At 37.9% G+C, this 72,089-nt stretch overlaps 1 protein-coding gene across 1 annotated transcript; it reads left to right on the forward strand.

Moving 5' to 3' along the window:
- The first annotated feature begins 24,637 nt into the window (after nt 1–24,637).
- On the forward strand, nt 24,638–38,523 carry LOC129150640 (syncytin-2-like). Its single transcript, XM_054722673.1, has 3 exons — nt 24,638–25,758; nt 30,319–30,346; nt 38,380–38,523. The coding sequence occupies exons 1-3, from the start codon at nt 24,638–24,640 to the stop codon at nt 38,521–38,523; spliced, it is 1,293 nt and encodes a 430-aa protein (XP_054578648.1).
- The last annotated feature ends 33,566 nt before the right edge of the window (nt 38,524–72,089 follow it).

Raw genomic sequence — 72,089 nt, forward strand, 5'->3', positions numbered from 1 at the left:
ATATGAAAACATGCTCAAAGTCACTAATTATCCAAGAGATGCAAATCAAAACAATAATGAGATAGCATCTCACAACTGTCAGAATGGCTATCATCAACCAATCAACAAAGGACAAGTGCTGGTGAGGATGTGGAGAAAAAGGAACCCTCTTGCACTGCTGGTGGGAATGCAGACTGGTGCAGCCACTGTGGAGAACTGTATGGAGTTTCCTCAAAAAACGAAAAATGGAACTCCCATTTGACCCAGTAATCCCACTTCTAGGAATATATCCCAAGAAATCAGAAACACCAATCAGAAAGGACAAATGCACCCCTATGTTCATAGCAGCACAATTTACCACAGCTAAGATTTGGAAACAGCCTAAGTGCCCATCAGCAGATGAGTGGATTAAAAAAATGTGGTTCATCTACTCAATGGAATACTACACCACTATAAAAAAGAAGGAACTTTTACCATTTGCAATAGCATGCATGAAACTGGAGACCATTATGCTAAGCGAAATAAGCTAGTTGGAGAAAGATAAATATCACATGATCTCACTTATATGGGGGATATAATGATCATAATTTGATGAACAAGAATAGATCCAGAGACAAATGGAAGGGGAGGGGGGTGTTAGAGAACAACCAAAGGACTCCTATGCATGCCTATTAGCATAACCAATGGACACAGACACTGGGGTGGTGGGGGCTTGCCTGTGGAGGAAATGGTTGGGGGGGTTCAAGCAGGGGAAAAGGAAATATATGTAAAATTTTGGACAATAAATAAATAAAATTAAATTAAAAAAAAGAAGAGATCAACCAAAGAACTTCTTTGCATATATGCATAATCCATGGACACAAACAATATGGTGGAAAAAAAGAGGGACATATGTAATACTTTCAACAATAAAGATTTTTAAAAAATAGTTGTGGGAAATAAGCAAAACAAGTATAGCCAAATGTTGATAGTTTTTGAAGCTAGATGAAAGGGGTATTTTTCTATTCTTGCTTAATCTAGCCTCAACTCATATTTAAAAATATATATATATTTGAAATTGTTTTACTGGACTATTTCAAAGCAAAATCTATACACCGTGTCAACTCACCCATAAATATTTTAGTATGTATCTCAAAAACACAGACAATTTTTCTTGAGTAATCCAATACCATTGTCACACTTAATAAAATTAATAATGAGCCTTATCTAATCATCAATTTTTAATCACAATTGGCAAGGTTTTATTATATCCAGACATAAAATAATTCACCCATGCTTTCTTCTAGTACTTGTATAACTTTGCTTTTTTATATTTATATATCCAATTCATTCTGAACTTAACTTCTTATATGAGTTCAATTCTATCTTTTTTTTCTAAATGGAAATGTTACTCTTAATCCAAGAATTGAAAATATTAATTTATCCTTACTAATATTCTATATGAACTTTTTATAATTTATCAAATTCACATTAGTCTATGTCTGAAATTTCCCCTGTTTCAGTAGTCTATCTGTTCATTCCCTATTTTAGCCATAAAAGCCTTATCATATGTATAATATCTATTAATATTACAGTTCATTTTTTACAAATTTTTTAGCTATATATCACTTAATTTTTCCAGATTTATTGAAGTATAATTGACAAATGAAAATTTTATATTTAAATATGCAACATGACATTTTCACATGCATTTACATTGTGAAATATTTACCACAATCAAGTTAATTAACCCATTTATCACCTCACATCGTTACTTTTTGTGTTTGTGATAAAAATGCTTAAGATCTATTCTCATCGCAAATTTTAGTTATACAATACAGTGTTATTGACTGGAGTTATCATGTTCTGTATTCGATTCTCAGAATTGACTCATCTTATAACTGAAAATTTGTAAAGTTTGAACAAGATCTCTCCATTTTCTTCACCCCCAGCCCTGGCAACCACCATTCTACTCTTTACTTCTAGGGTAAGGTGACCAGACGTCCCGCTTTTGGCGGGACAGTCCCAATTTTTAACAATTTGTCCCGCCTCCTGCGGCGTTTTAAAAAAGTCCCGATTTTTGGAAAGAATGCACGACAAGCTAGGGAATGGCAGGAGAACAGAAAGGGAATATACGGTTTTCGGCGGCCATGTGGCTATTTAGCCAGGATATGAGTTTTATATTATTTTTGTTAATTTTATAATGTTAAACTTTAATAATAAAAAATAATTGTTGAGAACTGATTATCGAAAACTGCTTATCAAAGTTCGCATTGTTGATCAGTTATTAGAATTCGACCACCATTGTTTGGACTTAATGAACAATGGCATTTTTTGGGATTGGCAACGATGAAAACATTTTGTAACTGTCTCTCAGACGATACACATCATACTGCATGCTAGTAAGCTAGTTAAACAAGTTATGTCATTACAAATCAGCTATTTCTTGAATTTAGCAGACAGTACTCATATTACTTATATTTTATATTACTTATATTTTATAGTGGCGGCAAAAAGTCTAGCGCCAGCCTTGAAAGTGACACTTACGACTTACGTTATGGCAAAATCAGAGAAAAAATAATACAAGTTAGTATTGTTATTATTTAGAAAGAAATATAGGATTAAAATAATTTTTAAAATATAGTTACTTTATAACAATCAAATTAATTTAATTTATAAACTAACAATAAAATATGTTCATATAATTATGTAACTACTTACTGTGTTTTTAAGCAATATGTATATAATAATTTATAATATAATTTTAAATTATATTTTTTAGATTTTTAACATAATGAGTGAGAAAAGAGGATGCAAATTCAATGATGATCTAAGAAGTGAATTTCCTTTTATTAAAAAAACCAAACACGATTACAATATAGACCAAATTTTTAATCAAGAACTCCTGCCCCCCCCCCCCCCCCCCCCCCCGGGCCAAAACTGGTTTGGCTCAGTGGATAGAGTATCGGCCTGCGGACTCAAGGGTCCTAGGTTCGATTCCGGTCAAGGGCATGTACCTTGGTTGTGGGCACATCCCCAGTAGAGGGTGTGCAAGAGGCAGCTGATCGATGTTTCTCTCTCATCCATGTTTCTAACTCTCTATCCCTCTCTCTTCCTCTCTGTGAAAAATCAATAAAATATATTTAAAAAAAAAAAAGAACCCCCCCGCCCCCCTAGCCCCGGTCAATGGTGTCCCGCTTTACCAATGTTAAAATCTGGTCACCTTATTCTAGGAGTGTGACTTTTTGTTGTCTTTTGTTTTAGGTTCCACATATAAGTGAAACCACAGAGTATTGTCTTTGTCTGGCTTATTTTACATAGCATAATGTCCCCCAGGTTCATCCTTGTTATCACAAATGGCAGAATTTCCTTATTTTTTATGACTGAACAATATTACAGTATACATATATATCCATACCAGTGTATACATTTATACATTTATCTGGTAATGGATACTTAGATTGTTTCAAGGATCAAGTTGGCTATTGTAAATAATGCTGGACTAAACATGAGGGTACATATATTCCTTCAAGATAGTGATTTTATTTTCTTCAAATATATACCCAGAACTGGGATTGTTGGATCCTATGGTAATTCTGTATTAGATTCACAGAACAAGGATACACAGAACAAGGATACACAACTACTTGTTCTGTGTGTCCTTTTGAAATTATTGTTTGGCTGCTAGTATTAATTTTTTTAGGAAACCCTACATTGTTTTCCATAATGACTGTACATATTTACATTTTCACCAACAGTGCACAAGGATTCTCTTTTCTCCACATTCTTGCCAATAGTTGTTTTTTTCTTATCTTTTTGATAACAGGGGTGAAATAATATCTTATTATTTTTTTATTTGAATATCCCTGATGATTAGTGATGCTGAGCATCTTTTCATGTTTCTGTTGGCCATTTGTTATGCCTTCTTTGAAAAATGTTTACTCAGGTTCTTTGCCAATTTTTAAATCCAAGTGTTCTTTCTTGCTATTTAATTGTATAGTTCTTTATATATTTTGAATATTAACCCCTTTTTAGAGAAATTGTTTACAAATATTTTTCCAACATTTTTAAAAATGTTGTGTTTCTTTTGCTGTGTAGCATTTTAGTTTAAATAATGAAGAAATAGAAAGTCTGAATAGACATATAATTAGTATAAAGATTGAATCAGTAATTAAAAATATACCAAGAAAAAAAAATCTCAGAACCAGATGGCTTCACTGGTGAATTCTACCAGCAATTTAGAGAAAAGTTACTGCCAATCCTTCTCAAACTCTTCAAAAAAAAAAAAAAAATGAAGAGGGAGGGACAATTCCAAACTCATTTCAAAAGGTCAACATTACCCCGATAACAAAGCCAAAGAAGGAAATTACAAGAAAAGAAAATTACATGCCAATATCTCTGATGAACATAGAGGCAGAAATTTTCAACAAAATATTAGCAAGTAAAATTCAGCAGAACAAGTGGGATTTATCCCTGAGATGCAAGATGGTTCAGCATACTCCAATCAGTAAATGAGATGCAGCACTTTAAGAGAATGAAGGACAAAAATCATATAGTCATCTCCATAGATGCAGGAAAGGCCTGTCTCAGCATGGCTTTCACTTCCACCTTGTATTATCCAAGGGTTTATGTGCTACATCTCAGATTATTGAACTTTATAAGGTTTGAGCCATATTATGAGCACAACAAAGTGACTTGAACTTTCAAATTATTCCTATAGTTAGTTCGTGTTTCATCTCTTGGCCCTTGTTACTGTTATTACTTCTAGATTCACGATCAATCCTAGAAGTGACTCCTCCTAAGCCCTTGCCATTTAGGGTGTATTAATAACCTTATTACAAGGAACATTATTAAGATCTGAGTTGCTCCCTACCCCACCCATGTGCAGCCACTAAATACTCTTCCACATTTACAGCATCTAAAGCAAGTTACATACAAACCACTTTTTAAAAAGATGAACGTAAACAGCAGGGGAACTGTTTAAGACAATGATCATTAACTGTGGAACTGTGCCTGCCCCAATATTTAAGCATGTCTTTACATGTGACAAAGTTTAATAAATGTTCATATTTTTTATCCACAAGAAAGCATATCCTAATGACCTTATTATTTTCTTTTCTTACCAATACTGATAAATATAGGACCTGGTTTTTATATTTTTCAAGTATTAGCACTTTTCTGTGAGTTCAGGAGCAAGATGTTAGAGAATCTGCTTGGTTTTTTAAAAAACTCATTTCTTGGCAAATCTAGAGGTGTGTGACTAATAGGGATAAGATGTTCATTTGTTCATTTCTCCAGTTGCTGCACATCTGGTGTCCTTGTTATTCCACTTCAGTGAGATTCTTCCTCATCTAATTTGATTACAGCTTATACAGGATGCTACTACGATCTATAAGCAGGCCTGATGAAGTGCAGAAGTTGCCACTTGTTGAGAAATAAAAAATAGGATTTCCTATCCTTTCCAATTTTTTGAGCTCTGACAAACTTTGTCTATTCAGATTATATATATATATATATATATATATATATATATATATATATTGCTCAGAAAAACAAAATTTCACCTGGTTATTTACTAAAGCATAAAAAGCAAGAGTTTGGGAGGAGTGCTGTCAAGGTTTGAATCCTGGCTCTAAAAGTAATAAGCTGTGTGGCCTTGGAAGTGACTTAATGTCTCTGATTCTGTTTTCTTCTCTGAAAAACTCAGTATAATGATATCTATGTTGCAGAGTAGTTCTACTAAATGAGATTTATAGTACAGTTCCCAGTCTCTAGTATTACTGAGTACATGTTTGTTTCATGTCAATTACTTGTCATCACCTTCTTAGCGTTAATAATGTCATGTGGATTGAGATGGTTCTCATCTACTTCTGCTTCAGAAACCTGTGGGCCATAAGTTTCAATGACCCTTTTATTTAATGACACAGGATGAGGAGTATGGAAGTGTAAGGTGGGGATGAGGATAGTTGATTTACTGACCAAAGAAGTTTATTGATCAGCTACTTGTTCTGTGTATCCTTTAGGAATTATTGTTTGGCTGCTAGTAATAAACACTTGAACAATGTGTGTTAAATTCGGGTATTATTCTAGAAGAAGTCCAGATTTAGAGAGGTCAAAGCTCATATAGAAATTTTGAAAAGCCATCACGGACCTAGTTCCCTCTATTTTCTCCTCTGCATTGCTCTCCTTAGTGCATTGCTTCCTTCCTCAAAGTTGCACAAAATCTTCCTTCTAGAGCCCTATCAATCAAGTTTAATGTTTTAGGAAGAAAATGGGAAGGGCAAAAGATAAACACACTTCCTGAAGCCCCACACAATACTTTCCCTCCATATCTCACTATGAGAGAGATTGTGTAAAATAGTTTTTGAGTCCAGTGTATTACCACCATTCTATTACATCAAAGTTCTGTTAATAAGAAAAAAGAGAGAAATAAGTAATAAGTAAGAAATTAGTAATTTCTATATAACACACTGTTTCTGCTCAATCTTACCCTCAGTCCAGGTGCCTCTTCATACCGCCTCCTTTTCTACATCCTAAGTACTGATGTGCCTCTAATCAAGCAGTTGGTTCAAAACACAAAGTCAAATAAAAGGTAAAATGCTATTAGGAAAAAAACTATGGGTATATGAAAAGCATTGAGAAACATAGATTAGAGTGGTAGGGATTTAAATCAGTCCCACTAAAGAGAAAGTGCAAACCTCTTTTAGGAACATTGACTTCAGAAAATGACAGTAAAGTTACATGAAAATTCAATGTTTTGTGAATGGAAAAATATACTTTCTTTAGAAATCAATTGATGATTTAGTAGGGAATTATAACAAAACTAGAGGTCTGGTGCATGGATTCTTGCACTGGAGGGGTCCCTCGGCCTGGCCTGCAGGGATCAGGCTGAAACCGGCTTTCTGACATGCCCCAAGGGGTCCTGGATTGCAAAAGGGCAGTTCTAGGGTGATGCACCCCGGAATCAAGTCCCCTCCTTTCTGGTTCCAGGTGTGTCACCCAAGAACTGCAGCTGCCAAGTCACTGCAGCTTGGCAGCTCCTGCATCGAGCGTCTGCCCCCTGGTGGTCAGTGCGTATCATAGCTACCAGTTGGAGGTCGGTGGTTGGCCGGTAAGTGGTTGGCCGGTTGCTTAGGCTTTTCTATACATAGATATTATTATAGCAGGCAAGTTATGAACATTTTGAAGTGATCAGACATTTTTTTAACCGTTCAAGGACTCATGGTCAAGTTTTCACAGATACTAGTACTGCACCCAAACGCCAGGTAGTAAAATTCCATCTCATTCAATACACACTCAGGTGTTAACTCCATTGGTAGTTTATGACCAGGCTTTCAGAGCAGGAAAGAGACTGTTTTCCATTTCTAATAGCTATCAAACAATACATGAGGCATTTGAAGTCTAAAGAAATAACAGAATCATCATATAATTTCTTAAAAAATGAATGATAATAGGTTTGCCAAGTACAGCTCAAATGTCTCTTTTATCGCTACATGTTTTGTCAGTTTTGACCCTGGCAAGCTTCCCTCTATTTTTTAAGGACATTTAACAATGTGCTTCAATCATTTTCAGTTAATTGTAGCACTAACATATTAAATCATGGCTTAAAAATTGATGCCAAATTGCAGATTGGAAGGGGAATTGTGGCAGCACATGCTGAAATATTGAGAGTGTTAACAAGTACAGCCATCCTGAACATAACATCTGGATAGGGAGAAACTACTGTAAGGGTGTGAGCTTATACACAGAGAGAATAAATTGTCACTCATTTTCTAAATATGGGAGCTTTACTGGAGACCAGGTTTAAACCAACCAATGAAAAATAAAATTAAAGCGCATCACTCAGAAGTTAAAGGTCACACATTTTCGAATGTTTTGAACTTAGGGCCTTTGCATACATCGTTTCCACTCCCTGCAACACTTCTCACCTTAGCTTGCTACCTCCTCTTCTTACAGGTGATCAGGGGGATATCCATTCTTTGTATAACCATAGCATCTACTATAGTCTTTATCACATTATAATCATGCTATCTATGTATTTATATTTATTTATATGTCTTTTCTAATGTCCAATAGTCCCTTACGAGTAGTGGTAGTGCCCTGGCTGTTGTGGCTCAGTTGGTTGGGCATCATCACCTGCACTGAAAAGTTGCTGGTTCGATTCCTGGACAAGGGGACACAGGCCCAAAGTACAGGCTTGATCCCCAGCAGGAGGCAGCCAATCAATGTTTAACTCTCAAATGGATGTTTCTCTCCTTCACCCTCTCCCTTCCTCTCTCTCTAAAATCAATTAAAAAATCTTTAAAAAAAATAAAAAGAGTAGTGGTAGTACATTAGTTGTTATTCTATCTCTGTACCTACTTTTAAATGCCTGGTAACACTTAAGAAATTCTTGCTTAACAAATAAATGAAAATAAGGCCTATTAGAGGCAGTTAAATATTTGTTAATGCTTATAAAGCTAAATTCACATTTTCTTGCCTTCCCACATCTTCATAAGCCTTTTCTGGGAAAAACTGTACCAAATAGGAATGTTACTTGGAAATCACTTCCCCTTGTCACAAAAGATACATTAAGAGAAATCTACTTATGAAAATCACAAGATTTCTACATTTATCTTGCCTCAACAAAAATTCAAAATGTTTTCTTCCAGTTACCAATTTTTTCTCATGGGGTAAAATTCTGCCAACTCTTGCACCTACCCCACCAGGATCTTGAGGTATCTGATGGCTGAGAAATTTGCAAATAGAAGGTCTAGTATGTTGGGCTTCTGTCTATTTTGCAGCAAACCCATGGGTGGCACAGGGCTGAGTCTGTTTGCCTGGGAAATGTGACCGTTAGCATCAGAACTTTTATAGGTTACGATAAGTAAGAGTGATTAATAAAACAAGCTGTATAATAGTTGATTACATAGAATTCTAAAGGTGGAAGAAAGTAAGAGAACAAACATATATGTTGATTATGTCACTGTGTTGAACACGTTACATGATATAGTACATAAGAATATAGGCTCTGGACTCAGACTGCCAAGGTTCAAATTATTTATCTTTGACACTTAGTAAATGTGTGACTTTGGATATATATTTGATTTTAGAAGAGAAGAGGGAGAAGGAAAGGGAGAGAAAGAAACCCTGATGTGGGAGAGAAACATCAATTTGTTTCTTTTCCCTATGTACACGCCTTCACCTGGGACTAAACTTGCAACCCAGGTGTGTGTGCTGACCAGGAATCATACAGGCAACCTTTTGGTGCACAGGATGATGCTCAACCAACTGGGACTGGAAATGCCTCTTAATCACCACTGTATATACAGACCTGAGTCTCAATGTCTTCACCTGAAAAATGGAGAAAGATAAGCTTATACTTCATAGAATTTGGAGGAGTATTAACGATATGTGTGATGTAAGTTAAATCTTAGAATAGTGCCTGGCACATGGAAAGTGCTATATGTGTACTTGCTTTAATTATTATCATTATTAATTTAACCCAGATCAGCTATTTTTTCTAAAATTTCTACAATTAGAAGTTTGGATTTCCTGTCCAATAGCATAAGTAAAATGGCAAAGAGATATTTTTCTTTTAAGAAATCAGGAAAATCCAAAAGTCTCATGGCTGATTTGGAGAAAGTAATGTAAGGTTTTATTACTGTTAAAAAACAAGGCAATTTGTGTAAGCAATCATTATTGACAAAAAGGCCTGTGGGCACTCTCTGCCCCTTAGGTTATAGTCATGTGTAAAACTGAACAGCACTAACAATTTTTTGAGTGAAGTTTCTTATCCAAATTGAGTTTTGAAAAATATTGAGTAGGAAATGAAGGTGATGATGATTGAGGAGTCAGAATATAATCAATCAACAGTCAGGTAGGAGGACACATAACCGAATATGACTTTTGTGAAAACTGTAATCAAAGAAACATTATTCTGTCATCTAAATTTATCCATCCAAGTGTAGAGTACATTTGGCAGTGATGAAAATAAGAATCAGTATCTGAACTAAATCTACTTAAGCAGCTATAAAGAATATCAAGACAAGAAGGCAGTTTCTGATGCAATCAAAACAAATTTACTATTGGTGATTGGCAAGAATAATTGAAAAGGCTGCTACTTTCATGATATTTTAAGCTAAAGAAGTTTGATATCTATACATCCTAATCCTTTTTATACAGTATACATTGGTATCAACATAATTTTTTCCCTAATGTTTATAGATGAGGATAAAAGATTTATTGACACAATTGTTTATACCTCCTCTGATCTACTGAAGGCTAAGAATCTTACTGCCTTCCTTTTGACTTAAGTATGTGTTATTGGAATCTCTAATTCAATAAAATGTCAATATATTATTATAATTATACACTATTGAATTTACAAGGAAAATATATTTGCCTGAAATAAATGTTAAAATCATTTTGCCCTTTCATTTATGATAATCCTTGGGCTGCAGATATAAAATATCTGTCATTTCTGGGGAGAACCTTGCTCTGAGTTCAGCTGGTTTTATTAAATGAGAAATTTATAACCTTTCTTGAGCAAATTTTTGCATCACTAGGTACCAAAATAATAGCAGATAGGATAAATAATACATATATAAGTGGCAAAAATGAGACAATAATTATTTCATATAAAATTTGTGCTTTTAAAAAGATTAAAAGATCCTTCTCTATGCTCATTTAAAATGGAATAAGAAAATCAAAAATAATTTTGCATTCCTTGGTGCCAAAAAATAATCATAAGGTATTTAAATGAGTGTTTGTTTGAAAATCTTTAAGTCTAGTGAAATAATCTGTACCTAGTATAGTTTTATAAAAATCCTATCTAATAAAAGAGTAATATTAGCAAATTAACCATCACTCCACTACAAAGATGGCCATGGTGATGACACTAGCGTACTACGCCCAGGCCCCAGAGGGAGGAAGGGCTGCCAACAGAACGCTGGGCTGCTGGGCCAGGGGCGTGCCCGGAGCGCTGCGGCTCCGAGCATACCCCCGGCCCAGCGGACAGAAGCCCAGCTGGCAGAAAGCGGGCGCTGGGCCGGGGGTGAGCTCAAAGCTGCCATGTGGCTTGGGACACGCCAAGCAGACAGATGCTGGGCCGGGGCCTGCTCAGAGCTGCCGCCACATGGCTTGGGTCATGCCCCCGGCCCAGTGGACAGAAGCCCTGCGGACATAATGCAAGGAGTCCTCTGTGCATGAGCTGCAGAGGAAACACCTTTTCTTAAGGCTCATTGGCTAAGCTCCCTGTACGTCGCCACTTGCAGAGTTCTTGGTAACTTGAGTAAAAGAATCCAAGAAGGTGATCTAGGGTTTTTCCACCACACTCCTGGAGGAAAAACTAAGGTCCGCTGCTGGAGGGCTAAGAAATGTCATATCCTGACTTAGCTGGTTTGGCTCAGTGGATAGAGCCTCGGCCTGCTGATCGCAGGGTCCGGGTTCGATTCTGATCAAGGGCATGTACTTAGGTTGCAGGCTCCGCCCTGGCCAGGGCCCAGGTCTGGGCTCAGGCAGGAGGCAACCAATTGAAGTGCCCCTCTCACATTGATGTTTCTCTCTGTCCTTCCCTCTCTCTTCCAAGCTCTCTAAAAATCAATGGAAACATATCCTCAGGTGAGCATAAAAAAGAAAGAAAAGAAATGTCATATTCTATGAAAGACACATCTTGAAAATGCTTAAAGAAAGTTGTCAATTTTTCATGGTGAAGGGACTGGAGTCGGTGTTGATGAAAACACCTTGGTGGCTGTGACAGTGGCAGCAGCAGCGGGGTGATGGGGCTGGCGCCTTCCCCTAATCAGCCCAGTCACCTCCTGCAGAGGAAGGCCAGACTGCGGCTTAGGCCTACTCCCCATCAGTAGGACATTTCCTGAGGACTCCTAGTCTGTGAGAGGGTACAGGCTTGGCTGAGGGACTCCCCCCCATCCAGTGCACAAATTTCGTGCACCGGGCCTCTAGTATTTTATAATGAATTTAAGCATTTAACATATAGTAAGCTATTTAGATTTGCTATTCCTTGCTTTAGTTGTTTTTAGTAATTTATTTTAATGGATCTATACATTTCATCAAAGTTGTTTAATTATCATATTATTATTTATAAAATTATCTTATATTTATAGCTCTAGGATCTATAGTGATATTTTGTATTTCCATTCCTGTTATTAATTTGTGTTCTTTCTCTTTTTTTGTTCTTTGATCAATGTTTAGCCAATGATTTATCAATTATATTAACCTTTCAAACAATGAAACTTGACATTTAAAATTTTTTCTCTCTATTGTTTATCTGTTTTGTATGTTATTGCTTCTGTACTTTATTATTTTCTTCACTCTGATCCATTAGGTTAATCTTTTAGTTTTTCTTTTATCTGGTTTCTTATGGTGGGAGCTTATATCATTGATTGTAAACCTTTCATCTTTCCTAATATTCAGCAGTTAAAATGTAAAGTTGTCTTTCAAGGACAGTGTTAGCTGTGTTCCACAAAATTTGATATAATACATTTTATTATAGTTCATAAAAAAATAAAAATATACTTTTACTTCCCATTTGATTTCTTCCTTGATTATGTTATTTAAATAATTTTAAATATATATTTTCATTGATTTCAGAGAGGAAGGGAGAGAGAGAGAGAGAGAGATAAAAACATCAATGATGAGAGAGAATCATTGATTGGCTGCCTCCTTCACACACCCTACTGTGGATTGAGACCGAAACCCCGGCATGTGCCCTTGACTGGAATCGAACCTGGGATTCTTCAGTCCTCAGGCCAATGCTCTATCCACTGAGCCAAACCAGCTAGGGCTAAATATGTTTTATTTGAAATTAGTTAGTGCTTTTCTATATGTTATTTCTATTGATCTCTAATTTTATTTAATTTTAATCCCATTTGTTTTTTGCTTCACTGTTTTACTTTTATTGCCTTCTTTTTTGACTAATAAGATAAAAATCAGTATTCACTTTAATATATTTTAGAACATTGGCTATAATTCTTTGTACTTTTGTTTGATTCTTTGTATATTTGTATAGTGCTTACAATAACACTTTTTTCACTTCTAATGCAAAGTGGAAAAAGTACATTGGGATTAACATAGATGAGTGCAACAGGAATAGAACTAATAAATGTTTGAAAAAGTTACAATCTTTAAATGACTTTATTCAGAGAAAATAGTAGCTGGTCAGCACTTTGACTTCTGACATTACTTAAATGTGGAATAAAACAGTGAAAACTAGCAGTATACTCAAATTGTGGTCACCAAGGATACACATTGCCCTGCGCCATGTGAAGAAATGGTAGCAAACAGGTTTTACTTTCTCTTAGTGTAGAACACACACTGTCAAAAGAAAGATACTTACATGAGCATTCAAAATAAGAAATAGATTCACAGCTATCACTTTGGTAATGTCAAGAAAGATAATGCATAAAATTTCAAGTTACTTTTCTAGGTAATGTGTTAGTATCTCAAATTGAGATTAAGAAAACAGTATTTTTTAAGACTCAATTATTGTGCATATTGCTGAGACATTGATTTTCTCCCCTAAACTTGGTGTTTTCACTTGTCACATAAATTAAGTTATGATATATCATCACTCTTGTGAATATGCAATGCCACATAAAAGTAGTACACAAGAAAAATATAAAACTTTCCACAGTTGAATGAAAGGGGCCTCACTTACTTCTCTTACCCAAATCAAACATGAGAACTTGTAGTTATTGCACTTGACATTCTTATCCACTAAGTATTGGGTGTTTTTCAGCATGAAATCTCTTCTTGGTTTCTGGGTTCATGGTCAATCTATAGAAAATTATATGTCAGACTATGAACCACTCATCATCATTTCCATCAATTACTAATTATATGATATATATATTTCTAATTTGTATAATAAAGAGTAAAAATAAGCATGATTGGATAGAAAACCTGAGCTATAGATCAAGTTGTGTGCCAATAAGCTTAGTGTAGATAACTTTAGTGCAAGTTTCTAAACAATGTGTCATCTCTTGCTTGATATTCAATAATCATTAATTATTCTTACTATCATTTAACTTTAAATATATATTTTCATTATTTAAAATGATAGTTTTGCCTGGCTAGTGTGGCTCTGTGGTTGAGCATCAACCTATGAATCAGGAGGTCATGGTTCGATTCCCAGTCATGCTCCGGTTGTGGGCTCAATCCCCAATGGGGGTGGCGTGCAGGAGGTAGCTAATCAATGATTCCCTCTCATCATTGATGTTTCTGTCTCTCTCTCTCCCTCTCCCTTCCTCTCTAAAATAAATAAAAATATATTTAAAAAAATAAATTTAAAATAATTAAATTAAAATGATGAGAGTTTTGTTTACCAAAAAAAAAAAAAAAAAAAAGTTTTAGAAATTCTGATTTATAGGGAAAACCATAGGCAGAAAATAATAAAATTTATTAGAATGTACAAAAATGTTATAAATTAGAATGCGTTTAATGTTGTATATCTAATTGTCAGAGTCCCTACAAATTATTTAGATCATCTAAATTACAGAAAAATGGAATGAGCATTTTAATCTTATAACTGTTTGCATCAATCAGTAAGTGTGTAGATAAATTAAGTATCATTGATTTCTCAGCTGGAAAATTTATTTGTTTTGTTAAAGCCTACTTTTCCAGAGTGGCCATGGAAAACCTTGAGATTGTCTTTCTTCTGTGCTCAAAATAGATTTTTCCCTGTTAAATCTGTAGTAAGTGTGATGTCTTGCAAACTATTAAAATAACTTTAACAACTCTGCTTCAATCAACCATATTTGTTCCTTTTCTCTACAGTCAGTTTTGTTGGTCAATTTTTTTGGAGTGGCATCTATTCAAGTCCTGGTTTCTTGGAACCAGCAATTGCTGTTCTAGCTAAAACTCTTTCAGAAGCAAAATTCTATCCTCAATCATCAGAAGGGAGAGCCATCAATTTAGACATGAATGTCACACTCACCTTTTTATTTTCTTTGTACTTTACCTGTATGTTTCAGGGACATATTTTCTGTTTTCAATGTACTTTCAAATGAATTTATACCATTATATGGAAATCTGATTTTTTTCCTTTAGATCATAGTAGAACATTATTGTTTTCACAAAATTATGTTGAATATAATTGAGAGTTTCATTGACTGCATTCTGATGCCTTACTACTTAGCACATGGATTCAGAACACGTATTTTCAAATATACTTTAGCTTTGTAAAATTAGTTTCATTTTTTATTATTTTAAGGAGAACAAGAAAACAAAATTTAATTAAGCTAAAGCCCTCATTATTATAGATTATGATGAATTAGAAAGTCTATTAGGAAGAACTTAGCCTGGGTTCCTGGCTCGATCCCAGGTAGGGGACATGCAGGAGGTAGCCAATCAATGATTCTATCTCATCAATGATGTTTCTCTCTCTCTCTCCCTCTCCCTTCCTCTCTGAAATCAATCCTATATAATAAAAGCCTAATATGCAAATTGTCCCCTCAACCAGGAGTTTGACCACGGGGAAGGGCTGGCCAGCCAACCGCCTGCGGCCCCTCCGCCCGGCTGGCCTGTCGGCAGCATGCAGCTGGGGGAAAGGGAGGCCCCAGCCAGCAGCTGGCACCTTCTAGGGACCCTACTCATGCACTAATTTCATGCACTGGACCTCTAGTAAAATATATTTTTTAAAGGATATAAATTGTAAATGGTTTAAAAGAACAGTCCAGGAGTAAATATTCCAGGTTGGTGAAGAAGCATGTGAGATTACTAAATAATGTGGAAAAACAATGCAGAAATGTAGATTGGTTGGTTATGATGGGAGGAATATGCCATTCAATTGGAGGTATGATGAGAACTAAAGCCTTTGATTTAATCTGATCAGCCTGATTAATCATAGTTTATCTTGATATTGCAAATTGAATTAGATACCTGGAAAATGTGTGTTATAGCTCCAGAATATGAAATTAAATTATGAGGAGAAATGATCCAAAATGAGTACTATTACAATTAAGACTAGTTCACTTTTCTGCTTAAATTCATGAGAGATATCGGTCTGTAGTTATAGTTTTTGTGATGTCTTTATCTGGTTTTGGTATTAGGATAATGCTGGCCTCTTGGAATAATTTATGAAGTGTTTTTCTTCTCTTATTTTCTGGGAGAGCTTTTGTAGAATTAGTATTATTTCTTCCTTACGAAATCAATAGAATAAAAACAGTTATCTGGTCCTAGTGCCTTCTTTTTGGAAGGGTATTAATTATTGATAAAAGTTCTTTAATTAATATAGGCCTATTCAGATTAACTATTTCTCCCTGTGTGAGTTTTGATACTTGTGTCTTTCAATGAATTGATCCATTTTATCTATTTTTATTGGGTATATATTATAATTTATATGTATGTTTGTACATTTTTGTTTTGCTTTGTTTGGTATTATGTCATTAGTATCTAATACACTTATGTACTTATTTTATTTATATATAATTAATTATTATTTAATTAAATAATTAAATAATTATTTATTTTAATTTAGGTTAGTTGACTAATTAATTCACATACAGGTATAAAATAGCACCCAATTCAAATGGGTGTGGTGGTTTAGCATGTATTATTGCTGTTTACTCTTTTTTCAGCAACTGGGGAAAGGTCTGTGACTGGCCACTAAGAAGTCATTAAATCATAAAGTTGGTTAATGTCATCCTCAATAATATGCTCTTTGTCGTCAATCTCATAAGATTTGCATCCTCACAATCCAATCATTATTATTTAAACATGAAAGAACTTCTAAACTTAACTCTCAAATCAGTTATAAGAAATATCCATGAATATTTGCAAAGTGATATGTGCTTTGTGCAATTTGATGTTGATAATGTAGAACAGTGAAGCATTTTCTAAGAGCTTCATATATGTAATTTCAGAAAAGTATACAGTATTTCCCTTTACTTGCTGAAATGATTATCTCATTTGAAACAAATTTAGTATTTACAAACTCTAAAAAACATTGGACCAAAAGGTGTTTCTTTTTTTCCATATCAGTATGAATTCATTATTCAAGAACGAACCCTAATAGATTGACAGTGTGAAAAACACAAACAAGTGAACATATATTACAACAGTCATGGAATCTATGCTTATTTACCATCACTACTCTGTTTTATAGTGCTATATGTAAAGTTCATTTTCCCTTTCATATCATCAGATATAGAGCTATGCATTCATTTGCTGAACTTAAACATGATACATTGTACTATAGTTATATGTACTCTCAATCTCAAACAAGTGAGCAAGAAAATACAGATATTTTTAATCCTAGAGAAATGTAAAGCCAACACTACTGTGGTATTGAACCACTGGATTCTCCCCAATGGCAGGTTCAGTTGATGTGTTTAAACACACCAAATCCAGCAACTGAATAAATCAACATGACAGTCTTTATCCAAGCATGCTTATTGATTCTGGAATTTCAAAGCCTATTTTAAAACCTTCAAATTTAATATAAGAAGGGTTAGTTTTAATTTTTAACCGAATACTGATGCTTGTTGAAATACTACTTTTATGCTCCAAAAGTCTGTCACCGACTTTGTTACAAATTCTTCTCCAAATCAGACTTATTTCATCAAGTCTCTCAAATTTCATTTAAGTCTTTCAACAGAGGATGAGAAGAATGCACAAGTTGACTAAGTGGGGAGATTTCAAAGGACCCCTGATTCTTGACTTTCAAACACTTAAGCTGACATTCCTAATTAAGCAAATGTGTTATCATTCTTTTTATTGAATTCATTGGGGTGATATTGGCTAATAAAATTGTATAGGTTGAAAGTATACAATTCTATAACATATCATTTGTATATTGTATGGTGTGCTCACCATCCAAGTTTCTTTCCATCACCATTCATCCCCCTTTCCTTCTTGTAATTATCATACTATCATCTGTGTCTATTTTTTTTTTTTTGCTTAATCCCTTCATCTTTTTCACCCAGCCTCCATACCACCCTCCCTCTGACAACTGTCAGTCCATTCTCTGTATCTATGAGTCCTATTTAATAATAAATGGCAATAGTTGAATAAGAAGAGAGATATCTAAAGATATTCTCAAAATGGAACCTCTAGTAGGTCACTGAGTGTCTTTTAAAATTCATTTTTAAAATTATACACTGGATTATTTTCAATTGATTTTCTAAATGCTGAATTTTAATATTATTTTATAATTTTCTATTCTGTTTGTGTGCTTATATTTGTTTCTCTTAGAGATTGTCATGTTTATACAGAGGATTAGTTTTATATAAACCTTACTCTTTATAAAACATTTTCTGTGCCTTTTTTAAAATATAAACTTGAACAAATAATTTTTAGACCTTATTTATCTCAGACTTAACCTTTTGTACTCGGATGTCGAGTGTGACTCGACACGGTTAGCATCGGTAGCAGGAATCAAGAAAAAAGCAAGCGAGTGCAAAGGGCTAATATAATTTCCATTCTACACACTTCATGGTATTGTTTTGCATGCCATATCAGATAAAGTATAAGAAAGTTATTTATAAAATATATAAGGTATCACACACAAAAGAAATAATTGACTTCTTTCTAAGTTTATTTCATTGTATCACAAACCTAAGAAGGAGAGCAGATAAGGTAATATTCAAAATTATTTTATAATTAATTAATGATATACCATCAATGCCAAAATGATAGACTATATTTGGAAATCCATATAAATAAAAAATACATTTTAAATAAAGTTTTCAATTAATATCATCTCAAATTTACTTCACTAGATCAGCATTTGCTAATTGAAAAAATCCTCAGAGACCACGTAACCAAGTTCCTTAATTTCATAGGTAAGCATTCTGAAGATCAGGAAGCATGAACTAGCATGCCCCACATCTAGTGTCCTTGCTAGAACCCACTTGGTCCTTTCATATCGATGCTCTTCCAGCTGTATGAACTGGTCCTTTGATCGAAAGCCTTTGTATGTTTCTGGTATCCCAGGATATAGGAACAATTAGGTCAGATTAAAATCTTTGAGCTAATTTGAAGTTATACTACAAATAATAACATTAGTTCTATACACCTTTGTGCTAAATACTTTTTGTCATAGAATACATTTTATGCTAGAACCAGTAATTTAGACATTTAAAAAAAGGATGTGCTAGTAAAAGTTTTCTGGGTAATGAAATTTTAAAAATTATATCCATAACATTCACCTGAAGCTACAGATTTCTTCTGAAAAAGTTTTATACATTTGTTAAAGTCTTCTTGATTATGTTTAAATGTTTAGCCCACAAGACTATGCTCTTCTACCATTTCAAGACACCTCCACCCTCTAAGCACCCTCCTGGAGATTTATTAATCTGAAGCCTGGTTTTCTGACATAATGAAGATAAGAAAACCACTACAAAACTCATGCTACCGTTATTGATCTTAGGCTTTTGGGGATAACAACCAATGCTCAGAGGTAGATAATATTGCACACACTTCTCCCCATGACAGCACACCAAGTTCCAGAGCAGAATTTTTATCAGTAAAGAATGCTGACCTGAAAGTATATGGAGGGGGACATGCACCATTTAAAATATCAAGGGCCCACTTACCCTTTATTCTAGCAGTGGCTGCACTAATAAAAGTCAAGGGTTATTGAAAATATATCTTTCTATCACCAGTATTTTTCTGTAGCAGTTATCACCACTGGGCCTGAGGGCTTTGACAAAGGAGATTTTTAACATGAAAGCAGCAAGAAGCAAGTCCCAGAGCTGAACTGGTTGGAGGCCCAAATGGTGCTTTTAAAAAATAAGCTTGCAGAGCATTAAGCACCTATGAGCACACACCTCATTCTTCTTAGGATCATAGATGCTACTTTTAGACTTTTTTCTCTTAAGGATCTGCAGGAAATGGGGCCAAATGAGATGGCTCTTGCAAACAGCCATTTCTGTGTCCCTCTGGATTCCCACTTCTTGTAGCTGGTGAGGGCAGCTCTCAGAAGAAATGGAAGGGGAGAAGTAAATAGACTCAGAAAAAGGAAATAAAAAGTGTAATAATCAATAAAACTGGAATAATAATGAAAAAATGGAGACTAAATTATCCATTTAAATCCTAGTAATGTTTAATGTATTTTTCAAACATTCTATTTGCAACTATACAACAAGAGCAATCATGTTATCAATATTTCCATTTGTTTATACTTTTTTTTAAAATATATTTTATTGATTTTTTAGAGAGAGGAAGGGAGAGGGATAGAGAGCTAGAAACATCGATGAGAGAGAAACATCGACCAGCTGCCTCCAACACACCCCCTACTGGGGATGTGCCTGCAACCAAGGTACGTGCCCTTGACCGGAATTGAACCTGGGACCCTTCATTCTGCAGACCAACGCACTATCCACTGAGCCAAACCGGTTTCGGCTTGTTTATACATTTCATCATGACTTTAAAAGATGGAGGGCTGTTAGTGCAGGGTAATCAGACTCAGCAAATCAGTGAGGTCACGGTCAGCAGAGATAACTGTGGGCCTGGCCAATAATTAATAAGGTCAGAAGAAAGCATGTCTTTCTGTAAGAGGTAGTGACATCCTCACAGAGTGATAGTTCCTTTTTTTTAATTAACAGATCAGCGTTTCTTTGGGAAAATTCACATGCTTTACACTAATCTTGGGAACAGATGACCAATTCACGGACCCCATAGAATGACAACAGCCATGTTTACCTATTCAATATCATTCTTACAAAAACACTTACTAAATACCTACCATATGCCAGGTCTGTGTTCACATGTCCCAAAATCTGGTACTCACAGAAAAGGAACAATAGTTGTACACAACAACTAGGAGGGTAGGTTTATTTATCACATAAATCTTGGCTCTAAATAGAATCAACTTTAGTGTTTTCATTCAATTGCCTTTTCAAAAACAAATAATGTCCATTCCATAGTCTATGTAAACGCTCCACATGCTAATTAGCACAGGCAGTCTGCAGTGCTGAGTGAAAGCATCTCAACAGGAGGGACACATGGGATTCCCTTTCCGAGAGAGCCCATTGGCTAGTTGCTAAGCAGGAATTCCTATTGTTGCCTCCCTATGTTTATAGCCACATCAACCTCCCACTGATATTAATGCCAGTCTTAGAATTAGAGATAAAGATTCTTCTAACTTCAGAGACAAATATTTTATTGTTCATAAACTACACCACAGGCTACTGTTGAGCATTTGTACAAAACCGAATAACTATACATAATCAAAGAGTAATAGACACCAAACTAGACTGCAAACAATTTCATCCACATATTTTTGTGGAAGAGTAGCATATGGAAAAGTCTTGAGCTTTCATGTCCATGTGTTATGAATCTTATACATGTATTATACCTATTTTAAGGCAAAACTAATATGTACTGATCATATATTATTTGCTAGGCCCTGTAGGAGAGGCATACATTATTGAATTTAATCCTGACAATTACCCAATGAAGCTGATATTATCATCTTTATCTATGGAGAAAGGTCATGAAATCTGGAAAATACAAGAACTTGCCCAAACTCACAGATAGAAAGGCCCAAAGCAAGTTTGAAAATAGGACTGTCTGGGTGCAAAGCTTCATGATCTTTTCTCCATATCATGAGATTTATTTTTTTTTAATATATTTTATTGATTCCAGAGAAGAAGGAAGAGGGAGAGAGAGATAGAAACATGAATGATGAGAATCACTGATTGGCTGCCTCCTACTGGGGATCGAGCCCGCAACCCAGGCATGGGCCCCTGACTGGAATTGAATCTGGGATCCTTCTGTCCGCAGGCTGACGCTCCATCTATTGAGCCAAACCAGCTAGGGCTGAGATTTCTTAATCTCAAATTAACATAATATATTATATAATGATTAAATGAACTTATTTCTAGTGTGATAAATATAAACTGGTGCATTTGTATAAATGAAATAAACCACATGTTATTTATGCAAGAAACATTGACAGTTTATCTCTGAATAGTTTTTTTTTAATGAATATTTACTACAGGTAATTATCTGGTTTTAAATTACTCATAATATTATAATAGCTATATTTTAAGGTGTTTATTATTTATGTTAATAATTTCCACATGAAATCTTAGAATATGTGAGAAACAAAAATTGTGATACAGAACTATTTATTAGCATATTAGAGGCCCAGTGCACGAAATTCGTGCATGGGGGGATGTCCCTCAGCCCAGGCTGTACCCACTCCAATCTGGGATCCCGTTAGAGATGTCCGACTGCCCGTTTAGGCACGATCCCAGTGGGATCAGGCCTAAACGGGCAGTCAGACATCCATCTTGCAATCCAGGACTGCTGGCTCCCAACCGCGCACCTGTCTGACTGCCTGATTGCCCCTAACTGCTTCTGCCTGCCAGCCTAATCACCCCCTAACCACTCCTCTGCCAGCCTGATTGATACCTAACTGCTCCTCTACTGGCCCGATTGCCCCTAACTGCCCTCCCCTGCCAGCCTGGTCACCCTTAAGTACCCTCCCCTGCCAGCCTGGTTGCCCCTAACTGCCCTCCCCTGCCAGCCTGGTCCCCCCCAACTGCCCTCCCTTGCAGGCCTGGGTCCCCCTCAACTGTCCTCTCCTGCAGACCTGGTTGCCCCCAACTGCCCTCCTCTGCCAGCCTGGTCACCCCTAACTTCCCACCCCTGCAGGCCTGATTGCCCCCACCTGCCCTCCCTTGCAGGCATGGTCCCTCCCAACTGCCCTCCACTGCTGGCCTGATCGCCCACAACTGCCCTCCCCTGCCGGCCATCTTGTGGTAGCCATCTTGTGTTCACATGGTAGTGGCTATCGTGTGTTGGAGTGACAGTCAATTTGCATATTACTCTTTTATTAGATAGAATGAGTAGTATTTAGCAAATATTTTCCACATGGTAATGTCTTTGTCTTATATACAGGAATTACTTATTAGCTATACCTCCTTTTGTGTAAGTGTGTCATCCCAGCTTGTAGAACTTTTTGCCATTTTACAGATTTTTAAAATCCTAGATAATACCCCTTTCAATCTCTATACAGACAGTGCCTACATAGCACTTTCAGTCCCTTTACTTGAAACAGTCCCCTATATTAAACCGTCTACTAATGCTATCCCTCTCTTTCACCAACTTCAATCCCTTATCCTGAAAAGACAAACTCCCTTCTACATTGGGCATTTAAGAGCTCATACCGACCTCCCCAGCCCCCTCTCCCAAGGTAATTCACTCGCAGATAAAAACACCCGCCTAATATGTTCCCTCACCATAAATTCTGTTGCTAAGGCCGAGCACTGCCATGCTCTCCATCACCTTAATGCCCATACGCTCCGCCTTCTATTTAAAATTACCAGAGAACAAGCCAGACAGATTGTTAAAAACTGCCCAGGATGTGTTACCCTCCTGCCACTCCCTCATCTAGGGGTTAATCCAGGAGGTCTACTCCCCAATGAGATATGGCAAATGAACGTTACCCATATCTCTGAGTTTGGCAATCTCAAATATGTCCACGTAACCATTGATACCTATAGTGGATTCATCTTCGCCACTCTCCATAGCGGCGAAGCTTCTAAAAATATCATAGCACATGTCCTTCAGTGTATCACCACTATAGGTAAACCTCAAAAAAATTAAAACAGACAACGGGCCTGGATATACCTCCCAAGCATTCCAAAACTTCTGCCATCAATTCCAAATCAAACATGTCACTGGCATTCCCTATAACCCTCAAGGGCAGGGAACAATAGAGCGGGCTCACCAAACCCTTAAAAATACCATAACTAAACTCAAAACAAACATTTATCCTACAAAAGGCTCTCCCCACAATATCCTTAATCACGCATTATTTACCCTCAATTTTCTACAACTAGATAGAAATAGAAAATCTGCTGCAGACCGTCTTAGGCACCAAGAAACAAAAAATCAATATGCTAAGGTTATGTGGAAAGATCCACTAACCTCTAAGTGGCATGGTCCTGATCCGGTCCTCATTTGGGGACGAGGATCTGCCTGTGTCTATGATACACAAGAGGAAGGACTGCGATGGCTACCTGAACGCCTCGTCAAGCCAATTAACCCCCCAAAAGAAAAATAATCTTACATCCAGGGAAATTATCCCTGAGACAAATTTATCTTCTCTCTACAGGTCATGAAAACAATTACTGAAGTCCTACTGCTGGTCCTAATACCAATGACCTACAGCGATTTTGGACCTCCAGTTAACCATGAGAAACTACTCTTAAAAATGTTTGGCAATCCCTATGACTGTAAGAAGGGTAATAGTGGAGTAACACCCACCTCTTATACACGAACAGTTGATTGTGGCAGTAAAACTGCTTTCTTAATCTATGAGAGCCAAATAGGGGGAGGATTCAAGCAAGGATGGAGATGTGTTGGGAAGCCCAAGGTTATACCTACAATTGAGGGCAAACCAGGGCAGTGTCCCAGTAATTGCCAACACGTCGTAGAACTCCACTCGACCTGCTACAACAGTGTCCAGCAGTGTACCCACACAGATGGTAAAATATATCTAACAGCCATTCTCCAGAAAACTAAACTAGGAACCATGGGAGGTGAGCTTGATTTCTCCAGCTCAACAGGTCACACTAAATATGCCCAAGCCTCCTGCTCTGGCGATGTTGGAAAAGATACTTGTTGGCCGCCACAAGCACCTATTCATATATCTGATGGTGGTGGGTCAACAGACAGAGTATGAGAATCCATAGTTCAAAAACAAATCGAAGAAATTATTGAAATCATGTATCCTCCCCTCCAATACCATCCATTGGCTCTCCCAAAGTCTCGGGATGTAGATCTTGACACCCAGACAAGTAACATTCTAGAAGCCACTCTCATAGCTTTAAATGCCTCCAACCCTCACCTTGCTGGAGACTGCTGGCTATGCATGACTATTGGAACTCCCATGCCTACAGCTATTCCGGCATCCAATTCCTCCATCACTGAAGGTACCAATTGTAGTCTTAATGTCCCCTTCAGGGTTCAACCCGTAGGTTTCAACCTTTCTATCTGCTATCAAAGAACATTCCAAAATGACAGTTATGATCTAGATATGGGATTTATAACCTTTTCTAACTGCTCCAAAATCACTGACTACTCTGAGCCCCTATGTCCTGCCCCCAGGCAAGTTTTCCTTTGTGGCAATAATCTATCCTATACAGCCCTGCCAACTAATTGGACTGGACTTTGCTTACAAGCTAACATTCTCCCAGACATCTCCATTATTCCAGGGGATGAGCCTGTTCCCTTACCCAGTCTTGATTACATTGCTGGGCGTATTAAACGGGCTGTCCAATTCATCCCCTTACTCGGTCTAGGGATCTCTGGAGCCATAGCTTCCGGCACAGCAGGTCTAGGAGTAGCAATACACTCCTACACAAAACTCTCTAATCAATTAATTGATGATGTCCAAGCTCTTTCAGGGACCATTAGTGATCTTCAGGACCAAATTGATTCTTTAGCAGAAGTTGTATTACAAAATAGAAGAGGGTTAGATTTACTCACGGCAGAACAGGGAGGGATATGTTTGTCTCTACAGGAACGATGCTGCTTCTACGCCAACAAGTCTGGCATCGTCCGAGACAAGATCAAGAAGCTACAAGAAGATCTCGTCAAGAGACGGAAAGAGCTATTTGAGAACCCGCTCTGGAGTGGACTTAATGGACTCCTCCCCTACCTCCTCCCCATCCTTGGTCCCCTTGTTGGTTTTCTCCTTATTCTTACATTTGGCCCTTGGGCATTTAGAAAAATAACCGACCTCGTAAAACAGCAAATAGATTCAGCTTTAGCAAAACCCATTCAGATTCATTATCAACGCCTGGAAATGGCCGATAGGTGGGACTCGGATTACCAAGAGCGCGAGCACCTCCGGACCCAGACTCGCTCCTTCCCTACAGGGACAGCATCTTAACCAGAGGGATGCCTACCTATGCTCTAGCCAGAGCCAGAGGTATGGGTATCGAACCGGGTGCAGAGCAAAGCATTGCAAGGGAAGGTTGGGATATTTTTCCAACCTCCTCTGGATTTCCCTGAGAGTATACCTGGTTTGCATAGAGGTTGACATCGATAAAAATAATGGCTCTGCCTCTCCTCCCCAAAAGATGTCAAGAGCCACACACAGTGGGTATGCAAAGCCCACGGGAGGAACCAGGTCAATGTCTCCTCGGTCGATTAATGCCCACTCCCGTTTCTTAAACAGAGAGGGAGGAGATGTCAGGAGCCAAGAGTTGGTCAAAGGATTAACTCTGACCTTACTTCAGTAAGTTACTGAAACAGAAACTCACAGAAACTAGGCCCACCTCCTCTTGCCTGAGGACAAAGCATTCTTTCCATAGTTGCCCCTCAACCGCCATATTCTTTATCTATAGTCAGCACCCTTTACGACCTTAGTCAATTATCTAAGTCCACATGACCCTTTCAGCCCCCATCTCTCCTAGACATCTCCCCTTCTAGAAACCACATATAAGGAACGCTGTAAAAATAAAATTTTGAGGCTTGATCAGAAACCCCTTTGTCTTGCCTCCATTCTTTTCGTCCCTTGTCTGTCTCTCATTCTCAGGTGCGCCGCCTCGGTACCCCCGTTAGAAGACCCCGCTGGCCGGGGCATAAGTGACAAGGTTAAAATTTATATTTGAATTTAAAAATAACTTTATAAATTATCATTAGTTTAATAAATCAAATATTATTCATTTAAAATTTGCTGTTCAAGTTTTTCCTGGATTTCCTTTGTTAACAAGCTTAACTATTGCATTTTAATATCAGTTTATTATAAACATTTGTTGACTCAAATCTCCCTATATACATTGTGATTTGACTTCTAAGAACATAGTCATTTAAAAACTGATGTTTTCTTAATGTGAAAGGCTACAGAAGAAGGCTAATGTGACAATGTGGTGGTGATTAGGTATTTCTATACAGTACTAGTAGCAACCTGAATAGAGAGAATGATTTAATATTTATCAAAAGTGTTAAAAGTGGGTAGGCCTAGTTAACTTCTACAAGGCAAAATTCAGAATAACATGCATAGATGCAAGGACATGAATGATTATTACAAGATTGTTATTAATATTGAAAAAAATGGACACTGTCTAGCTATCCTTAAGTAAGCGGTAAGAAAAAAAATTGTGCACATCAAAGAACATTAACAAGAGAATGAAAAGGCGACCCAGCAAAGGGGAGAAAATTTCTGCAAATCATGTATTTCATAAAGATTTACTTTCTGGAATACATAAAGAGCTACTGGGACTCAATATAAAAAAGATAAACAACTCAATTCAAAATAGCAAAGGACTTGAATAGACATTTCTCAAAAGAAATTCAAATGGCTACTAAGTTCATGTAAAGATGCTCAACAGACTCAGTCATTAGGAAAATGCAAATCAAAACCATAACAAAATATTAATTCACAGGTACTAGAAATGCTACAATTTTAAAAAAGAAAAGAAGTGTTGAAGAGGATGTGAAGAAATTAAAACCTTTGTGCATTGTTGGTAGGAATGTAATGTGGTGCAGCCATTGTGAGAACAGTTTCTCAAAAAGTTAAACATAGAATTATCATGTAACCCAGCAATTCCACTACTATGTATATACCCAAAATATTGAAAACTAGGACACAAACAGATACGTGCACACAAATATTCACAGCAGCATTATTCAAAATACCCAAAAATAGAGAAACACCCCAAAGGTCCATCAACAGATGACAAAATGTGATGTACATATACACAAGGAAATAGTATTCAGCCATAAAAAGAATGAAGTGGTTTTTTAAAAAAATCCTCACCTAAAAACATGTTTTTCATTGATTTTAGAGAGAGGAAGGGGAAGTTGGGAGAGAGAGAGAGAAAACAAGAAAGAAATTATAAAACCACATATATAATGGTAAAAACAAATGCTAATAAATAGAAAGATGAGCAAAATTGTAAACTTAAAACTTAGATAATTTTATTAACCAATGTAACCCTAATATATGAAAATGTTTTAGAAAAGAAGTAGATGTAAAAGAAGGAAAAAATAACACCAAAGCCAGCTTATTGCTTTTGACTTATGTTAGAGATCAATTCTTTATCGAAAAAAAATCTTTGTACCTATGTCTATAGGTAACTGAAGTTTCCACTAGTATTTCTAAGAGACAGAGAAGGAATCAGGCAAGACCAACTCTTTCATTTGCATCTCCTTCCCTTCTACTTAGTGCTTTCCCCTTGACCTTTCCTCTGAGACACTTGAGGTGAAGATTTCTGTCCAAGAGGTCGCAGAGCCATTCATGTCCTAAGTAAAATTATGAAATTTTTATAAAGAAATTCCATTTCCGCATAACTACACTTACATTCTTTCACTTTATAAGTGTTGAATACATATGTGCAACCAGTGACTTATTGGAAAAGTTAACCAATATTATTGTGATGTGTGCTGGTCATTAAGCACTCACTGAAATATTTTCCATTTTCCACGTTCGCACATGGCAGGATTACACTTAATTGGCTGTGGGAAGTTAATGTGACCAGACAATTTGCCTTCGCCAATAAGATATGAATAGAAGAGCCATGTGTCACTTCCAACAGGAACCTGTAGAGTCAGCCTACCAATTGTCATGTTTGCCTTTCATGCCTTGACAATAGGATAAGCTCTGAGATGGAGCCTCCCCCAACCTGGATACCTGAGAGAGAACAAATATAGATCAAAGCCCCCACTTGATCTATAACCTACAGGTAGCATGAGTGAGAATTTGATCTTTCCTGTTTTAATGCACAGAGACTTGGGAATTGCTTGTTACTGCAACATAACCCCACTTATCTAGAAAGATAGATGGGCAAAGAGCATTTCTAAGATCTCAACTTCAGAGCTATAAGAAGAAATTCACTCAGTATATATTTCCTGAGCACCTGCCTGTGTGAGTCATGGTCCCAGCTAGGTGATAAACACAAGGCGCAAAACCTAGCCTTGTGAAGATTACATTTTAATGTGGGAAACAGACAACAAACAGTAAACATAATACATATCAATCTTATGCTATTCCAGAAGATGATAATGCTACAGAAAAATCATTTAAGCAGGATAAGAGGGATCATGAGTGACAGGAAGTCTGGTGGTTTTAAATTTTAGAAAGGGTGTTTATAGCAGCCTTCATCGAAAATGACATTTGTTTAAAGACTTGAAGGAGAAAACTACCTTCAAGTGCAGAGACAGTAACTTGGTTATCATGCATACTCAGAATGGGGAAAAAATATTGAGAATGTTATTGGAAAAAATCTCCATAGATACTGGGTTTCTATGTGAGTTTTTTGCACATACACTGTCTTATTTTCTTTTGTAATGTATAGCTATTAATTCTAAGTTCTAACCAAACTAAAAGTAAAATGCATATACTTATGTGCAAGAACTATGATCTAATACATTTTCATTTTATTTATCATTGCTTCCTCTGCGCCATAAATTGAAGAGGATTGTAGAAATCACAGAGGGTTCAAATGACTCACTTTAAATATTTGAAAATAGCATTCACAGTGAAATGGTGAGGGGATTAAAATTCACTTGCAATGCTATACTTGTATGTGTGTGTATTTTATATACAATGCATATGTATAGACCATTAATATACATACTCATTCATGCATTTACATATATATCCTTGAATAGTTTAATTCCCTTTGCCATATAATTCCTTAGCCAAATCTCAGCTGAGAGTCAAGTTGGCAGTAGGTATGTCTATAGTTAACTGAAGTTTCCACTAGTATTTCTAAACTTAAATTACATCATGGTCATTTCTCTGAAGAAAAACTAAATTACATCAGCCTGTCTGATCTTATGAATATCCTGGAGGAATGGCCCAAGAGATATGTGAACCACTTGTTCCTCTAGATTCAAACTCTGTAACAAGTTAAAACCACACTCTGATCTATGAAAATTGGAGATATGGCCTCATAGAAATCTACCCTTGGAAAAAAGTAGATTTCCTGTGGAGTCGTGAAATAATTCGGTAATTTTGTAATCACTATCATTTCCAACTTTAGGACTTGAGTTTCTAAACATCTCCCTTCATCAGCAAGGAGTCCGAAAATATAAAGTGAAAGCATACAAATGGAATGGCAGCACTTGAACAGACTATGCTTTTTCTCATTCATATAAATTCCCGAGTTGCCACTCAATGCAGGCGACAATGCCTACCCTGACTCAGACATACATCCAGCTAAAGTGAGTTGGAGCTCAACTAGGGATATTCAGTAAAATTCCATTTAATTTATATTATACTGTGTTGACGAATGCCTGCTCTCAGGGACTAAACACTAGGAGTCACAATGCCTAATATTTGGGTTAATAGTGCTACCCTATTAGAATTTCAAGCAAAGGGATATTTTGACTATAAACTGTGGATACCATCACACCTCTTTTGAGTAACTTGATTAAACTTGTTTTTCTTTTCAGATGTATTCCTGTGGATAAACTAAAAAGGGTAGTTTGAAGGGGAAAAGAACCATTGAACTGAAGCTTTGTCCTTGGCTTTTCATTGCTCAATTGGGAGAAAACAGCTACCAGAGAGGTCTGCAACCTGACTCTGCCATATCGTTCAGAATGTCAGCCATAGATCACCTGTGACAAGTATTTAATTCTTTGTCTCACCAGGGACAATATGCAACCTTCTGCTGGAAGCGAGGTGTTTCATTTCATTTTGAATCTGCCAACGATAGCTGTCTCTTTGGCCTTGCAGTAGGCTCTCTTTCGATTTAGTATTCCCAATTTCTTCCTTCAAAGCAGTGAAAATCATCCTCTTTCTACCGAATTCCACTCTAAATCCTTTTAAAACTCTCTGACATACATGATTCTTTTCTCCATAACAGTGACTTTTCTTGTTTTTCCACAGAAGGCCACATAGAGCATTTTGCCTTTGTTTTTGCCAGCTGAATAGAATAAAATATTAGGATGCAGTGACTCAAGAGACAGATCAATTGCATTTTAGTTATTGGGCTTCTGCTGAGAAGGAAATATAGATGAGGGCGAATGTAGGCAAGCAATTTTTATAGTTGATGCACTGAAAAACATAAACGACATCCTGGTAATAGCTGATATGCACCGTAATTAGAATATTCATTCTACCACAATATATGCAGAGTCATATTGCCTAATGCCATTTTCCAGTTCATTGACAACTCAGGATACCTCTGGACCTGGACCATAACATAGTCACATAACAGTATGGATTAAGCCTCCAAATCCTCCAAATGCTGACCATCTTAATTAAATTTGAATCACAACCATAATGCTTATCAAAAATCAGTAACATCTAAACTATCTTCAGTTTTATTTTAATTTTAAAATACTAACAAATAAAAGTGAAGAATGCGCTGAGTGCTCTTATTCAAAATGTTTTAAAAGTATTATTTTTTTAAAATTTGTGAATATATAATATTGAATACCTATATGCTTCATTGTGATATGAATTTAGCCCTTTGAGATTTAGAAAAATAAATTGCAATATTCTATCTCTCTTCTAAACAGTTTCTCACTGCTGCAGATACAGTGAATAATGAAAAAGCTTAATTTTGTTATTTCTAAATAGAAAATAATATTTTTATGTGAAGATTAAGTAAATTAAAAGATAATTTGGTCTTGAAAGTTGTAAAATCTGGGTGAACAACAAATTAGAGTAGAAAACTATTTATTTTTATGCTATAGATGCAAGCTATCTCCACAAGGGCAAAATAACAATGCATATAAAATAATAAATAGTTTCCAGGTCATTGCAGCAATTCAAATGATTGGTCAATTTATTCAAATTGTTTAAACATTCTAAGTTACTGCCATCAGTTTTATAAGAGGCTTTACATCAGATATAAATGTCTATCCTCTCTAATAAAATGGTAATATGCAAATTAACCATCACTCTGCTACATTAACCATGCCCACCAGCCAAGCCACGCCCACCAGCCAATCAGGGCGAGTATGCAAATTAACCCCAATCCAAGATGGCTACAGCCACAGAGAGCAAGGTTTCCCAGGTAACAGAGGAAGCCAAGCTTTCCATAGCTGTTGCAGGCCTAAGCCTCCACTCAAGCTACAAAGTTTTAATTATAGAAGGTAAACAAATTCAAACAAATGGCAGCAGAATGGAGCTTGAGAGAGCAGGCCAACCGGGGAAGCAAAGCTTTCCACACACCCTGGCCGGGCCCACCCACTTAAGGCAACAAAGTTTCAATTATAACCCCAACACAAATGGCTGTGGGCCTCGGAGGGAGCCCCAGGCTTGGCTCTGCTCCAGGCTACAAAGTTTCAATTGTAGAAGGAAAATAAATTCCAGATACCAGGGCCTCCCCTTGGGTTGCCAGGGGGCATGGCTGGCCTGCAAACCACCACAGGCCCCTCACTCAGGCTGCCCCACACCCCAAGGGAACCCCCACCCTTATCTGTGACACCCTTCAGGGCAAACCAGCTGGCCCCCACCCATGCACCAGGCCTCTATCCTATCTAATAAAAGAGTAATATACAGATTGATCATCACTACAACACACAATATAGCTGCCCCCATGTGGACACAAGATGGCCACTACAAGATGGCCAGCAGGAGAGGGCAGTTGGGAGGCACCCGGCCTGCAAGGGAGGGCAGTTGTGAGGGACCAGGCCTGCAAGGGAGGGCAGTTGAGAAGGACCAGGTTTGCAAGGGAGGGCAGTTGGAGGTGATCAACCCTGCAGGAGAGAGCAGTTAGGGGTGACCAGGCTGGCAGAGGAGGGAAGTTGGGGGCAAACAGGCTGGCAGGGGAGCAGTTAAGCATCAACCAGGCTGGCAATGGAGTGGTTAGGGGGTGATCAGGCTGGCAGGCAGAAGCGGTTAGGGCAATCAGGAAGGCAGACAGGCAAGCAGTTGGGAGCCAGCAGTCCTGGATTGTGAGAGGGATGTCCGACTGCCCGTTTAACCCTGATCCCACCAGGATCGGGCCTAAACGGGCAGTCGGACATCCCTCCAGGGGTCCCAGATTGGAGAGGGTACAGGCTGGGCTGAGGGACAACCCCCCGCCGTGCACGAATTTCATGCACCTGGCTTCTAGTTTGTATATAAATGTATACATATATTTATAATCTATCTTGATTTTTTTATAGCATAATATTTTTAAAGGTTAAATGGATTTCAGAAAATAATTTTTTTAAATAAACATGGAAAACATTTTTTAACTTTAATATCCATCCTTATAGGTTTAAAAGTAGTGTTTCTTTAATTTCATGTATACTTTATTATCTATGTATACATTTATTCCTTACATACTGAATTGCCTGTGGGCATATGGAAAGCTTCAGAAACTGGATATAATAAGTTAGTTGAGAATTTGTCATAACTCCAGTGACAGTCATTTTCAAATTTGCTTTCTCTGTTAAAAATGTTGCAAGAAGTGAGAAGAGACATTATTTCTTATTGGTCAGGCTCTGACTGCATTCCTGACCCAACCATGCTAGTAAGATATATGCCAGAAAATATTATGGCATTTGTAATAATGTTTTCAAGTGGAACACAGCCCTGTGGGACATATTTTATGTGTGTGCTGTAGATATTGGGAAGAAAAGCATTCAGGAGGCATGTTACTCAAAGTGAGGCTGTCACCAGGTAATAGAGCACTCCAGCACTTGGGTGAAATGATACAGATAGACTTATTTCATTTTCCAGTGAAACATTTTAAACTGGCTTCCTCTTAAGAGTCTGTAAATTGCCTAAGTAGAGGAAAAAGGCAGCAAGGCTGATAAAATCATAAATAGCTTTTCCATCATTGCTGAAACTCTAATTTTCTTGCTTATTGCTTGAGTTGATAAAACAAATACAGGAAGGAATCTCAGAGAGAGATTTCTTTAATATGCAAAATGAATTCCAATGTACTCTCCTGCTGGTATTTTTATGGAAAACCTGACTACATGGTACACATGGAATGTAGAAATCTGCATTTAGATGGAAATATTATAAAATGCATGGTATGGTACAAAGTCGGTCTTTTAATAGGGAAGGCAAAGTGCTGCATTATACGGTTGAGTGGAAAGACAGCATGCATATAGTTTTTCACATCTTTGGTAACCAAGTGTCTAGGTTGCCCAAGAGAGTATTCCATTATTTTGAATCTTTGACAAATATTGATGAGGAAAAAAAATATATACCAGATGGGAAGGCCTTCTCGCAGTGAAATGTTTTTGCTATCTATAAAATATGCTTGTAATGTATAAATTTTCTTAATTTTTCTTCAAATACTTCTGGACAATACTGAATATTGATTATGTTGGAAGGTATTTATTGTACTTAGATGAATTTAAGTATGAGGAACTGAATGATATCTCATGGTTATATTAAAACAATAGAGGTCAGCCCTGGCTGTTGGCTCAGTTGGTTGGAGCATCCTCCTGTACACAAAAAGGTTGCAGGTTGGATTCCTGGATAGGGCACATAACTAGATTGGGGGTTGGATCCCAGGTTGAGACACATACAGGGTCAACCAATTGATGTTTCTTTCTTTCTCTCTCTCACTTTCTCTCTCTCTAAAATCAATTAAAATATATCCTTGGGTGAGGATTAAAAGAATAGAGGTCAAAAATACTCTATATCATTACCAAAACTGATTTCTGCTTTGGCCTCAGGAATTTCATAGTCCCTCAGTGGCTCAGACATTCTATCTGTACATATAAATATAAGGTTGCCCATGACCAACTATTTCACAGAGCTAGAGGGAGGACTAATGCATGGACTTTTGCATAGACATTTGAAAACATAAAATGAATATTTTATGTGATTAATAGAGTTCAGTGGTATTACTGATCACGAGTAGGATTAATATAATATAACCTATACTAATAAAAGGGTAATATGCTAATTAGACTGGAGATCCTTCTGGACAAAGCCACGGTGGCAGGGGCTGAGGCAGAGGCTGTTAGGGATGATCAGGCTGGCAGGGCAGAGCTATTGGGGGCGATCAGGCCAGCAGGGGAGAGCAGTTAGGGGCAATCAGGCCAGCAGGGCAGGGAAGTTAGGGGTGATCAGGCTGGCAGGGAAGAGTAGTTAGGGGTGATCAGCTGGCAGGGGAGAGCAGTTAGGGGCAATCAGGTGGCAGGGCTGAGCAGTTAAGGATGATCAGGCTGGTAGGGGATTGCAGTTAGGGGTGATCAGGCTGGCAGGAGAGAGTAGTTAGGGGCAATCAGGCCAGCAGGGCAGAGCACTTAGGGGCGATCAGGCCAGCAGAGCAGTTAGGGGCAATAAGGCTGTCAGGGGAGGGCAGTTAGAGGCAATCAGGTCAGCAGAGGAGAGCAGTTGGGGGTGATCAGGCCACCGGGGGAGGGCAGTTAGGGGTGATCAGGCCTGCAGGGGGGAGCAGTTAGGGGCAATCAGGCAGGTAGGCAGAATGGTTAGGGGCAATCAGGCAGGTAGGCAGGTGAGCAGTTAGGAACCAGTGGCCCCTGATTGCGAGAGGGATGTCCATTTGCTGGTTTAGGCCCAATCACAAAGTTTACTGATTGTGGGAGGGTTTTATTGAAAACTGGGTAAGTGTAAGTCTACAAATGGTAAAATCTTTATAGAATTACATTTTTCATATTGAGAATCCTATAACTTAAATGGAAAGATTAATCAACTTATTATAAGCCTATTTGGAAGTATGCAAACAAGTATCAGAAAAAAAGAATTAAAATATCTAAAAGAGGTAAGAGCCTACAGTGTACAGGAATTGCAGGGAGGGAGGAATTACTCTATTTCTTCATAAGTTTGCAGAATTATTTGACATTTAACACTATCCTCATGCATAATTTTAAGAAGTAAAAAATTAAGATGGAAAATCGATAACAATGTTGTAAAAAGAACAGTGTGCATACTAAGCCAAGTACACATAAAAGAACAGCACATTGATATATTCAGCAAGAGCATTGTTTTCTTAAACACAGAATCTAAATGCTCTGGCAAAATATTTTCCTAATTAAGATGTAAATGAATCATTTTGTGGTTAGGAAGTATATTTTTCTTGCTAACTATTCTTCCCTCCCACTTTTCTCTTGAGAGTTTATTAATGTATTTTTAAAATGCCTATTTCTAGCCCATTTTTATAATGAGACATATTCTGGGTGATTTGATTTAATTCTAAGTTTGCCACTTTTACTCAGCTTCAAAACAATTTAAAAATCATGACAAGAATGGCGATTTTAGGGCAAGTGCAATTACATGGCTTGGTTCACAAGCCCCATATAAATAAAAACATCGCTTTAACAATACAGTACATTGAAATTAAACACTTAAAAATGTATCTAAAGATTTGCAGAATTAATTTAAGGGATAGAGTTTGATTGCACTGAAAGCTTAAAATAAGGATAAAATAATAAGGTTCCTTAAAGACAACACTGATATTCCAAATTTTCATCTCTTTGGAAATACAGCATGGTCTTTAATCAATCATTTTTACCAAAAAGGGAAGTATTACAGAATTATTGCAAAGGTTTTGAGTGATCAATATATCACAGAAATGTTTTTCATAAGCATCCAAATGCAGTTTCTTCATCTTGTCTTTTTGATATATTCTAATTCACATTTAATTAACTATTAAGTGTCTTTGACTATTCCAAAGATGTCTTCCTGCAAAAAACACCAGAAGTGCTTCAGGACATACTCCTATTCTCTGTTCTACAGTGTCCGACCACTGAAAGCAATGGAGACTTTGTGTGAGGCGTGTCTTGGGCTTGCCATGGAGCGCTGACTTTCCAGAGATTACAGATGACCATACTCTGTTGAATTATCATACATAAGATCCCACCAAACATGCCAATGACTGGGAAGGGACATCTAGGCTCTCAGGGCTAATGGTCATTACTTTACTCTGCTTCCAACTTCAAATATTACTTCCAAGCTTTACTTGGTTTGCTGATGTTGACTGGTTTTGACTTGAAAAACAGCATTCTTTTCTCTGCTGCTTTCGTTTTCTAATCAGGGAAACCAAAGGAAGTCTTTTTTTAAAAAATATAAATGTTATCCTTATTAAAGCAACAGCAGTGAAATTGTATATGACTGAAACATTCACATTTTATGAAAGGAAATTTGGAATAATCACTAATATTGAAGATGTAATATAAAAACTATTCAATAGGTGGTTCAGTTTATAGTCATATAATGTGTTAAAAATATAAAATGCTCCACAAAGATATCATAGTAATTTGAACTAAAAATAAGATAAAGATTGGTAAAGACTTATGAAGCACACTATGAAATTAATTGATGAAGCATCCTCATGCATCTTTGACTCTGCACATATTCTACAGGCATGTTTCAAGGAGTCATGCCCAACATCATCCCTATTTCTACTCCGAAATGATGAAAAGGTAACAATGACAGATGGAGCAGCTTTAAGATCACAGACATTTGCAATTGAACAGCCTGGCTTCCTGTTTAAACTACTCAAGCTTCACTCTCAGAATTCTTTACATCATTGGAACTTTTCAACTAAACTGCCGCTCATGTTAATGCCGAATTATCTTAATCTATTATAAGATTTTTTTCCCTCCTCATTGCCATTGGGTCTTACTTGATTAAAGAAAACCAAATAGCATCCATTCCTCTACTGTTCATATTTAATAACATAAAAACACTCCGGAATTTCCTCTATTGCCTTAAATATGAATAAATATTAGAATAACAAGACACCTGCTTTTAGGAAATGAGTAGATTTTAGAATGTTTCATTTCTTCTACAACATCACTTCTTTCCTAACTTGCCACAGAATTCCTTTTCAATATCTAGGTTCATTCGTATTAGGATGGGTCTTTAGATGTAATCTAATAAGATGCTTTTTAAATCAAAGCTCTTTAACCTATTTCATTAAATTTCCTTTCCTGTTAATGCAGTTCAGTAATAATTAGGACTGTGATGGATTAATGATTGGTAATTTTTCAAGTTAATATTGGCAAGCTGCAGTCAGAGAGGGGCATTATTGCTATTCATCCCCGCTCCCTAGCATATTGGATGTAGGCACACTTGCTTTCCTTCCCTCTGTTTAATGGGCTGGAAGGTATTGACCTGGCCCTGCAGCCTGCTCATTTCTGTGATTGATGTATTTCCACTTAAACAGTGTGAACTCTTTTTTCAGTTTGTATTGCCAGTGAGACTAGATTTAAAGGAGACTTGACATATCATTAATCCTTGAGCTCATATTTTAGATTATATGAACATAGCAAAAATCACTATAATGGAGAGAAATAACATTTGTTTACTCAGTACAACTCTATAGTCAAAACAAATTCTAAACAGGTTAGCCTTTTTAAAAATAGATCTCCATCATTTTACTCTAAAAACGAAAGTCAACTAACACATTTCAGGCATCTATGAGTAATCTATGGAAATGAAAGATTTTAACCATAAATATTAACCAAATATTAAGAATCTCCATCTTATTATAGGTTGGATTTTGTCTTGTAAGAAACAGGGAACGATAAATATTTTATTTTAAGCATGGCATATATACTACTAACTCTATTTTTTAAATTATGAAGCTGCTTGCTCTGTGGATGACGGATTGGGATATAAGAGACTCTGAAGGTAGAAAACCAGCTAGGAGGTCATTACAGTGTTCCGGGCGAGAGGTGGAGCGAGGTGCTGAAATACTGCAAGGTGCTGAACTACAGGAGCAGCTGTGAAGAAGCAGAGAACTTGGATGAAAGGGAGTTTGGAATGATAGAAATAGTACTTAGAAACCAAATGGTTATTTGTCCATGAGTATATGTGGACAGATCAGGGCCAGAGGTTGGCAGGAAAAGCTCGAGGAGGGGGAAGGAAAAATGTGAAGGATGACTCAGATCAGACTATTTGGGGCAGGTAAAGGAATGATGATATCCAACAGTGGTCACACCAAATGTTATTACTGTCTATATGTTCTGTTCTCTTAAGAAAGGAGATTCATGAGTTTTTTGGTTGGCTCTTTTTTTCTCTCTTAATGTAAACATAGTGCATAAAATAAATCAACATTTGTGACATACAAATTTTTCCTAGAAACGGTGCAGATTTGAAAATACAAAATTGTTTATGGCATGTTTTCTTTCCCCACCCCAACCCCCAAAAAAGCCCATAATGCAATCAAGGAGACAGATGTCCATGAAAGGTCATCTCAAAATAACTGCTCTGTGATATATACCATAGTTACTAGTTGCAAGTAGAAGTTATTAGTTGAAAATAGGAGAAGAAATCCACTTAACCTAAATGCGTATTGAAAATATAAGGTTTTTTTTAAGCCCTCTACCCCTTAACATATATGTTAATATTTGACATACATGTTTCCAGAACTTTCTCTGCCAAAATTGATTCTTTAAAAAGGAGGAGAAATTATGAGTCTAAGTAGTAACAATCTACCCAGAAACTTTTCTAACTCACAACTCCATTTAAATTTCCAAGTAGTCATTTTGTTAGGACCTGTTTGAATAGGATTATATTACCAATCTCTTCTAGTAAGTAAAAACCTACATTTTTATATCATAAAATTATCAAAACAGGATATTTTCCATGCTTCCTAACCGTGTCTTAGGCACCAGCAATAGATTTTATTTTATTGCTAGTACATTCTGCCCAACCAAAACTCAAGTATGATCACCAAGGTCTCTAAGGATATCTATTTGTGGACCTTCATCAATTAGGTTAGTGCATCAATGTATTTTAAGCAGCACCAGGTCCTCTACCTTGAGTAATATAAACCATATAAGAATTTTGTGTGCAACTTCATCTTTAGGAATGTTTGCCTTCCCCCTTGTACTTTTCAGCAAAAAATCACTACATATTTGAGGCTTAACACACTTCAATAATTTAAAACATCAAAAACAATGTAAATATGTTTTTTCAAGGTTAATTTTTAATATGAAGAAAAGAGAATGTCTTGAATTTTAATACTGTGTATATTTTACAGAGAACCTTTTTTTTCATACATAACTGCAAACATCATCAAAAGTGATTCATAAAACAGATTCTATGTTTTGTTTGTTTGTTTAAATATATTTTTATTTATTTCAGAGAGGAAGGGAGAGGGAGAGATAGAAACATCAATGATGAAAGAGATCATTGATCAGCTGCCTCTCACACTCCCCCACTGGGGATCGAGCCCCGCAACCTGGGCATATGCCCTTGACTGGAAGTGAACCCGGGACCCTTCAGTCCGTGCTCTATACATGGAGCCAAACAGGCAAGGGCAGATCCTAGTTTTATGCAAGTCTCTAAGTACTTATATGGTTACTAACAGTACATGGTTAACTTTTGTAAAGAGTTGATCTCCCAAACATTGCTAAGCGTTTGCAATCTTCAACTTTAATACTGAATTTCAAGAAATCCAGGGGACCCGCAACAGAAATATCAAGAACATTGATTCCCACCTTCATCCATTTATGCACTCACCCACTCATTCATACGCTCACTTTCCACCCACCACCCACTCCAGTCTCCCGGCTGCCGGGTGCTGGGTGCCAGGTGCTCAGGCTACAGAGATGCACCAGGTGCCTTCTGGGTGTTGAGGATGGACAGAGGGATGGAGGAAAACCTGAATGGAGAATGTGTTCCAGCTGTTCCCTAAAGGGGCTGCGGGATCACCGCAGATGAGGGTCCCTGGCCCTAAGGGTTAGGGAGTCCAGATGGGGTGGAGCCTGAGCTGGTCCTGGAGGGCCAGGATGAAGGAAGGAGGGATCAGAGGCTCAGAGGCATCACAGAGCTGCAAAAGGTGTGGACCTGGAGCTAAGGCGGTGGAGGGGACAGGAATGGTAGAAGAGGAAGCTGGAGAGGTTGGGAGTGCTCCCACAGGGAGGGCCTTGTTTCCAAAGTCAGCATCTGGACCCCCAATACGGATGCCTGCCAACGCCAGGGGAGTTCTAGCAGTCCTCAGACCCCGGCCTGGGTCCTAGGAAAGGTCCCCAAGAAGCGAGCTCCCCTTGCTCTAGCTCCTGGGCCCTGCCACACTCACAGGCCGCCACACCTGGGACACTGGTCCCAGCGCACTAGGATATCTGCCACCATCAATGATGCCCCCACACACCATAACCTGGGGAGCGCTGCCCACTCTTCCAGAGGGCAAAGAGCAGCTCTCCTAAGTCCTCCAAGTCACAGTGGGGCACTGCAGGTCTTGTGACTCCCTTATCACACACTGCTTCCTCCCCCCCATCCCCCACTGGACTTCCTTTCAACTGCAGATCCATCAAACAACAAGCTCAGCACCCTCCCCAACTCCAAGCCCCTGCCTGTCTCCCCTACACACACACACACACACACACACAGACACACACACACACACACACACACAGCTAACTTCCTGTGTTATTTGTTACATATCCCTATCCCCGAGTAGATTATAAAATCTCTATTAAATGTTTAATAGTTCATGGCACTTTGGGAACTTCAAAGCATTATACAAATATAAAACTAGGCATTATTCAAGAATAGCGGCGCGGTACATGTATTATTTTATGTGAACACCCCTGACATACGGCCACAGCCTCGAGTTCAGTGGATCTGGGTCTTGGCTGCTCTCCTAATCCCCTGGGAGCATTCAGATAAACTGCCTGGAGCCCACCTCACGGTTCTGATGTAATCGGTCTGGGGTGTGGCCTGGACTGGGGATTTTTTTAAAATTCCCCCAGGTGATTCTAATGTGTAGGCCAGGTGGAGACCGCTGCTGTAAGGTGGAAAGTTTGTTTTATTCCCTCAAACATATCCTGAGTATTTACTAGGTACTGAAGTCTCTGTGAGAGGGGGAGAGGCGGGCTGGGGAGGGAACACAGGGATGACCAGGGGGTCCCGCCCTGAGCTCCTGACCAAACTGAATCGAATGGAGAAGCACCACCACAGGACTCCCCCTCCTCACAGAGCCAGGCAGCGTCAGAGGTGGACACACGGGTGTTGTGGAAGGAAAGGTGAACGAGCCACTAGTCCTGAGTGCCCAGAAGAGGAAGTCCAGGAACCTGTAATGGTTAGAAGGTTCATGGGGAAACAAAAAAGAAAAAGAAAAGAATATTGATTCTTTTCTGTGTTGTCAATGGCTTCTCCTGTTAACATTTTGAAAATAACTGATTCCAATAATAATTACAAAAGACAAATATAGTCTCCAAATAAAGATTATAAAAGATAAAAATAATAAATAACTATTGGAAGAAACATTCTATGGTATTACAGTCTATCCAATATCTTATACCTCCCCCCCAAAAAAAAACAAAAAACAACGCATTTAAAATCTACACAGATCATATAACTTTTTCTATTCTGTTGTGCCATGTTTTTCTTTCATTAAAATTTGTTTATTGGTCTCCTAAAAGTATTACTACGTTGTGGAGAAAAAAAAGATATTCTCTCTTGTCAGAACATTCAAATCTAAGCAAGCATCTGAAATAAATTTCATAAGAAACTATGTGATTAATGTTATAAAACCTGTTTTAATCAGAAGAGACTTTAAACAGATAGCACCTTATCATCCTACCAGCCTATCACTTTGATGGGGTTGACTGTTCTATCCATTTTTAAATACAGAGTGGGGCAAAAGTAGGTTTACAGTTATTTGTATTTGAAAAATAATACAGTAATTAATGAAAAATAATAATACAAGAATAAAATTTGTTTGGAATACTGTCAACTATAAACCTAATTTTCTTCACCCTGTATTTCACTTATTAGGTTTGCACTTTAAATATTTTTTATAACTCCATAGAATTAAAGTATGAAAATTCTATTTTTTAAATAAAAAGTAAGAAAAATAGATTGCAGGTATTTCTAATGCAATAGCTCTTTAAAATACCTCATTAAATGCTTTCAATATTATCTCATGATTACAGCTAATTATAGTACTATTATTTTCTTCTTCATTAAAAGTCTGTCACATTCATATGCTATTGATGTTTTTATTAAAAGAAATTATTGTTCTCTTGTTTCTAACACATTTTCTTTCACTTTCCTTTCAGACATTCCTATGACTAATAATATCCTGGTTCAATAATTTTATTAAATAAAAAGACTGGATTTTAATCATGAGAAAATGCTTATTAACACAGGTCTATGCAAACAGGTATTAAAGAAAATGACTATGTTGAAAAAGCTATTATAGAAAAGCAGACATGGATGTAAATGTTTAAACATAATCCAGGCAATGTTTTCCTCTAAGCTAAAATAGCCACAGTTCCATAGACAGCAAAAGGGAGAGAATAGCAGCCTACAGAAATGCAACTTGTGTTCATCAACCCAACAGTCACCGGGCGTCTCCTGATGTGTCCAGCATCAAGGATCTTTGGGCCAGTCAAAAACCACATCGCTTAGAGAGAATTTTTTCAAATGCAATAATCTACATACAAAAATGCATGTATATATTTAATATATAGTTCTATGGATTTTAAAAATCACATATGCCCATGTAACCTACATCTCTATCAAGATATACAATATCTCTACCAGAACAGAAAGAGCTATCATAATAACTAACATATTTTTAAATTATCAAATATGACTTGTACAAGAGACAACTATATGCTCCATGCAAAAGCTGGATCAGTATAATCTAAAAGTCTGAAATAAGCTAGCTGGCAAAGATGTATCAGATAGTTGAACAAAACAAACAAGGCATTTAATATTAATGTTAGTCAACTTTGTGGACGAAAGGAGCCACGTGGTAACCTGACAAGCTCAGGGGAGGCCTGCATGGAGGCCTTGCAAACTCAGAGACCTAAAGGAACCACAAAGGATGGTCTGAAATTAAACTTTAACTAAAAGCAGTTATGGTGGGCAGTTATGTCCTAGGCCGGTATCTTCACTGACAAGGTCAACCTTTACCTTAACTGAGCCTATCTGTCTTTTTGCATCTATGATAACATACCTTTGAAGTGTCTGGGTAACTTGTAACTTCCCTTTTTCTGGACTCCCTGGGGCACAACCAAATGTGCTGGGCGCCAGGACAGATCCTTCATGATCATGTTAATTGTGCCTACACCCACATAAGTATGTGTCCATCATTTTACTTTTTATCCAATCCCAGGGGTCCCCCCCACCCCCCACCCCTTCGCTTTCTCCAGCCTCTTTAATCTATCACCAATGGATTTCATGTAACCCACCTATGTCCCTTCCTTTGATGGCAATGTATAAATACAAATGTAACCCGCCATTCTCCGGAGCATTATCTCAATCCGTTGAGGTTCTGCTTCCCGGCATATGTAGACAGTTCGGCTCAACTAAACTCACAAAAATTCTTTACAGGTTTCAATGGTTTTTTATGTTAACAACTTTAAACAGCAAGTACAGGTGATACCCAAACAGCGAGCCAAAGTTCTTCCTGGGATCATGTCTCATTAAGTTGAAGAACAAATTCGCAGACAGAAGCTTTAAGCAAAATTTATTCTAATCAGATACAGATTCCCCGCATGAGGAGGGGGCCCAAAAATGGGTTGCCACCGAAGTTCATTATTCTAGGGGTTTTATTCCTCCTGAGCCCACTCTTTGTCTATCTGTGTTACTTTCTGATTAGCTCCTTCTACCTTCCTCACCTAACAACAATTTCAAAACCCACCTGGTATTCCCCCTCCCCCCTTTTCCTCTTCCTCCCCATCACTTGTAACCTTCTGCAGGTGCTAGATAAGTATTCTTGTCTTGTGGCACCTGTTTTTCTGCAAGACCAGCATTTCTGTGGTTTTAGTTGGCTTCAATGGTCACGTCCACATTTCCTTCTTCCTTTCACCCCTTACCCTGTCTGCCTAACCCTGTTTCTAACTTCTCTCACTGGGATCCAGTGGGTAGAGACCAGGAATGCTAAAGATCCTTCGATGTACAAGACAGTCCCCATTTTCCCCAGTAAAGGATCATCTTGCCCAAGATATCAACAGTACCAAGTTAAGATGACTTGATCTATATATCAAACTCCATACTCCAATAAGAGAAAAAATACTGCGTCTCATTACATTCTCAACCTTAATTTCTTTTCAGGAAATATTTAAATGATAATATAATCAACAGTATCCTAGCAAACAAAGCAAATTTCAATAACATTGTAAACCTTAGAAAATATGTCATATTCTCTAAATAAAGTACAGTTTCAAACTCTCTAAATTTAATCTATCTCCTATAAATAATTATCCTAAGAAGAATCAAGACAAAATTGTAAAATAATTAGAAAAAAATAATTTAAGAAAAACTTTATGCTAGCAGAATAAATCAAAATTTAAATGCTCAGATGATAAAGAATGAAGAAAAGTTAATTAAGTACCAAATAAAAAAACTTGAAAAGGAATAATTACTACATCTAAGACTATTGAAAAAAAATTGAACTCAAAAAGATAAAAGTAAAAATTAATGATTTGAAAAACAGGGGGAAAAAAACTACAAATCCAAGAGCAACTCTTTGAAAAAAGAAACATAACAAAATATAAAAATGCTAGCTTGCATAATTTCTTTAAAAAACAGGGAATGCAAACCCACACAAAGTTAAAATGATGTATTTGCAAATTGTCTTCACTTGGGTTGCTATAACAAAACAGTCTAAACAGGCTGGGTTATAAAGAACAGAAATATATTTCTTACAGTTCTGGAGGCTGGAAGCCCGGTCAGAGTCTGGTGTCCTTCAGGTTGCTGACTTCTAGTATCCTTACCTGGTGAGGAGCAAACAGGAAGCACGCTCTCCTGTGATTCGAATAAGGAGACGAATACCATACATTAGGGCTCCACTCTCTTGATGTCAATTAATCCTAATTACCTCCCAGAGACCCAACCTTTTGAAACCATCACATTGAGAGATAGGGCTTCAACCTGTGATTTGGGAGGGATACAAACATTCAGTTCATAACACAAATAATTATAGATTTTAAGAAAAGACAACGAGAGAATCATTTCCTTACTCTATGTAAATAGACGTGGAAACTATTTGGAATGATTGGTTAACCATGTATATTCAGAAACTAACATTCATTAGGGCTCCACTCTCTTGATGTCAATTAATCCTAATTACCTCCCAGAGACCCAACCTTTTGAAACCATCACATTGAGAGATAGGGCTTCAACCTGTGATTTGGGAGGGATACAAACATTTAGTTCATAACACAAATAATTATAGATTTTAAGAAAAGACAACGAGAGAATCATTTCCTTACTCTATGTAAATAGACGTGGGAACTATTTGGAATGATTGGTTAACCATGTATATTCAGAAACTAACATTCATTCTTGATTTAATAAAATAGTATTATAATTAATAAAAAACAAGTAGCATTTTTATTAAAGTCAGAAAAAAAAGACAAGGATGCCAAATATAACAATACTAGAGGTCCAGTGCACAAAATTCATGCACAGGGGGGTGGGGGGGGAGGGGAGGGGGCGTTCCTCTCAGCCCAGCCTGTACCCTCTCCAATCTGGGACCTCTCAGGGGATGTCCAACTGCCGGTTTGGGCCTGATCCTGGGGATTGGGCCTAAACAGGCAGTTGGACATCCCTCTCACAATCTGGAACCAGTGGGTCCTAAATGCTGACCTGCCTGCCTGCCTGCCTGATCGCCCCTAACTGCCCCCCCTGCCGGCCTACTCACCCTCAACTGCCTCCCCTACCATCCTGATTGCCCCTTACTGCCCCCTCCCTGCTGGCCTGGTCACCACCAACTGCCTCCCCTGCTGGCCTGGTCTCCCCTAACTGCCCGCCCGTCAGCCTGGTTGCCCCTTACTAACCTCCCTGGTTGCCCCTAACTGCCTGCCCTGCTGGCCTGGTTGCCCCCAACTGCCGCCCCCGCTGGCCTGGTCATCCCTCACTGCCCCCCCTCTGCTGGCCTGGTCGCCCCTCACTGCCCTCCCCCTGCCAGCCTGGTTGCCCCAAACTTCCTCCCCTGCGGGCCTGGTCGCCCCATGCAGCCTGATGTTCGGTCATTTGGTTGCCCCTCACTAGCCCCCTGCCAGCCTGGTCACCCTACACAGTTGGTCGCCCCTCACTAAACCCCTGCCAGTTTAGTCACCCCATGCAGACTGTTCGGTCATCTGTTCGGTTGCGATGGTTGCTTAGGCTTTTATATATATAGATTATTATGAAAATTCTGAAGAGAAAAATTAAGATTTTCAGAATTTCCAGAATTAATAGTGAAACAGGAATTTTTGGGGGTGAAAAAGACAGGTTTTAGGAATTTTTAGAAATTAAAGAGGACCAGAAGAAGCACAGGGCTACAGAGCAGCAGAAGGTATATTTCCATAGAATAGGGGAGCTAAAAAGCTGCAACACGTACATTTCCATAGAATGAGAGAGCTGGGAACAGCAAAAGGTCTATCTTTACAAAATAAAGAGAAGAAAGCCCTTCATCCAGAAGGAGAAGAAGAAAGCCCAAAGGAAATAGGAAAACAATGAGGAAGGAGGTGGGGAGAACCTCACATGTTCAATGTGAGGTTCCACCTTTGAACTCAGGAGTTACTGTAGTAACCAGTCTAAGGGAATAGTGAACCTTCAGAGGGGATATCAAGGCACCAGGATCTGCAGCCTCTATAAGCCATAGGGAAAAGGAACTCAGTGGAACCCTTTCCCCCTCCCCACGTGGGAGTCCATTCTGTGGGACTCTTTCCCTCTCCCATGTGGGAGTATGTACTTGTGCTTCAATAAATCTCCACCTTTGCTATACCATCTTCTTTCTGTGGATTCATTCTTTGACTCCAGTAACAAAGAATCCGGGTTTTAGTCCAAAAATTCTGTATCAACAGGTATCTAGAAATTTTAAAAAACAGTAGAAATGCTATTAAGTGTCCAGTCAACTGGTTAGCCATTCAACCAATCAAAGCATAATATGCTAATGATATGCTAAGGCCACTCAATAGCTTGCTATGACATGCACTGACCACCAGGGGGCAGATGTTCTGACAGATAGGTTAGCTTGCTGCTGGGGTCTGGCTGAGCAGGACTAGGTGAGAGGGGGCCAGACATACCCTGGAGCCCTCCCACCGACCCTGATCATGCACTGATGGGGTCCCTTGGCCTGGCCTGCACCCTCTCACAATCCGGGACCCCTCAGGGGATGTCGGAGAGCCAGTTTTGGCCTGCTCTCGGAGGCCAGGCTGAGTGATCCCACTGGTGCACGAATTTGTGCACCAAGCCTCTAGTAATAAGATAATACACTAATATGACTGATTGCAATAATGATAGAATATTAATATTTCCATATTCAAAAATGGCAAATAAAAAAAAAACAATGAAAGAAAAGACCGCTTGAAAACAAACATATGAAAGACAATCAATAAATGAAAAAATGATCCACATTTTTAGGGTCAATGTTTTTAAAGATGTCATTTCCCAAAAATTAATCTATAAATGCAATTTACTTGATTGCAGTAAAGATAACAGTACATTTTATTTACAATATGATAAACTGATTTTAATACATGTGGACAAATAAATATTCAAAAATAGTCTGCCCCTGGGGCAGCTGGGGGCAAGAGCTCAGTGGATAGAGCATCAGCCTGCGGACCCAAAGGGTTCAATTCTGGTCAAGGGCATATGGTTGGGTTGTAGGCTCGGTCCAACCTCCTAGGTATAGGAGGCAGTTGGTTCCCTTTCATCATTGATGTTTCTATTTCTCTCCTCCTCTCCCTTCCTCTCTGAAATCAGTAAAAATATATTTTTTAAAAGTCTGTAAAAACTTTAGTAAGAATAATAATCTGAATATAAGAATGCAGCAGATATAAAAAAAATACTGGAGGGCTGGTGAAATTAACACATTTTGGTAAAACTGTAGGAAGTGAGGGACAATTCAGTGCCTTGACAATCTGGTAAATGATAAAGAAGGCATTTTAAACAATGTGGAAATTAAAAATTAGTAAATGATACTGAGATAATGTGCTGGCCTATTGTTTATGTATTGCTAAAGAGAATGTAAGTGCTAGCTAATTGTAAAAAAGAAAAGGGAAATAAATTTAAATGCTGTGCCACATTTTACATCAAAGTAATTCTTAAATATTTAAATACAAAAAATAGATGGTTAATGCATGCAAGATATAATACCCAGAACCCACACAGGAAATATTTTTAAAATATTTATATAGAGAAAAATCATCTAAATTCAAATTATAAAAACAACAACAACAATATTTTAAGAAAAAACAGAAAACTGATTTCCTAATACACAAAGAACTATCAGCAAATAAACATCCACAAATTGGAAGGAAATGGCAAATCTATGAAGACAATTTGGGGAGAGAGGAAGCTTATGGCAGACCCTCAGCATGCTAGTGGGATTAATCTATGGTATTGTGTTGTAAAATGGACACACATCCAATAGGAGACATTTCCTAAGATTAACTGCTGATAGCAATATCTATATATATATATAAAGAGCCTGGGTCTGTAATGTTCAAAATAACTGAGCAGACAACTGAACACCGGATGTCAGTCCTGCAGCCGCAGCAACCCAGCACTGACTACCACGGCTACGGGTGCTGTGGCAACCCAGCACTTACTGCCGAGGGGGCTGCAGATCAGGCCTGGAGAGAGGCCCTGAGAGAGAAGCAGGGTCTAATCTGCAGCCTCCATGTTGATCAGCCTTTGCCTCTCTTTCCCTCCAGGCCTCACCAGCAGTCATGGGTGCTGCTGATAAGCCCCGCCTCTCTGATAAGGCCTGGAGATAGGCCCAGAGACTCTGACTGGCATAGAAACCAACCAATCAGAACCTAATCTGGGTGAACTGCGAAGGCAGAACCTAAGGTGGGGGCTGAGGAGGGGTTTTAAGGGCAACAGCTGTTTGGTGTAAGGTGTAAGAAAGCAGATCAATTTTTTAATGACTGGTGTGGCAGTATAGTGCATATGCCTGTCTATCAGTCCAGATATAGGGATTATGTGTTTTTGTCTGCAAAGAGTATCTCCTCCTGCTGAAAAAGGCTTACCCCCCCCCCCCATTTAAGCAATCCTATCCTATATAATCTATCATACTAATAAAAGGGTAATATGCTAATTAGACCAGGTTGACTGGACATCTTCCGGACATCCAACTTCCTTCTGGACAAAGCCATGGTGGTGGGGGCCAAGGCTAAGGCAGTTAGAGGCAATCAGGCCTGCAGGGGAGGTCAGTTGAGGGCAAGATCAGGCCTGCAGGGGAGGGCAGTTGGGGGCAAGATCAGGCCAGCAGGATAGGGCAGTTAGGGGTGATCAGGCAGGCAGAGGTGGTAAGGGGCAATCAGGCAGGCAGGTGAGCAGTTAGAGGCAATCAGGCAGGCAGGAAGGCAGGCAAGCGGTTAGGAGCCAGCAGTCCCGGATTGCAAGAGGGATGTCCGACTGCCAAAGTTTAGGCCCGATCCAGATTGGGCCTAAACTTTGGCAGTCGAACATTTCCTGAGGGGTCCCAGATTAAAAAAGGGTGCAGGCCGGGCTGAGGGACTCCCTCCTCTCCCCATGCATGAATTTCATGCACTGGGCCTCTAATTGATAATAAATGCACTAAAGATACATGAAAACCTGTGGACAGGAACCTTGGAGTTAGCACAACCTAGTTTAGCATCTGAACACTCCAATTACTCTAGTTTTAGTTTTATGTCCATTTACTATGCTGTATTAATTTTTCAGAGCTTTTGTAATTGATCTCTAAACCAAGGGTTCGAACAGGGGAATTAGCGAGGAAGACTGGTCCGAGGACAGAGTGGTGGTAAAAACAGTGTTTATAAAGCAGGAACCCTGAGTCCCCAAAGTAGAACTCAGTGACTGCAAGACCAGAAAGACCCTCCAACGTTCAGGAGGAGGTGCTAAGTGATGTAATTTCATTGAATGTTTTTAAATCCCAGATAAGTAGATTTAAAATTTCACAATACTCTACATATGAGATGAACAGGCAACTATTTAACTGTCTGGCCAACAAGTCACACTATCTCTAAAACACTTTGTCTTAACAATTAAAATATCAGAGTACATATTACAGTATTCACATTTTAATTAACCAATGCTTAATGGAATGCCTCCCAGAAGAATAACAGTAGGTCCATCATTCATAAAATGCCAGAAACCGAACATTGACACTGTAGTTAAATGTGAAAAGGGAATCCGGAAGGCTGGTCAACCTTAATAGCTCTGAATGGTCAGAGCCAGTCACTCATTGTTTAGTTGAGACATTGGTAGTTAAAGAAACTCTCACCTGTTAATCATATGTAAATTTTTGCTGATTGTCTTTTGTTGTAATTTCCTGCCTAAAGGATATGGGTGTATCTCAGAACCCCAATAAAAGGGATGGCAAAGGCCAGACCAGTGAGCAGTCCTCCCCCTAGAGGTGGACTCCCGCCTGGCCCCCATTTTCCCAAATTGGTTCTTTTCTAGCTTCTCTTCATTTTGATTGCGGCCTTCTCCAGAAACCGGACCTGAACCGGAACCCTGAAACACGCGGGACGTGACAAGGGATCCCACAATAAAACTAAGGTATAATATTTCAACAGGTACTAAAAATTATTTCCAAAAACAAAGAAGGAAGTGTCTTCCAAATTTGAATTAATTTAGATTTAGAAAGTTTACTTTTTAATCCACTATTACTTTAAAATTTATGTTGAGTAGTTTTTCTGGAAGGAAAAAAACACATTTTTTCCCTCCCGTCATGTGTGAAAAATAAACCAAATCAAGATGGAAAGATATAAAAACAAAATAACAAAAATGTAGGCTCCAAATTTTTTAGAAGCTGTTAGGCTGGAAAAAATAAAGGGTGTTTTGAACTATTGAGAAAGCATACATTTCCAAGAGCATATCTCTGTTCTGCAAATGAAACCACTTGCTTAGAACTCTCTTACTCTGCTTTTAAACAGGCATTATAACGATCAGGTCTTCAGTTTATAGCACTTGCTATCTAGAAATAGTGACCTCCTTAGAGAATAGAAAGGTAATGTACTTTGTGCAAAAGCCACAAGTTATTACTTTTTCACATTTTTACATTTATCATATTTATTCATATTGAGAAATATGAGTCTTACAAATAGGATGGGCAACTTTATGGCCTTGGTCATTTAAGCCCACTTTTAATCCATCTCATACCCTAAACCAGTGGTCGGCAAACTCATTAGTCAACAGAGCGGCAAAGCCGACCCCTGCCCTAAACCAATCCCATCTGTTTTCTGATTTTTTAACAACTTGTTATTATTTTAATGTTGTCGTTTTTTTCTAGTAAAAGGGTGTATAACAGAATTTAATATAACTTTAACTCTTAAGGAAAAATTCTAATTGTTAGTAAAGCAGACATTTCAAACAATATTAATTTGGAAATACACATTTTAAACACAAATAATAGTAAAAAAACATTGAGTTTTTTTTAATCAATGAACTTTTTTTCCCATTTGAAAGTACCATTCATCTTTTCCATGCATATCCTCAGGAGCTTTTTTACTTACTACTATAGAATTTCATCTTTATAGCATAACTAAACTCACCTCAGTAAAATCTACTGAGAATGGCCTTCATTTTTATCAGTGATTTAAGAGAAAAATTCAGTACTTTATTCGGAACACTAAGTGTCAGCTAAATTGAAGTTAAAGCGTTTCTTTCCACAACAAATTTCAATTTGGTAATGGTGTTGAATCTAATTTGCTTTCATTATATGGCAGTCAGGTCTTCAGGAGCATATCATTCTTTTGAGGAAAATCATTGCAAGCCTGTTTTAGAATTATCAGGCAGCCAGGAGTTGTTGGGCCTAACAATGGCTCCATCGGAGCTCTTGACATTGTGGCACCTTGCAGTACTGGTCTTAAACATGAGTGCTGATTGAGGGGGGAAAAGAACTTTGCAGATAAAGTTTAAATAACAAAGGGCTTTTTCCTATATTTTATCTTTAAATTATTTAAGCCAAAATCATTTTAATATGCTCAATATTTTCTATAGAGGAAATGCTCTTTAGCAAATGCTAGATGGATATTTGAATTTATATGTTGACTAGAGGCCCAGTGCACAAAAATTCGTGCATTTGGGTGCGGGGGAGGGTGGAGGTGGCATTCCTCAGTCCAGCCTGTGCCCTCTCGCAGTCTAGGAGCCCTCAGGGGATGTCCAACTGATGGGGAGCAGGCCTAAGCCGCAGTCTGGTCTCCCTCTGCGGGAGGTGACCGGTGGGTCGATCAGGGGACAGTGCCAGAGGCGATGGGGCAGACCAATCAGGGGATGGCACTGGCCAGTGAGCAGCCAGCCCCGCCCCCACTGCCTTCACTGGCTGGCCCCGCCCCAAATCACCCCACCACCATCACCGGTGGCTTCCCTCTGAGGGAGGCAACCCTGCGGGCCGATCTGGGGACGGTGAGTAGCTGGCCCCACCCCCCGATCACCCATCTGCCACCGCTGGTCACCGCCGACCCCCCATCGCTGTCCCCTCCCTCTGCCTACTGGCACACACCTTGGCTGGCCTGGCACCAACTGCTTGCTGGCCCCGCCCCCTGCCAACTGGTCGTGCTGCTGTTTGGTCAATTTGCATATTACCCTTTTATTATATAGGATGAGTCATAGCTGGCCTCCAACCTTGAACCAGTATGATTATTGCCAATAGCAGTAAATGAGTTTTGCCATAGTAATCAGCCTGAAATTGTTTGCTCAGTTGTCATTATACAAGTTATTTAAATGTTTTATTAATTGGTATCAACGAGTCTTTAGGATAATTTAGCATTCCATTTGGACCAATTGAAAATAGGATTTTAATATTAGTTATACATCTGGGTCTTTCAAAATTAACATTAAATCCTACTTGTTATCATCTCATAGATCCAACCACTAACCATTTGTGACAATTCTTTTTTGAAATATAACTCAAATATGTACTTTATTCTCTATTGCTACTATGACAATCCTAAAACAGACTGTCATGAGCAACTGATGATCATCTCTTATATGTCATGTTTTCCCCATTATTCATTTGATGCTCAGAACCATTCATCAAAGCATTTTGTAAATAATAGCACATACTCAATAGGGTTTTGTAGATGCTAAATAAGATTATCTATAAAAAGCACTAAGCTGCCGAAACCGGTTTGGCTCAGTGGATAGAGCGTCGGCCTGCGGACTCAAGGGTCCCGGGTTCGATTCCGGTCAAGGCATGTACCTTGGTTGCGGGCACATCCCCAGTAGGGGGTGTGCAAGAGGCAGCTGATCGATGTTTCTCTCTCATCGATGTTTCTGGCTCTCTATCCCTCTCTCTTCCTCTCTGTAAAAAATCAATAAAAATATATTTAAAAAAAAAATAAAAAGCACTAAGCTGAGTATCCAGAAATAGCACTCCACAAATGGTATCCTCATCACCAATGGTCGCCATCCTCATTACCATATTATAAGTAGAGAAACTAAGGTTCTAAGGGACTAAGGTTTCCCAAGTCAAACAGCTTCAAAGTAACAAGAGACAGAATTTGAAACCAGCCCCTCCAGTGTGACTCAGTGGTTGAATGTAGACCCAGGAACCAGGAGGTCACTGGTTCCATTCCCGGTCAGGGCATATGCTTAGGTTTGGGCTTATTTCCCAGTAGGCAGTGTACAGGAGGCATCTGATTCATGATGTTCCTCTTTCATCGATGTTTCCGTCTCTCTATCCCTCTCCCTTCCTCTCTCTCTAAAAATCAATAAAAACATTTTTTTAAATTTAAATCCAGATTTGCATTATTGAAAAATTTCTGTTCCAAATGCCTATCATACCATGTTATTTTGTTTTAAATTTCCCTTAATAATTTAAAAAATACATTGAATACAACTGACATTTGCAAGAAATTGTGAAAATATGCAATAGCAGTATTCCTTACTTCAAGGAGTTTATAGTCTACTGGGGCTATAACACATAAACATGCATAGACTAAAATATACTACAGACTAATATGGTAAGCCAGTGCCTTTTAAATACAGAAAAGATAATTACATTTATACATTTAAATATGTATAATGCAAAACAGCAAGTAAAACTATTCATAAGAGAGTAAGCATAGATGTGGGAGCTCAGAGAAGGAAGATACGACTTCCAGCAGGGGAAAACAAGGAAGTCTTCATGCAGGAGGCAGCTTGCTTTTGGGAGAGACATTTTTTCTCTCTGCAGAAACCCCTAGGCAGTTATTCAGTTTCCATAGCAACACTGTTTCAAGATCAATGTTGCATCCTTCCCACATTCATCATGTCACATTGCTTTTCAAGTTCCTACACTGGGAGTGGTATAGTATATCAGAGGGCATAGTAAGTAACAGGAGTAAAAAAATACTCTACCACTTCCAGCAAGTACCCTATGTGAATTTCTGTTGCCATCTCTGTAAAGAGAGAAAATAAATGCTATAAATATACACTTTCATGCCATCAGTATTAGCATTAGTCGGAATTCTTAACCCTATCTCTAACCCTAATATGGCTTCAGAAAGCATTTGGCCCAGTTAAGCTAGCAAATGCAGAATGGAGCTTAATTCAAGGAAAATTAGTAAATGCACATAGGACTTAAGGAAAGTTTTCTGATTCTACTTTCAACTATGATGATCTATCGAACACAATCCAAATCATGGAGTTTTTCTTCAGTCAGAATGTTTCAGAATGTGGCTCTATTTTATCTCTCTCAATTATTTTATTTATGTCTCCCCATTCATAAGCATTCACTTTATTGTTTTTTATTATCTTAAGTGTATCATGTTTTCATTTTAGTAGCCAGTCTGTTACATCTCCAAGGGTCATGATCATTACCATTGCCAGAACTTTGCTTATGCTATTCTACTGGAAAGTAATGCTCTTCTACCAAACCAAGTATTATTGATATATAGAGCATGATCTTCCACCATCAAGCTTTCACAACTTCTGCAAAAATGGATCACATGCACTTCAAAATTCTTGTAATTATTATTGTTTAAACCACATAATTTACCAGCATATATATGTTATGTATATACATATATATACACACACACTCTTAGTTTCTAATTATTTTCGTTTTTTTCTAATTATTTTATTTTATTTATTTCTTTTTTCTCACAAGACTTCTTTTTATTATTTTTTTATTTATTTAAAGTCTTTACTGTTTAAAGTATTACACATGTCTTCTTTTTCCCTCATTGACCTTCCCCGGCTGTTCCCAACCCCCAGCACATGCTCTCACCCCGCTACTGTCTGTGTCCATGGATAATGCTTATATGCATGCATACAAGTCCTTTGGTTGATCTCTAACCTCACCCTCCACCCCACCTTCCCTCTGAGTTTGGACGATCTCTTTGATGTCTCCAGAATTATTTTTGTTCATCAGTTTATGTTATTCATTTTATTTATTTTTTCATTAAAAAAGAGAGGTCATGCCAAGCTGGTGTGCTTCAGTGGTTGAGCATTGACCTATAAACCAGGAGTTCACAGTTCCATTCCTGGTCAGGGCACATGCCCGGGTTGTGGGCTCGATCCCCAGTAGGGGGTGTGCAGGAAGCAGCTAATCAATGATTCTCTCTCACCATTGATGTTTATATATCTCTCTCCCTCTCCCTTCCTCTCTGAAATCAATGAAAATATATTTTAAAAAAATAAAAAAGAGAGGTCACTTAATCCCTCTTTTTTCTTTGGTAATCATAAATAAGAATAAATCTCTTACTGTTCTTTGCTACCATATAGAATGAATAAACATATATTTATGCATTTGTACTATATTTCATTTGTTTGTCTGTATGTTTCTTTCCTACTTGATTATGAGCTGTGAATGGAGGGAGGGAAAAACCATGATGGACTATACTGCATTTTCTAACTACAGCTAGTAATCGGCACAAAGCCTGCCATGAGATGAATTTTTTTCACAGTCAGACAAGCTGCTATGTGTGGAATGATGTGGCTCATTTGCCAATCAACAATAAACAGGCTCGATTCAGAGTCCTGCAACTGTTTTCTTATCCACGGCCTGGGATAGTCTCACATCATTCTATGAAAATACATTTAAGAAACTATAATTAACAGCATTACAAGCATACCTGGACTGATGGTCATATTGAAGCATCCATCTTATATAAAAACTGATGTTTGAAATTTTAACCCTGCTGTTTTGGCTTCTGTAAATGCTTGCTTGCTTAAATAATAAGGAAAATAAGACTACTCCCATTCCAGAGAGGCTGTGGACTATGCCCCAGACAGAGTTATCAGAGCTGACACCAGGCCAGGCCTTGAGATATGGTCTCATGGCCCCTTCCCAGCACGCAGGCCTTTTTTCCCAGAAGGCCCGGAAGTCTCATTCCAAATTTGGGAGACAAAAGAGCTAGAAAAGATATAAATAGAAAAAGTTTTCTCCATGTCGGCGGACCCAGAATTTAAAAGACACATTTTTCTCTGGGCCTGTGCATAATAAAATATAACTCCCTTTCTCTAAACGTTGCTTGGTTTTTCTCCGGTCTTCTGTAACAATATTGCATTTCATTTTTTCAATAGAATTGTCTGCAGAGCAGTAGTGTTACCATCATAACTAGTTATTAATATTAATAATAGAAAGAGAGCAAATGCGGAGGCCAGACACTATAATACCTGGGCAGCTTCACCAGGGTCTGCAACTTCACACTCCCCAGGGAACCACCAGACCATTCCCTGCAAATCCCTGTGGGAAAGGGACCAACCAAGGGGAGACAGGTGCACGCTCAGTAAGGCAGGGTGCCATAGGGGAGGTCCTTGTCTGTCGGTCTCACCTGAGAAAAAGATAATTGGCTGTGGGGATAGAGCCATGGCAAGTGGGCGAAATCTTGAAGGTTTAATTGGTTAAACTCAGGTTATAATCCCCGGACAAAGGACTCCTCTCTCTCTCTCTCTCTCTCTCCTTTCCCTTTGCTCACTATTGTGCTACCGTTTCTCGCTTGCTCGGTGACCAGCTTTCGCCTTGTATGCTAGCTTGCCATGTGGCCTTAGAAGCCTCATGGCCCGTGGCCATGTGTGCCCCACATGCAGTGGACTGCAGCTGGGAACACAAGCTAAGTTAGCCAGATGCTGGGCTGCAGTATACTACGTCCATATGGAGCGGAGACTTGGGGCAGTTACCTTCATCCTGGCCCTGCTGAAGGCAAGATTGGACACGTTTTCCATGGGATATGGGACTTTGGAAGGGAACCCCCTTAGTTTTACATAATCAATAAAGCTTTTCATGATACCTCATCTTCCTATGGGGCCTCAGGGAATTACTTTCCCGACAGCACACCAAGAACTCCATTTCCTCCAGTAACAGGGGGGGATGTAGAGGGCACTCCACTGACAACAGTAGCGTATAGATGATCTATTTCTAATTATACACAAAAGCAGAGGTCTTCTATAATTCTTGGTTTTTAGCTTAATAATTTGTGTAATAATTGTGTATTTCTACACCTCAAACAGAGGTATTGGTCATAAAAGTCCTTATTCTGAATACCAGCAATCCAAGATGGCACAGGATTAAGTGGTGAGAAGAGGAATGAGGTGTCTTAATATAATTTATGGCAAATTTACATCATAGTTGTATCAAAACTATAGATGGATAATTAATTCATTACATATTTATTTTGAAATAAAAGGAATTCTTATGTGCTCCTTTCTAGTTCCTTTGAGTAGATTAATTTCACAAAGTCCAGAATGTATTTTGAAATATTCACAGGGGGCCTACTGTGTATACAAGTTACTGTGATTTAATTGTAAAAAAGTAAATTGCTCTACAAATCACAAAGTTATGGAAGCTAACAGGTTTCAAAACTATTATACTAGTATATATTATGAAAAATTCTACAATTGTCTACTTGAAGCTAGAGAAAGACTGCTGGTTTCACAACTAAGGCTGAGAAGTCTAATGAGTTTTGTTTTTGTTTTTCCTACCTTTTGCCACATCTATAAGCTGACTTCAGAGACTGCATGACTACAAATGTGTTTACGGTATCAGCTCTCTCAGGACAACTGTGAAAGCCAAATTCACCATCCTCACTGTGACTCAGGGCAACAATAGTACCTCTGTCCTTGAAGAGAAAAAAGTTCCTTGTAGAAATGAAAAGCAGTAAGTTCCTTTAACATCTGGACCTTGAAAATTCTGAAAGAAATACTGAAAACCATGTGCTCTACTATTCTCTAACAAAAATAGATCAAAATTACCACAATGTACTTCTTCTACATCTACAGCCAACTTTTATTGAATTAATGAAAATTTAAAGTTTCTATGAATTATGTCTCTTAGGTTATTGTTTGGAAGTTAAAGAAAAGTTAGAAAGTGTGTCCTTGTCTGTGAACCTAAGACACAATAATGAAATATTTTCAAAGCTATGAATACAAGAAGGCAGCCTAATTTTATGTTAAAGTCTTTTGATATAGAATTATATGGAATTTAGAGGATCACATGCTTTATAAGCCAATGATTTTTCTTTTTAATTACAAGACACAGTGCAGTTGCCTCCCAATGGTCCTAGTTTATTTACAATAATCAAAAACTGAAAAACAAAAACAAATGTACATCAACTGGTGAATGGATATACAGATAGTGGTACATCCATACAATGGAATACTACTCAACAATAAAATGAATGAACTACTGATAGATGCAACAACATGGGTAAAGCTCAGGAAGAACTATAGAATAGAAAAGTGTATTTGAAGAAATAGTGACTGAATATTTCTCAAATGTGGTAGAAAACTTCAACCTACACATTCTAAAAATTCAGTTTATTTTAAGCAGGATAATATAAAGAAAGTCATACCTTAACACATCAGAGACAAATCCCTTAGTATAAAGGTAAAGAAAAAAACCTTAGAAGTGTTCAGATTAAAATGACATGCCTGGCCGGAGTGGCTCAGTGGTTGAGTGTAGACCTATGAACCAGGAGGTCATGGTTTGATTCCTGGTCAGAGCATATGCCTGGATTGTGGGCTCCATCTCCTGTGTGGGGCATGCAGGAGGCTGCCAATCAATGATTCTCTCTCATCATTGATCTTTCTATCTCTCTCTCCCCCTTTCTCTCTGAAACCAATAAAAATATATATTTTTTAAAAAATGATACATTGCATGAATGGTTGTCTGTGTAGAAGACCAATATAAACCTAAACAAACTTCTCAACATAAACAATGCAGATATGAAGGCAATGGTTTAACAACTTTAAGATGTTGAAAGAAAAAAGTTTGCCTGGCCCCAAATTTTATATTCAGCAAAATTATCCTCCAAATAATGAAGAGAACTTAGATTAGATTAAAAATCTAAAAACTGACAGAATTTATAATCAGCTGATCCAAAGTAAAAGAAATGTTAACAGAAGTTTTTCAGACTAAGGAAAATGATAACAAATAGAAGTTCAAAGCTAATGCAAGCAATAAACGTACTAGAAATGGTAAGTGGATAAATATTAAATACTATCTATAGCTATAAAATGCTTAACAAGGCAAGGGAGAAGTATTACATCTATGTATCCAATTCATATGGCCCTATGTCCATATCTTTTCCTGAGTGTGATTTTCTTTAGCCCAACACATTCACTTAGAGATAAATCTTGAAACTTAATTCAATAAGCCTTTACCAATTTCTTCCAATACTCCCAGGTTATTCTAATTACTAACTTCCTTGAATGAATACAACTTACTTTTATATATATATATATAAAAGTAAGTTGTATTATATGTACTATGTTATATATATATATATATATATGTAATATTATATGTACTATGTTATATATATATAACATAGTACATATAATATTATGTAATATTAGAAAATTACTAAAAATAAAAAATGTTTTTATTATCCTTTTTAGGATAACCTGCACTCATTTAAGATAAAAATATTGGAAGGCCCAAATTATAATTATGAAAATCCTAGGGAAATTTCAAATCTGTATAAGAAATCTTTCTTTGTTAGGATTCAATCTAGCCTAAATCAAATATAGAAAGTATAAAAGTGCAAGACACATAAGAATACACTCTTCATAGTCACATTATATTATAAATATATAATATATTATTATGCAATTATAATAATCATTTTATTTAGTTAGGAAATTTCTACAAGTATTTCTGAAGAAGAATATGACTTAGAGACTGACTCACATCTATACTCACTCCAAGCAGAAGTAAAGAGTGACTCTTGAATGTGAATCTTATTGTGAAGCTGATTGTGAAGAACTGGCCTAAATTCTCACATCAAGCATCAAATGGTTCTATATTTAGACTAGAAATAATCATTTTCTCCTCTGCTTTGTTCATCTTTCTCCTCATACCTAAGTCTTTTTTTAAAAAGTTCAAGTAAGTTTCTTAATTTTTTTACATAGACATGATGATATTAACAGTAATTTTTATAATCTCATTTTTCTCTAAGTGCATAAAAGTTTAATGTAGTCTAGCAATGGCAATTCTAGCAAAAACATAATCTGCATTAAACATGAGGCAGCATGAAGCAGAGTTATTCAGAAGGGATTCAGGCTTCTGGGGTTAACACTCACAATTTAATTCTATGCCATGAAAACACACGTGCAAGTTTACAATTCAGAATTAATGAAATTTTCATTGTTGCAGTGGTATATCAGTCACAGGTCTTTCATCTATTTAGATGCTTCCAACTGTTCAGATCTCAGATAAGTAAGTGTATATATTGTAGATGTGCCAAATCTGACAGTGCTTAGGCATGTCAGCCAGCATCTGCATGGATCTCAAACTATAATATACTCTTCGTATTTTTTATATTAAAGGTACCCTACCATTATTATAAATCTCATATAATTAAACATAGCTCTAATTAGTTTAGACATATAATTTCATTCATATCTATATAGTAAGAGCCTAATCAACCTTTATGGCAGAACGACCAGTCGCTACAATGCGCACTGACCACAAGGGGCAGACGCTCAATACAGGCGCTGCCTCCTCGTGGTCAGTGCACTCCCATAGGGGGAGTGGCGCTCAGCCAGAAGCCGGGTTCACAGCTGGCAAGTGCAGCGGTGGTGGCGGGAGCCTCTCCCACCTCCGCAGCAGCACTAAGGAGCAGCAAGCCAAGTGGTAAGAAGCAGTGAGCAGGCAGGTGGTAAGAAGTGAGGGGTCCCGGACTGTGAGAGGGTGCAGACTGGGCTGAGGGACTCCTCAACCCCCCAAGTGCACATATTTCATGCATTGGGCTTCCAGTATATATTATATATTTGATGCACCCAAAACAAGAGTTTTGAGCCCATATATATATATGAACAGGGATGGGCAAAAGTAGGTTTACAGTTGTGAGTACAGGAAACAGTTTATTCTTGAGTTATTATTTATTAATTATTGTATTATTTCTATATAAACAACTGTGTATATATACAAATACACACATGGACATAGAGAATTTGCAATGTGCTATATTAATATAATTATGATCAGCCACCAGCTGCATCCTGTTTTATCTACAGAAAATTATATGTCTAAGACAGGATGCTGAGTTCAAATTTTTGCTTTTACGGCCTAGGATCTGAAAAACAAAACGAGTGAAAAGAAGGACAGGACAAGCCATTTCTTCCAAATAAGAGAACTTCCATTTCCTGCTGGGGTCTAATGAGTTATGTAGTCACATAAACAGAACAGGGGTAGTAAAGAAATGAGCCTGTCTAATACCTACAACAAAAGAGCAGGTAGGGGTGAGCTGCTTCTTCCTTATAGATTAAGAGATCAACCAAAGAGCTTGTATGCATATATGCATAACCCAACCCTTGGACAAAGACAGTGGGTGGTGAGGGCCTGGAGAGGGGGTGGGAGCAGGCTGGAAGAGGTCAATGGGGGTAAAAAGGGGACTTATGTAATACTTTCAACAATAAAGATTAAAAATAAAAGAATAGCAAACATAAGCTAAAACTCTTACTAAGCTTGCCCAGCTATTTTATTTTATTTCCTCTTTTATTGTTTGATTGGTTTGATAGTTGGAAAGGTAAATAGGTTGGTGTTTATTAATTTGTTTTTAAATAAAACTATAATCCACATAGGAAATCAGTCACTTTCACAAATAAAATTTTGCTTTATTCCCATACAAGTCACCTATATCTGTCATAAACCTAATTCTGGGTTTTTATGGAATGGAATTAATCAGTAGCAAAGTTTTGCTTACATCTCTCCTTTTACTCCCAAGGGTTAGCTTCTGAAATTTAGAAATATAGGTGAGAAAAAAGTAATTCTGTAAAAATCTTTTTGGTTCTCCCAACTCAACACTACTTCAGAACCAATCCCATTGCATTGTTCAGGAGTTAACTAGTGTATACAGCAGGCAGCCATCATAGATATGTACCCAAAAATTAAGTAGAACTCCTGGTAGACATATTCAACATTTTGGATCCGTTATTTAGTTGAGAGGATGACTGATTTAACATCCCTCCTTGTTCTTTTTCCAGTTTTGAATACATTTTTCTCCTGATTCATCTTGGTTATCCTTGAGCAAGGCTAGAGGAAAATATTTTTACTTGCCCAAAAGTAAAGAGCACATTTAGGAAGTTTCCGTATTTCCATAAAATTCACTACCATTATCTGTGGAGGAATAGATCACTTCTTCGATACAAAGCCAATAGTTAAAATTTGCATAAGAAAGCATTGTAACATCAAAGTGGAGTTTCAGTTAGAAATGAATAAAGGCACCCTTGGGCTTGGCAGAGGAGATCCTTTCCTTTACAAGTCTCAAGAGGACTTCCCTAGAGAGAACCGATGCTGATATCCTGCAGCAGCTCACCTAATACCAGTGGATACACACTGAACACAAAGCGGAAGCGAATTTCATTGTAAATTTGTTCACTGCTGAGATTGACTCACAAGAGGCTCATTTTCTAGTGGGTCCCAAAGGACGGCATTCACGCAGCATTGTTTAAGCAAACTCATTACTGTGCAAGCAGTGTCTTTGTAAACCTTCCAACTAAAACAATAGACTCAACGGCATAAACATGCTGCTTTCAACAATCACTTTAAACCAAAGAAAAGCTGTAGTTATAACAGGAATCAAGACATTTCTCATAAACACTATTAAATAGGCACCAAGGCAGACTTCTCTGTATCTACATATTTTTGAATGATTGCTGTGTGCTAAGTGATTTAAATTGGCACCAGAACAGAATCGATCCACTCCATACACTGAGTCATTCTGATTCTAAATCCTGAGCCCTTGTTCAAAGGCACTACAATCTCTTTAGCCCTAAGAGTTTTTAGCCCAATATCAAGATTTCCTGGACTCCTATTTCCATTTTATCTGGAAGTTTCACCCCATTCCAAACTCTAGGGTTCATCTTGCTTCTAGTTACTGGAAATGGGAGAATTTTAGTAACAATTCATATTGTGAGATTTAGAGCGATGTTAGGCCCTGATGGGCATCATAGCATGGGATCAATGATGTCTGGTGCTTGGATACAGTACGTTTCTTAATGATGCTAAACAGCTGTATATCGATAAAATGGAGAGTATCAAAGAAAAAAAATATATTAATGAAGTTCAACAAGCAAAGATTTTATTCAAAGTTATTTCAAGAGGGTCAAAACTATAGCAATAGGAGAGAGAGACTGAAGGCAACTCCTCTGGAACAAAAAGCAGGAGATTTCCAAACTCATTTGTTCTGTGGGCCCATAAGTGTCTCAATGTTCTTTTGTGTGTGTTTTTCCCCACAGGCAAACCTAAGCCAAATGAAATGCCTAACAGTTCTAGGCAGTTAAGGAATTAGATCCAAACAACAATATGTGTTTATTTCCTAACAATTTAAAGAATAATTTTAAAATGTAGTTAAAAGATAATATTTTTATTCCATTTTAAAATAACTATAGTTTCTGGCTAATGGGATATGTGTACCTGGGTCCCGTGCTTAGTCTCCCACCTGGAATTAGAAAGTATAATTTCACCTTAAGGAACTTCAGAGACTGCAAGAATGCATGATGTAAGAGAGACTCTTACATAACAAAGAACAACTTCCAGAAGTATTGAGCATTCACTTCCTTGTTGAAGACCTGTTTCAATACATGCTTCCAGAGGTACACAGGATTAGCACTGTATCCATGAGAGTTTCCTATGGCAATATGTAGCAATATTAAACAAGTCGTGTTACTATTAAATTTGTGTCTCTGTAAGCCCAGATGTATACTTGGAATGTGTTACAGATTCTTTATATTGGAAGTATATGGACACTGAACATGACAATATTTAATAGTTTTCATCTTATAAAAATTTTAATAGCCCTGGCCGGTTTGGCTCAGTGGATAGAGCGTCGGCCTGCAGACTGAAGGGTCCCAGGTTCGATTCCAGTCAAGGGCATGTACCTTGGTTGAGGGCACATCCCCAGTAGGGGGTGTGCAGGAGGTAGCTGATCCATGTTTCTCTCTCATCAATGTTTCTAACTCTCTATCCCTCTCCCTTCCTTTCTGTAAAAAATCAATAAAAATATTTTTAAAAAATTTTAATAATATTTCACTATTTTAAAATTTCAACTAAAATTTAACTGCATTTAAATAATATTGACTTTAATTTTTATTTATTAACTAGAGGCCCGGTGCACGAAATTCGTGCACGGAGGGGGGTTGTCCCTCAGCCCAGCCTGTACCCTCTCCAATCTGGGACCCCTCAAGGGATGTCCGACTGCCCGTTTAGGCCCGATCTCTGGGATCGGGCCTAAACGGGCAGTCGGACATCCCTCTCACAATCCAGGACTGCTGGCTCCCAACTGCTTGCCTGCCTGCCTTCCTGATTGCCCCTAACCACTTCTGCCTGCCAGCCTGATCACCCCCTAATCACTCCCATGCCAGACTGTTTGCCCCCAACTTCCCTCCTCTGCTGGCCTGGTCACCCCTAACTGCCCTCTCCTGCAGGGTTGATCACCTCCAACTGCCCTTCCTTGCAGGCCTGATCTCTCTCAACTGCCCTCCCTTGCAAGCCTGGTCCCTCTCAACTGCCCTCCCTTGCAGGCAGGGTACCTCCCAACTGCCCTCCCTTGCAGGCCGGGTGCCTCCCAACTGCCCTCTCCTGCTGGCCATCTTGTGGTGGCCATCTTGTGTCCACACGGGGGCAGGATCTTTGACCACATGGGGGCAGCTATATTGTGTGTTGCAGTGATGATCAATCTGCATAGTTCTCTTTTATTAGATAGGATAGAAGCCTGGTACAGGGGTGGGGGCCAGCTGGTTTGCCCTGAAGGGTGTCCCTGATCAGGGTGGGGTTCCCTTGGGGTGTGGGGCGGCCTGAGCGAGGGGCCTGTGGTGGTTTGCAGGTGGGCCACGCCCCCTGGGACGCAAGCAGAGACCCTGGTATCTGGAATTTATTTTCCTTCTACAACTGAAACTTTGTAGCCTGGAGCAGAGCCAAGCCTGGGGCTCCCTCCGAGGCCCGAATCCATTTGTGTTGGGGTTATAATTGAAACTTTGTTGCCTTAAGCGGGTGGGCCTGGCCAGGGTGTGCGGAAAGCTTTGCTTCCCCTGTTGCCAGCGGCAACCCTGGCCTGCTCTCTCAAGCTCCATTCTGCTGCCATTTGTTTGAATTTGTTTACCTTTTATAATTGAAACTTTGTAGCTTGAGTGGAGGCTTAGGCCTGGCAACGGCTGGCAGAAAGCTTGGCTTCCTCTGTTACCTAGGGAACCTTGCTCTCTGTGGCTGTAGCCATCTTGGTTTGGGTTAATTTGCATACTCGCTCTGATTGGATGGTGGGTGTGGTTTGTGGACGTGGCTTGTGGGTGTGTCGGAGGTATGGTCAATTTGCATATTTGTCTATTATATAGGATTATAACAGGACTCTGCATTCATTAGATAATTTTAAATATCCTAGAAAAAAATTTTTTGAATAGAAAATAAGTTTGCTTTCAAATTTTATATTATCCATACTTTCATCTTTATAAAAATATATTCAAAGTTTGTTCACTTTTAAAATAACCACTTTTTAATCTTTTAGATCATGACCATCAATAAAACACAAATTATTTGAAATATTTATTTAAAAATACACTTGGTTAGTTGGCTGAAATGAAAGGAAAAAAAAATCTATGGAATAACTAAATAATACTTTATCAGTCATGTGCTTCCATTTAATTATTTAGCCAAAATTCTCTAATTCATCAATAGAAAAATAACACATAAGAGACATGTATAATAAAAATTAAATTTAGGTTTTATTTTGTCCAAACTTGTAGTCATGTAAAAACCATAGTATTTCCATTTTTTTGTTTCATCGTTATAAAGGAAAAAGGTATAACATTTTACTTGACATATTGTTAGTTCCTTTTTAACTTTTAAATATTTGACCTGTAATATGTAGACTTCCATTTGACCCTTGTCCTGGGCCTCACAACAGTGTAGGACAGACCAGAAAGGACTAAACCATAAATAAAACTACATTTAAATAAAGATAAAATTGCAGGTAAATATTAGTGATGTGAAGAAAATTAAAGTCAGTCATGTGAAATGATGTGATGTGATGTGATGTGATAATGTTAAGTGATAGGATGCTTTGACACAATGACTGGTGGAGGCAGGCCATAATTTAGACAGAAAACTGTTTCCTCAAGAGAAGTAAAGCATAGACAAGACTGAATAAGCAAAAGGACCCACAGGAAGAAGATTCAGTCAATATCAGCCACGGTAATTATTTGTTATTTGTATTTTTCCATAGATTTCTCTTTTAGAGATTTTTACTTTTTCTTTCTTTTCTTTTTTTCTTTTTTTTTGGCAAAACAGCACCAGGTTTCAAATCCTGACACACAGTAAGAAACCTCCCTTCCCCCGTCTGTTTCTGGGCCCATGTCTTCTCATGTGTTATAATAGCATAAAAGTGTGTATGTATGCCTAACATGTGATAGCATGATAAAATGTAAGAGAACAAATGCAACTCAACTCAAATAAGATTTAGTTTCATATAAGAGAAAAATCTAGAAATACTAAAAGCCAGAGCCCATTCATAATGCTTTTCACTAATCAAATATGTGATATAGGTAAGAGTTTGCACACTGTTTAGAATTTTTGCCCAAAATTTATCTAAAAAATTGATTTAGAAAAAAATAAAAAGGGGATAATATTTTAGGTCTAAGATAAAGAGTTATGTAGAAATTTTCAATAGGTTGCACAGCCTGTGAATTGGAGAGTCTGAAGGACTTAGTGGTTAGTTGTGGCATACACTTTGGAGTCACACAGGTATGGATTCAAGCCCTGGCTGTACAAATTACAAGCCACATTACCTTTATAAAAGGCATAACCTCTCTGTACCCTCTTCCCATCATCTGTAAAATGGGGCTAGTAAGACCTACCTCCAAGTTTAGTCTAAAAGAAGTAGTGTTCAGAAAAGTGCTTGGCGCTTAGGAAAAGTAAGCATTGAGTAATAATATGTATATATTATTTTTAAAATGCACTCTAGAAAAATATTAGAGAAATAAAAGTTCATTTTTATAATAATGAGCCAGTTTCCATGAAAAAAAAAAATCAGGTGAGTTTTAAATCTCATTTCCTAAGAAAAAAACTCACAGTCATGGACAATAGTGTGGTAATGGCTAGGGGGATGTTGGGGGGTGGAGGGAGATAGAGGACTCGGGGTGGTAAAAATACAATACAGTGCACAGATGATGTGTTGTAGAATGGTGCACCTGAAACCTGTATAATTTTGTTAGCCAGTGTCACCCTAATAAGTTCAATAAAAAGGAAAAAATTATGACTGAAAATTTTGATCACTGACTGAAGAAGATATGGAACATGTAAAACCATATATAAATAAATAAATATAATATTTAAAAAAATAACATTTGATAACAGTGGCCAAACTATCATTTTTGTTGAATTAATTAAATTAACACCTTAATAGCAAGATTTTCCTTTAAAACACATGAGAAAATCACCAATTCCATCAATCACCACTTATTTATTTTACCAGTGAAAAAAATACCTTTGCCTAATTTGTTTCAGCAAACTAATCAAAATATTTCTGTCTTGCTCTGGCTAGTGTGGCTCAGTAGGTTGGGCATGTCCTATTCACTGAAAGGTTGCCGGTTCCATTCCTTGTCAGTGCACATGCCCAGATTGAAATTGTAATACACAGTAATAGATATTGCATTTTTAGTTTTGCATAAATTAAATATTTTAGGCACATAATCAAAAATGCTTTTGCTTATCAAAGAGTATGGTAGGTATCTGTCCCTCATTACTGTCCCGAATCTATTGAAGACTTCATTCATATTTCAATAATCTATAGTTTCTGATCTTTAAGACTCCCTCACTTATGCCCAATGATATTAGCCACAAAGCAGGAGAGAAAGTAAATTTGGAAAAAGAAAAATCATAATAACTGAGGAAAGTATTTTGAGGGACTCTACATTATAAACCTTGGCTGAATACATTACACCCCTTATAAAATTTCTCAGGTAGACTAAGCATTGGAATAAATAGACAGAGGAGAGAAGAAAGGAGAAAGAAATCTACAAGGCTCTGCTTGCAAAATACTGCACACATTGAGGCAGAGCTTCTGAAAGGTCACCATGCCTCTTTGCTGAAGATAAGTCTCCCCTTGGCATCCATTGTCTCTATTCTGTCACTGGTTCTCTTCATTAAAGCATGGGGCTTTGCTTTCTTCTTTTTCTTTCCACTTTTGTTGACTATAAAGAATTCCAGATGTTTAGGAAAGAAAGATGCAACAATATTTGTATATGACTCAGGTGGTTTACAAATTAGTTTTGATGATAAAAGAAAAATATTTGGTTAGTTTTATTAGTAACTCTACTACTTCTATTTGCATCTAGACTTTTTTAAAAGATATCATTTGATAGGGCTGAGAAATTAATTTTGATAAGATCCTAATATATAAAAAGCCAGGGGCCGTCATGACCAAAACAACCAGATGGACAACCGAACACAGGCTGCATGGGGCGACAAGGCTGGTAGGAGGGTTAGTGAGGGATGACCAAATGACTGAACAGAAGGTTGCATGGGGAGACCAGGCTGGTCGGGGGGCGGGGGGGGGCAGTTGGGGGCAACCAGGCCAGCAGGGGGGGAGCAGTTGGGGGCGATCAAGCAGGCAGGCAGGTGAGCAGTTAGAAGCCAGAGGTCCCAGATTGTGAGAGGGATGTTCTGGATTGGAGAGGGTACAGGCTGGGCTGAGTGGAACCCCCCCCCCTCTCATGCAAGAATTTCATGCACTGGGCCTCTAGTATATAAGTTGCAAAGAAGACGAATCACACCAAAAAGGAGAGTTTTTCTTTTCTGGTCTCCTATTTTTTGTTTACTTAAAAATAAAAGAAATTATGCTTATATTTCTATCCTTTCATTATTTTTTAACAGTAGCATTTATACCAATTCCTGTCACCTTCTAGACAGGAAGCACACTGCATGAGACTGTAAGATCATTGAGATCTACCTTATAAAACACTACTACTCTCTTACCAGATGGGGCTGCAATGAAGTCATTCATAGAGAAGAATGTCTCACTCAGATCACCATCAAACAAATACACAAGGCTGCTGGCTTAAGGACAGGAAGAGCAGAGGAGGCCAGCAAGAGAAAACTGTACATTTGTCAGGATTGACAGTTTGCTTTCTAGTGAGCCCACCACCTCTTTAAATTAATTCCTATTCGGTTTATGGTAGATTGGTATACAATGAGGGCAGGCACAACAAATCAATTCTGATATGATTGCATTTTAGCCGCAGTCATATTTCTCCTAGAAATCTTGCCAGAATCAGCTACTCATTTCATAGGAACATCGATTTCCCTACCTTTACTTTCTTACTCTATTCCATCTCCTAGTCAGCAGGGCTCCTCCTTTAAGAAAAATCCTGTAGGTTCCAAAAATCTCCCCAAGGAGTGGCTACAGCCTAGTAAATCCTTTTCATCAAGTACAAGCACAGGTAGAATTCCATTTCAGCCAATGCAATTTTAAAAGGTTTCCAATAAAGTGGTTTTGTATGCCAGTAAATTGTCCGTAGTGATAATATGTATTTCCCATCTTTATAATAACTATATCATTACCATAAAAATACTTTCTAACAGTTGAAACTGTTTAACATTGTTTTCCAGAGCCCTCTTCCATATCAACCAGTATGGCCCTTTCTTGATAGCATTTGATGGCAGACCACTTTCCCACAAAGAAGCATAGAGAGAGCCTTAGGATGAGACCATCTTTTTCAATGGAGAGCTCTGGCAATGGAAGATTCAGATCACTGCCTGCATCCATTGCTCTCACTGGATTTAAAGTTTCCCTACCCTCACCTTTGTCACCATTATAGTAATGCATAGCTTCTGGGGCTCTTCATTTATTAACCTCTGTTAAGTATGCAAGTCTCAAAATCTGCTGTGACTCTGGATATTAATTCCTGCTGGCTTCTGACTTCCATATTTTTCAAATGGTCAGGAGATCTCAGGCACCGTTGAATTAAACATACTCTTCAGTTCATAGTATATTAAAAATCAATTGGTGCCAGGTTCTTGTTTTACTTATTTCCTTTTCTAGCTAAGCCCCAGTCTTAACCTTCCCCATTTCCTAAAATGCATTTAAGATATATTCCTGAACCTGTGTGTATCCTTGAAACACACACACACACACACACACACACACACACACACCAACTTTTATTTAACTGCGCTTTGAGCACTGCATAGTATTATTTAGTGGTTGATCATCCTAAGGTATAGTTAATTTTGTCCTATGCCATCTTGATATTAGCCCGTGGAACTACTGCTGTGATAAATGTTGTTTTCCCCTTCCATGGGAAGGAATGGACAGGAAGAAAGAGAAAAAAAAGTCACCTAACATCTCACCCTGCTCACTCTCCCTTTCCTAGTATTCTGCTCCCTTTTACACTGAGCTGCCAGTTTTTCGTTTTTTTCCCTCCCACTTGAACACCAGTATTCAACTAATCACCTCCTGTTATTCTTAAAAGGTATTAACTATCTTTTTCTTTTTTTAGGTTGAAACATTCATCAATTTTCCACAAAAATCTGTGAGGCTTCAAGGTTAGGTTACATAGAAAGAGACAGAAGACCATGCTTATACCCCTTCCTGGCAGGATTTGTAATCACTGTGTTCTTATGCTTTCCCTTGGGTTGGTAGATTGAATTATTGCTTAGGAAACATTCGCTCATTCCCTTCAAACCTTGGTCTCCATGGAAAGAAAACCCTCCCTGACCCACTAATGTTAGGTTTGGCCATGTGACTTTCTTTGTGCAATGATATGTTTGTGTACATGACAAGACTTATAATAACCCTGTAGGTACACATTCTGGGGCCTGGTATTCTGCGGTGAGAAGAGCTTCCACCGGATTGCTTCTGCTGCTTCCTGTCTTAGCTCCAGAATGAACATACTTGAGCAGACATGCGCCCAAACACTGGCTCTGGAAACAAAACAACCATCTCCACAGTCTAAAGCAGAGCTGCTCTAGCTGAATCACTGGTGTATGAAT

This window comes from Eptesicus fuscus, chromosome 10, assembly GCF_027574615.1.
Source record: "Eptesicus fuscus isolate TK198812 chromosome 10, DD_ASM_mEF_20220401, whole genome shotgun sequence".
Lineage (NCBI taxonomy): Eukaryota > Metazoa > Chordata > Mammalia > Chiroptera > Vespertilionidae > Eptesicus > Eptesicus fuscus.

What these genes read in the sequence shown, in the direction of transcription:
- LOC129150640 (XM_054722673.1), top strand. Translation starts at nt 24,638, where the DNA reads ATGTATCCTCCCCTCCAATACCATCCATTGGCTCTCCCAAAGTCTCGG. An exon ending in TCGGATTACCAAGAGCGCGA is followed by an intron (nt 25,759 to 30,318) that starts GCACCTCCGGAC and finishes TTTTCTTTTCAG; the next exon opens with ATGTATTCCTGTGGATAAAC. An exon ending in CTGTGGATAAACTAAAAAGG is followed by an intron (nt 30,347 to 38,379) that starts GTAGTTTGAAGG and finishes TAAATTATGAAG; the next exon opens with CTGCTTGCTCTGTGGATGAC.